At 32.4% G+C, this 72,089-nt stretch overlaps 7 protein-coding genes across 9 annotated transcripts; 6 read left to right on the top strand and 1 right to left on the bottom strand.

Moving 5' to 3' along the window:
• Positions 1-6,147: 6,147 nt before the first annotated feature.
• On the top strand, positions 6,148-9,846 carry LOC101214151 (U-box domain-containing protein 15). Its single transcript, XM_004140011.3, has 4 exons — positions 6,148-6,772; positions 6,882-6,998; positions 7,745-8,170; positions 8,557-9,846. The coding sequence occupies exons 1-4, from the start codon at positions 6,203-6,205 to the stop codon at positions 9,610-9,612; spliced, it is 2,169 nt and encodes a 722-aa protein (XP_004140059.2). The 5' UTR covers positions 6,148-6,202; the 3' UTR covers positions 9,613-9,846.
• Positions 9,847-14,765: 4,919 nt separating this feature from the next.
• LOC101211824 lies at positions 14,766-25,897 on the top strand. 3 transcript variants are annotated; one of them, XM_031887650.1, is made up of 4 exons: positions 14,766-15,026; positions 16,430-17,138; positions 17,234-17,317; positions 17,508-18,639. In XM_031887650.1, the coding sequence occupies exons 2-4, from the start codon at positions 16,430-16,432 to the stop codon at positions 17,726-17,728; spliced, it is 1,014 nt and encodes a 337-aa protein (XP_031743510.1). In that variant the 5' UTR covers positions 14,766-15,026; the 3' UTR covers positions 17,729-18,639. The 3 variants fall into 3 exon arrangements, with proteins under 3 accessions (XP_031743510.1, XP_031743509.1, XP_004139970.1); XM_031887649.1 differs by having other exon boundaries at positions 17,505-18,639; XM_004139922.3 differs by lacking the exon at positions 17,508-18,639 and adding an exon at positions 25,419-25,897 and having other exon boundaries at positions 14,772-15,026.
• On the bottom strand, positions 23,207-25,065 carry LOC105435782. The gene is made up of 2 exons (XM_011658611.2): positions 24,089-25,065; positions 23,207-23,939 (listed from the first exon to the last, which is right to left on the bottom strand). The coding sequence occupies exons 1-2, from the start codon at positions 24,595-24,597 to the stop codon at positions 23,882-23,884; spliced, it is 567 nt and encodes a 188-aa protein (XP_011656913.1). The 5' UTR covers positions 24,598-25,065; the 3' UTR covers positions 23,207-23,881.
• A 3,706-nt stretch (positions 25,898-29,603) lies between the features above and the next one.
• Positions 29,604-30,376, top strand: LOC101214391 (zinc finger protein ZAT3). Its single transcript, XM_004140012.2, has one exon. It carries the CDS (start codon positions 29,767-29,769, stop codon positions 30,259-30,261), a length of 495 nt encoding a protein of 164 aa, XP_004140060.1. The 5' UTR covers positions 29,604-29,766; the 3' UTR covers positions 30,262-30,376.
• Positions 30,377-36,116: 5,740 nt separating this feature from the next.
• On the top strand, positions 36,117-42,200 carry LOC101214632 (pentatricopeptide repeat-containing protein At5g27270). The gene is made up of 8 exons (XM_004140013.3): positions 36,117-36,772; positions 37,136-38,534; positions 38,679-38,987; positions 39,672-39,776; positions 39,868-39,955; positions 40,070-40,191; positions 40,383-40,447; positions 40,900-42,200. Exons 1-8 carry the CDS (start codon positions 36,227-36,229, stop codon positions 41,452-41,454), a joined length of 3,189 nt encoding a protein of 1,062 aa, XP_004140061.1. The 5' UTR covers positions 36,117-36,226; the 3' UTR covers positions 41,455-42,200.
• A 6,655-nt stretch (positions 42,201-48,855) lies between these two features.
• Positions 48,856-50,721, top strand: LOC101212065 (amino acid transporter AVT3B). The gene has a single exon (XM_004139923.3). The coding sequence runs from the start codon at positions 49,118-49,120 to the stop codon at positions 50,399-50,401; it is 1,284 nt and encodes a 427-aa protein (XP_004139971.1). The 5' UTR covers positions 48,856-49,117; the 3' UTR covers positions 50,402-50,721.
• An 8,990-nt stretch (positions 50,722-59,711) lies between these two features.
• On the top strand, positions 59,712-61,380 carry LOC101212308 (protein EXORDIUM-like 5). The gene has a single exon (XM_004139924.3). It carries the CDS (start codon positions 59,946-59,948, stop codon positions 60,996-60,998), a length of 1,053 nt encoding a protein of 350 aa, XP_004139972.1. The 5' UTR covers positions 59,712-59,945; the 3' UTR covers positions 60,999-61,380.
• Positions 61,381-72,089: the final 10,709 nt, after the last annotated feature.

Raw genomic sequence — 72,089 nt, 5'->3', positions numbered from 1 at the left:
CTTAACAAATTCTAGAGTTTTAAGAAATTTTAGGGTTTCACAACTCTTACCCCCTTAAGAAATTTCATCCTTGAAATTTTAAACACCAAGCAACATATACTTTTAAACATATTCTTTTATTTACATAGCATAGAACTTATTACATACTTATAACATAATAATTCTTAACTTCTCATAACATCATTTTGTTTCATATTGTTGGGTCCTTCTCCTCTTGGGATTACCTTTGCTTTGTTTATTGATAAAGAGGCAGTACTTTGATCCCTTGATTGACTTGTATTCATCAAAAGACAATTTTTCACAAAATGTCTTGATTTCTTACATCTAAAGCAAATGTTTCCTCCTTTGACACATTGCCCAAGATGATATCTATTGCAGTCCCCACAAAGAGGTTTACTGTTGCTCCTTGCAACCATCTTCTGGTAACCGCTTCCTGAGTTTTAAGATCGAAACAAGCTTCCTTTTCTAAATTCATTCTTAAAATTATTTCCTTTCGATACTCCTAGACCGAAGCTTTTTTTCTTTTCTTGTTTCCTTTCATCAAAACTCATCTTGGGCTTAGTTTGGTGATCCATACCATCAAACTTTCTTAATAATAAACTTTGTTCCACTCTTAAAACAGTCTCAATCAACTGTGAGAAATCTTTCGACTTTGACGTTGTTGTCATCAGAGTATAAATTTTTTGTCCAAGTCCTTTCTCGAATTGTCGACTCCTATCACCTTCTGATGCCACAATTGGTCCAACATAATGAGAGAGTTTCGTGAATTTTCTCTCTTACTCAGCTACTGTCAATGAATTTTGTTTTAATCTTAGAAATTCATTCCTCTTTGTTTCACAATAGATCTTTGGATAATATTTCTCTTCAAATATCCCTCAAAATACTATCTAACTCATGGTATTTGTATCTCTCCTTCTAACTTTAAGCACACAAGCGTCCATTTGCTGGATGCGTCTATCAAGACCATAAAAATACTTAAATGGTCCACTTGGTGGGTTAATTAATCCACAAATATCACCACGAATTTGTTAAAAAAATGTAGCTAATTTGATTTTCACTTTAGCTGGTGATGGTCTAATTATTCATTTACCTTGAGAGCAAACATCACACGATAATTCACTAAATTGAAGAATCTTCAAGTTCTTCAATGGATCTTCATGTGAATTTTCAATAATTCTTCTCTTCATTATGGATTATGGATGACCCAATCGATTATGCCAAATTGCCAATATGTCTGGATTCATGAACTTCAAGTTCATTGTTGCATATGCTTCAATTACTCTTATATAAGTATAATATAATCCAGAAGATAAAATAGGCAATCTTTCTAATATACGTTTTTCATTTTAGACAATAGATATAATATAAAGATATTCTATTACATTCTTTCTACCAGTCTCAATATGATAATCATTGCAATGTATATCTTTAAAACTAATAGATTTCTCTTTGATTGACTAAAGAACAATGCTTTGTCAATTGTGTGAATTTTGTTCATCTAAGCAAAATAATATTTGTTTTTTCAATCCATTCAATCAGGTTTGCAGAACCTGATATTGTATTGACTTTTGCTTCCAGCATTGGTAGTTTGAAAAATCAATTTTTATTTGTAAGTATTGTATGTGTGGTTGTACTGTCTACTAGACATAGATCTTCTTGGTTCATTTCTGAATCACCCAACGTATGAAAATGATTCATATTTCTTTATTTAAAAGCAAATGATTACAATAATAAGCAAAATATACTTCTATATTAATAAAAACAAAATATGAAGAAAGATAACAAAACAACAATATTATTCTAGATATTTTCAAAGAAATCTGCCACATCCAAATTAGTCATGTTGGATGGATAGAACATATCATTATCTTGATAAACACAATTGACTTCTATTTTTTTCCCTTTTTTCTTCTCTAGGGAAGCTTGATATAGGTCAAACAAGTGTTTTGATGTACGACAAACACATGACCAATGTCCAATCAGTCCACATCAATAGAATATTTATTGATCACTTTTTGATTTTTGTGCAACTTTCCCCTTATAATCATCGTTCCGTGTGGTTCTTTTGAAATTTGGATTATAAGAACGACCACCACATAAATAATAATTATTTCTTCTTTTACGATCTCTTCCTCGACCATGACCATGATCTCGACCTCGTCAACGATTAGAATTTACAATATTCGCTTCAAGGAATGGTGTTGTTCGAGTTGGTCGAGATTTGTGATTTTTCATCAACAACTTGTTATTTTGTTTGGCAACAAGAAGACATGAGATGACCAGTTCAAAATATTTTATAAAATTTTTCTCTCGATATTGCTGCTGTAGGAGCATATTCGAGATATGAAAAGTAAAAAATGTATTTTCCAACATGTCCATATCAGTAATTTTCTCTCCACATAACAACAATTTTGAATAATTCAGAATTGTAATTACTTACCGATTTAAAATCGTGTAGTCTCAAATGTATCCAATCATAACGAGCTTGAGGAAGATGAACTAATTTTAAATGACCATATCTTTCTTTCAATTATTTCATAATGTATGAGGATCTTTCAATATTAAGTATTTTGATTTTAAATCCTCATGAATGTGATGACGAAGGAAAATCATGGCTTTTGCTTTCTCTTGACTGGTCATTGCATTTCCTTCTTTAATTGTATTTATGAGATTCATGATGTGTAGATGCATTTCAGCATCAAGAACCCATGACAAATAATTACTATTCTTATTGTGAAAAGCCGTATATTCTAATTTCGTAAGATTTGTCATGGTTAGACTATTCATAAAATATTATAATATATTAAGAATTTAATATATATTAAATATGCAAAATAATATTTATTATAACAAGTAGGAAAAAACAGACAAACCGTTTGAACCTACATTTGACGAATGAGGCGACCGAAGCATATTGCTGATAACATGTTGTGAAAACGGGCACAACCGAAATACAAAATTCAGAAGAAATATAATATTAAAATATTAAAATAATATAATATATAAAAGAAAGAAAGAAAGAAAGAAGAAATTTAGAAAATAAGAAAATAATTAAGAAATCTCACATTTCTCTACTTACTATTCCACAAAATGCCACTATTTATAGGCAACTTGGCGAGTATGATATAACATTACATGACCACTAAGAGACCATGTTTGCTTGACATATGACATGTGTGTTGGATGTTTAATGAGATGACACATGTTGGACACTATGTGTTTAAAAAATGAAGACACATGGCTTACTTGATAGGTAATGAACATCTATTATATTTTCTTAATATTTATAATACAAACAAGTTTTTAAAGAACTACTTTTAGTTGTCAAAATTTGACTTGATTTTTGAAATATCGGTAGAAAGTAATAATAAAATAGGAAACTTTAAAAAATAGCAATTTTTACAAAATATTTACAATCTATAGCAAATTCTATCACTGATAGTCATTGATATACTATAGTGCTAGAAGACTATCATTGATAGAATCCAAAAAAATTTTATAGCTTGTAAAAATTTAATTTATTTTTCTATTTTTAAAAATAGTAGATTTTATAAAATATTTACAACTGATAGTCATTGATATGCTATAGTGATAGAATTCAAAATTTTGTTATAGTCTGTAAATATTTTAATTTATTTTGCTATTTTCAAAATTGCATTTTAAAAAATGCTCCTAACAAAATAAGAAACTCAAACGTGAAAAAGGTATTATTATTAGGTTTATACAAGATGAAACCTAAAATTTTAAAATATTTCATTTATTATCTCAAAATTTTTATGTATGGGTTAAAAAGTAATTAAAATAGTTTTCGAATTATTATTTTAAATAATAATATGACATTTTAAATTAGAAAAATAAATTTATTTTTACTTGAGAAAGCCTGGTAAAATGACATTTTAACTCTCTATATCTACCGAGTGTCTTTGTTGTGATGATAATATTGATAACACCATATATATAATATGAGTATTGAGAGCAATTGTCTCCCAAGACATAACAAATCACATTTCTTCTAAGAGTAGCACTATGTCTAGAAGATCATTGAACGAAACCTTGTGGAATCTATCAAACGTCAAGATTGTGAATATGGAGAAAAAATCATTTGAAGAAGATTAGGATTATGAAAAAGATGTGTTGATCAACCAAATAGAAAATGACCTTAACTATAGACTTATTCTTGACCATTCAAAAACTCACATCTTTTCCTATAATTTAGTTACTAGTTTTCGTTAAGTGATACATTCATTCATTCATGAAGAAACACAAACAGTAACCATTTATCCCAACAGTTTGTTACAAAAACAAATTGAATGGAAGAAAAAAAAAATTAAAGAATAAAAGAAAAATTGTCATCCATATTCTATTCAAAAGACGATGCAAGTTATTGAATAAAATAGTTAAAAAAAAACAGGCGCTTGCAAAAATAACAAAACAATTTATGATAATATGGCTCATGTCACTATATTTTCTAAATTACAAAAGTAGCAAATTTAAAAGCCGACAATCCTCTAGTAGTCTTCTGATAACCACTTCTGATAACCCTCTGATATCATTAATTACTTCCAATATTTGCCATATTCGCAATATGCAAAAAAAAAAAAAAAGTGTCATTGATTGTTTTTTCCTAAATATTTTTGTCATCCTATGTAATTTCCCATAAAAAAATAGTAATTATAAAAACATACAATTTAATAAAAGTACAAAAACTACCGGAGACACATGAACTTAACTATATTGCACCTCAAACACAAACATGTAAACTCAAACAAAACAACTCTGCATCCCGAACACCAACATAAAAACAGTGGTATTCTATATCAATTCAACGTCCTAAACAATTTCATATGTTTTGTTATCTAGATTTTAGACCTAATTTATAAGTCATATTTTGAAAATTAAAAAAAAAAAGTAGTTCCTAAATAATTCTATTTTATTATTGGCTAAGAATTAAGATGTTTATATAGAATACATGAAAACAATAACTAAATCTTTTTTTTTGTAAAAACAAACACAATTTTGAGAAACTAAAGATAAAATAAAAACAAAATAATAATGATCAAATAGAGATGGTGTTTTGGAAACTTTGTTTTAAAATTTAAAAATGAGCTAAGAATTTAAACGTGTAGGAAATATGAATTAGAAATTGTGAGAAAGAAGCAACAGAAATGTGTAGAAAGAGAAGAAGAAGAAAAAAGATATTAAAGGCCTAAAAGTTTCACTCACTTCAATCCATTCCCCAATGATCCAAATTTAATATAGAGCACAGTTGTATGAAGAGAAATGACATATAATTATGCTCTGCCGACTTGAGCATCTCCTCAAATTTATTTATTTTTTCTTCATTTATACTCAAAATGAATATTCCTTGTAGTGGTTGCATGAGAGATGATCCCTTAAACTGTTCAAAAAGGCACAAATACACCCATGTGCCCATGTGATCTTTTTCTTCAATTTAAAAGCATTTTAAAACAAATACATATACCCATCTTTTTAATCATCTCTCTCAACTACAAAAACACCATTCAAATTTCCCATTCTCCTCTTTTATTATATATATATATATCTCGAAAGGATGGATGGAATAGAGAAATCTGTAGAGCCACAGTGATTGGAAACGACTGTACATTAATATTCAAAACTAATTTTCTCTATACTTCATTCTTACATCCTTTCCATTCTGTTGATGCTTTATAATTTTCTATTCAAATGATTTCTAGTTATGTTTCAACTAAAAATATGATAATAAATAACAATTGTTTTAATGGTTACAAATGTTATAACATTTGTTAGTACTTTTTTTTTCGAGTGGCTTATGGGTGTGATTTTAGCAGATAATTAAGAACTTGTGTGGTTTTTGTTTTTGTAGTTAATCCATAAAGGATGCAAGAAGATGAATGTATGTATATGTATGTATGTATAATAAAAGTAGAATTTGAATTAAGTTATATATGGAAACTGTGTTTTGAAAAGAAGGGAAAAGAGAGGAAGTTATATATCCATAAGAATCTAATACCCATAGTGTAATACGAAGTATGTAGGAAGTGTAGTTGGATAAATTGAAAAAGATAAAATTTAATTTATGGAAAAGAAAATAATATATATAAAAAAGAGAGAAATTCGGAAGAAATGTTATTTTGGGTATGAAGACGCGTGAGATTGAGAGATAGCTTTGGAGGACACCAATTTTTGTTGAAATAATTGGATGTTTTATAGCAAACCACATCAAAACCATAAAACCCGCGAATGCCGCTTTGTCCATTACTATATTACAAATTCAGTTTCTACACCACCGTTGCTTTTTTTCTTCTTCTTCTTTCTCCCAAAATTTGGTGTCTTTAAATCAAATTCCCCACACCCACTTTTAGAATTCCAAACTCCTACAACTGGGTTGGAGGAAAAACAAGAGGAAGAAGTAGTGGTATATTATTTGGTTATGGAGAGACAATATGGATCAAATAGTTTGAGTCCATGTTCCTCCATTTCTAATGGGGTTCTACAAGAAACTGTAGATGTCACCAAATGTTTGACGGAAGCCAATGAATTAATCGAAGCCATAGGGGCTTTTTCTGGGTTTCGAAAGACCCAATCTAAGGAGTGTTTGAATTTGGTTAGGAGGTTGAAGATGCTTGTTCCTTTGTTGGAGGAGATTAGAGACCTTCACGATATGCTTCCTGCTGAGGCTTTGAGTTCCCATATTTCTCTTTTGAAAGAGGCTCTTGTTTTGGCCAAAAGGTTACTGAAGAATTGCCACAATGGGAGTAAGATTTACCTGGTAAATTTAAGTTTCTCTTTCTCTTTTTTTTTTTTTTTTTAGTTTGGTTCTGATCTACTTATATGCTTGCTTATTGTTTGATCGATTTTATGACTGTTTGTTTGGTTAGGCGTTTGAGAATGAGGCTGTGATGGCAAGGTTTCATGTTGTTTATGACAAATTGAAGGAGGCCCTTGATGGGATACCTTATGATGAGCTTGGAGTCTCAGTTGAATTGAAAGAGCAAGTAGATTTCTTCACCTTTTCTCCTTATCGAACTTTTGATTCATTGTTTGTTCATTGATTCTCTATAATCATATCTATTCGCATCTTTAGGTCTCATGATGTGTTTTGTTTTTCCAATTTTACCCAGAACGCCTCTCATAAATCTTACAACATCGGTGTGTAACTTACTTTTTACTATTTTGAAGTCATTCCAAACAAACTCTTAATTCTTTTCTCTCACTCATCTATAAATGTTTAGAATTCTTGATCTTGATGGCCTAAAAATTAGCCCTAATCCAGACTTATGAAGGCGTTATCATAAGTCGTGTCAAGCGTGAGTTATTTTGATGATTAAAATTCAATATACACGAAGTTTCAAAATTAGAGTAAATGACTAAACAAGTTCATGTTTCAGGGAATGACGCCACTATTCTCCAACATTTAGGCTTGTATACACCTTTTTCAACAATTTTTGCACTCGAATTCTTCATACACGTAGCTCACCCAAGAGTGACCATGTCCAGTAGGGAGAAGGTTACTAAGGCTAAATTTAACCATCCAAGATAAATGTTAAGTGCAGATTTTGAAAGTGTATCTTCTACAGAGACAACTATATTGGAGAGTTATTATTTTCTAGAATTTGAAATTTTACTAGGTTACCAATGGGTTGAAAGTTCACTGAGAAAGATGATGCTGGTTGAAGTTAACTAATGTAGCTTCATTTCTTCTTCGCTAAGTACTTATTTATTTATTAACTTGTTCATTCAGGTTGAGCTCATGTCGACACAACTCAAAAGAGCAAAGTGTAGAAAAGATACACAAGACATGGAACTAGCAATGGACATGATGGTTGTTTTTTCAAAAAACGACGAGAGAAATGCTGATCCTGTTATACTTGAAAGATTGGCAAATAAATTAGAACTACGTAAAATTGCTGATTTGGAAGCAGAAACTATAGCTGTACAAAAATTAGTTAGACATAGAGGTGTGCCGAATTCTGAAAGTCTCCAGCAAATTATAGACCTTCTACGCAAGTTTAAACAAATTGCAGGTATGGACAATAATGTTGCTCCTGATGGTCCTGTTGTGTCGAAAAGTCTGCAACGGTGTAAATCTACATTAATCCCTCATGAATTCCTCTGTCCCATTACCTTGGAAATCATGACAGATCCTGTCATTGTGGCTACTGGGCAGGTAACTTGAATAATCCTAAGACATTTACGCAACAAATATTTTGCATTCTTTTCTTGATATTATTATACAAACCATGCTCAAGCAATCTTGATATTCTATGAAATGTTGTAATAGATGGTTTGATTTTGTTGTTGATTTCAAAATTTGCAAGGGTTTGATTGGTTGGATCTCTGAATTTGATGGGAAAATTAGTGTTTTGTTTGCACAAAAATCAGACATTTTGAGTTTGAATTTCAGTAGGAGCTGAAAGTTAATTGTATCTTGAGATCGAAATAAAACCTGCTTGCTTGACATTGAGATTACAATCTTATGTTTTCAGAGTGTTACTACTACAAAACTCTGCCAATAATTTGTAAACTGAGCGGGTTATCCTCGTCTCTTCACAGACTTATGACCGAGAAAGTATACAGAAATGGTTGAATTCTAACCACCGGACCTGCCCGAAAAGCGGACAGACATTAGTGCATTTGTCACTAGCTCCAAATTATGCCCTCAAGAACCTCATTTTGCAGTGGTGTCAAAAGAATAACTACGAATTGCCGAAGAAGGAAGTAGTTGCTGGAATGGGAGACACTCCATCTGATCTCGCTGGAGAAATCTCCTCTTTAGTCCACAATCTATCCTCGAGCCAGTTGGATATCCAGAGAGAGGCTATCATCAAGATCCGTGTCCTTTCCAAGGAGAACCCTGAGAACAGAGTTTGGATCGCAAATAGCGGAGTCATCCCTCCGTTGGTTAAGCTTCTCTCCTACCCAGATCTCAATTTCCAAGAACACACGGTAACCGCTCTATTGAACTTGTCTATTGACGATTCGAATAAAAGACTCATAGCGAGAGAAGGAGCAATTCCTGCTATCATAGAAATCCTGCAGCGTGGAACGGAAGAGGCTAAGGAAAACTCTGCTGCTGCCCTGTTTAGCTTGTCAATGTTAGATGAAAACAAGGTTCTGATTGGTTCTCTGAAGGGAATTCCGCCGTTGGTATTACTTCTTCGAGATGGTACAATCCGAGGGAAGAAGGATGCTGCCACTGCACTGTTTAACCTGTCACTGAATCAAGCAAACAAGTCCCGAGCCATCAAAGCTGGCATCATACAGCCCCTTCTCGCTTTGCTGGAGGATAAGAACTTAGGAATGGTTGATGAAGCTTTATCAATCTTGTTACTCCTTGCATCACATCCCGAGGGACGGTCCGAGATCGGCAATAACTCTTTCATTGAAATTCTAGTGAACATCATAATAGACGGGACTCCGAAGAACAAGGAATGTGCTACATCGTTGCTTCTGGAGCTGGGACGAAACAATTCGCCTTCCATTTTGGTTGCACTGCAATTTGGAGTATATGAACATCTGGTAGAGCTAACAAGATGTGGGACAAGTAGAGCCCAGAGAAAAGCAACCTCACTTTTGCAGTATATGAGCAAGTGTGAACACATTCCCTAACATTTGTGTAAAGATTTGTGATCTTTGTATTTTATTTTAGGAACTGTAAATCAGAATTTGCTTCTTTTATTTTGCCTCTTAATGTTGTTGTTGCTTAATGTGGCTTTCGAAAACTGACATATCAAACCCTAACCACTGTGTGTACATAGCCTTTTAGTTTCGTAATGGTATATAACAAGAGGTGTTTTTAGCTTTTGGTTTTTTATTGGAGGAAAAGATGAATTAACCATTTTATACCCTGCCTTGCCTGCTCTTCACTGTATGTATTCGTTTCCTTTTCAACCTAATCAATTAATTAGCCCATAAATATAACACAACCACTTGGTTTTGTTTCCAATTTAACAATTTGGTTTTGGTTCAAAATATTTAAGTTTGTACACACATTTGGTTGAGCCTATTTGAGTCATAATCGATTGATAAATTGGTTATTATAGGCTTTTTAACTTGCTTATATTTTGTTTTGGAAAACTTGGATAAGATTTCATCAAATCATCAATTGAATATGTCAAAAGTCATATATATACATTAGCGAAATTGCATCATAGACAAAAAAAAAAAAAAAAAAAAAATAGAAAAGAACCGTTCATAACACCTCTTTTTTCATGTCACAAATATGCAAATATGATAAGTAATTAATGATATCATACTGCTATCAAGCGACTATTAGAAGGTTATCAGAGGTTTATCAGGAGGTTATCCGAAGGCTATAAGAGATTACCAGCTTTTAAATTTGCTGCTTTTGTAATTTAAAAAATGTAGTGATATAAGTCTAATATCATTTTTTTATATAGTTTCGCAAACGTTGTCCCTATCTATTATGGGTCAAAAGTCATATATATATATATATATATATTTCATGGGTAAAAATATGTGTATTTTATTAGCTAACAAGATGTGATTCCAATAAAAATATGAGATCATTTTAACAATTCAAACAAGTTAGTAACCCTAGTAATGACTACATTAAATTTGTATAGTTCACAATAACTAATTTAAGTTAATAAAGGTCATAACAATCAATTTAATTATTCAAATATATTAATTAGTCAAGTGACTATTATCAAAATCAATTTTCTAGGTAATTCAAAGAGTTCAACGCATTTGAGGTAGGCCGGAACATACCCAAAATCCTCCACTTTATGGCTCTCTCTAAATGATTACTAACTTGATCATCGGAGTGTTGGTAGTCATACATCACACTTGTGCGAGTTTTTCCTTTATTATGCAGGGTGTTTGTTTGATTTCTCTCAAAATTACGGATTCATCATTGTTATCGAACTTTAGCACATTAACAGTGTTAGTGATCAAGCACCACATTGGTGAAGTTTGTCTTCAATTGTGCATGGTGTTCCTTCGACTCCTTCCAAACTTACAAAATAAATTTTCTTTAAAAAATTTATTTTCTTGAAATTATCAAGCAAAACACATTTTGTTGTTACTATTAAACATAATGTAGTACTCAATGCATGTATTACTATTAAACCTCTATGAGTTGAATTCATATCATATACACCATTAATTATCAAACACAATATATGATTTGCTTGAATTTCTAGAAATACAATCAACTAACCACGTTAAACATGATAAGCAAAGGAGAAAAGAGTCATAAAAATTGCTCTTTTCTACAGCGATTAAAACCCAAAGTGTATAAAGTCAAGATCGAGCTAGGTGGAGGCTCAATCTTACCAATGAAATGTAGAGTTGCTTTAGATTTGGAGGAAAATAAAAGTTTTTACACATTTCTTATACAAGTGTTCAGGAAATTAAGAATAATAAAGATCTATCAATTAAAGTTAATTCAAGGTTCAAATAGAGTAAGAAGCAATAGACCGAGAGTCTACTAGAGTCATAAAGGATGAAGAGGAAGTTGAGAAATACTTTTTGAGATTGCTCAAAGATGTGAAGGTATATGGGGAGGAGCACAACAACAAAAGACATGTTTCTCTCAAAGTCATTATATGCCACACATGGTTGCTTTCAGAGAACCATATAACTAAATATGAATTGACAAGTAATATCTAGAAGGAACTACTTATGAACCATATAGTATTTCATGATTAAGGACGGCTACCTCTTGGTACCCACTGTCCACACTTGTTCTCCTTTCAAGATACAAATGTTGGAAATGATCTTCTGAGGGGAGATGGAAATACTCCTCGCACGCGTTAATTAGATTCTAGCTACTTTTCTTTTTGTGTAGTTTACAACCAATGTTGGCCATGCGATGTAAATAGTTCAACTATCACGATAAGATTTATAAGAAACTCTTCTTGTCAAGAACTTATCATCTACCTAAGCTACAAATAACACGTTGGTTAGTGGAAAGCAAAAGAGTGTTGAATTTAAAAGTTATGTACGTATGAAAAATACAAAGAATGTAGGTCGTAGGCCAATACACAATATATACAATACAAACTACAAAGAATATAAAAATGGAAGACAAGGCAATGAAAATGTGTTACAAGTTAAGGGACAGAAGGAAATAGTTTTATTCTCCACTCCAGCTACAGACTCTCTTTGTGGTCCATTCTGACTTTACGTTGGCCCATATAGGCCCCCTTTGTGGTATATTCAAACATCTTTCTCCGCCTGGGGATGAACTGCTTTTATAGGAAGCTTTTTAACGAGAAACTTCTATTTTTCTAAGATTGTCAGTGCTGACGTCGGCCTTGTGAAGTCACATCACTCCAACTACCACTTTTGTCTTTTAATGGTCATTCCTCGAGTGATGACGTGGTTCCTCACCTAGAGATGTCTAATCGCTTGATGAGTTCCCCTCGCGTGGCTCTTGCGCAAGGTGGAGTGACAAGAAATGTAGAAGCATAATTGTTTACTTGGATGATAATTCTCTACAAAAATTCTTCTCTCAATTTGTTTTTTCAATTCCAATTTTAATTTCCACCAACCAAAATCTCGCTAAGAGAATAGAGAGGTTTTCAAGGGGTAGTGTCTTCAAATTTGGTATTTAGCAAATATAGAATTGTCAAGGTGAGTAAGTGTTCTTTCTCTGTATATTTTGATATATCATGCTTAGTCTATAAATTAGTTTCTTAATTATTTTTGTCAATGCATTTTGTACTTTTAAGATTCAAATTATAGTTTATTGTTCTGATAAAATATTTCGCTGCTAAGGCTTTTATCCTTTCAATAAGATCATTAGGAACATAAATTTTTTGTGTTCGATCCTGAACTTACTAGAAAACCTCTCTTCGCTTACAGTTGGGTGATAGAGAGGAAAACTTGTATTATTACATGCATATCATGAGAAGTTTAGCAACGATTAGATAGGATTTGCTCTTTTTTTTTTTCACATCATCCTAATCTAGTCGCTCAATCAGAGCCTTAACATGATATATCTACGAATGAATGCATATACACATAATGAACCAAGCAAGAAGCACCAAGACATCCATCAAACTTGGAGATGAAAAAGCAGCAACGCATGAAACATCAAACTTGAGGATGACTAGTAGCAACATAACCATTGTCAAACTTGGGGATGGAAGTTGCAGCGCAATCCTTGAACTTGGAGACGAAGAAGAAATAATGCAACCATCAAGCTTGAAAATGACAAAACACAACACCAACATCACGTTTGGAGATTGAGAAGCAACAATATAACCATCAAACGTGGAGATTGAAAAAGCAACAACGATAACTTATGCTTATCTTGCAGTATCTTACTTCTAGTACAACACTTCTTTAATTTGTTGTGTTTCCCCCATATTTGAATCTTCAACTTCAAATGATATTCTTTAACAAGAATGAACACCATTAATTGCTTAGTTTCATGCTTTATGTAGTTATGAAACTACTTTTTTTTTTGTTTGTGTATGACTAAACTTAAAACTTATTTTAGGTTACCTACGTACCGTTATAACGTTCAAGTAATAATGCAATTCGAACTTTAGGTTTTTTTTGTTGTTGGACTTAATTTAAAGTTTTCTTCAAGCTACCTACGTTCCATTAGAAAATGGATCAGGTTATAATATAGTTCAACTGAGTTTTTTTTTTTATTATTATTCACCATTTAAATTCATGTGGGTTAGATGCTTTGCATATTTAGCAACTCATATTTTCATTAAGGATTTGTTCACTTCTTTCATTTGAAGAACTAATGAATATAACAAGTCTTAGCTTCACTGTCAAGAAACTTTTTGTATTTATGTCAACAGACAACTTCCTCTTCCTGATGAAACATGATTGTGAATCTTATCGTTATTGTTTTATTTTTCATGAAATGATTTTGCCTTCAAATTTTTCATTTTTCTTTCATGTCTATCACTTGTCATCTTTAGGGGATCAAAAACAGATGTTGAAGGTTGATCTTTATTTAATGTGGAGATACTTGGCCTTTTGAAAGCTAAAGTTTGAGTGGAATGAGAAGTTAAACATTAGTTTTCTTCTTCTATCATGACCACACTCAATCTTTGGAAAACTAAAGATCGAGTAGTTGATGACTTGATATGATCGAAGACAAAAGTTCTTTGCTTGATTTCTTTTTTAAAATCGGCTTCTTTAGGATATATATAATTGTTGCCTCCTTATACTATGTTGACAACATGACATGAAAATGACTTTGTGAGACCCAAGTTAGGACTAGAAGGGTAGCTGAATAACACACCTAGAGAGAGAAAGATATATGTAGCTAAATAACACATCTAGAGAGAAAGTGAGATTTTATGCAAATCTAGCGAGAGAAACATTGGGGTTTTCATCCGGAGAGTGTAGCCGACGTGGGTTGACTCTAGTTGGAGTGAGTATCGATTAGACAGTATGGGTTGACTCCAATGGTCTTTTTTTCCTGTAGACAGACAGTGTGGGTGTTCCAAATTTGACGTGGGTTTGACTTCAATGAATAAAGTGAAGAAGAAGAGTAACTCCAAAATTTGTACAAATATATTGTGGACTTCAATCAGTTTTTTTTTTTTTTTTCTACTAAGGATCGTCAATAGTGTAATATTGTGTTATATATTTGTAAATTAAGGAAAAAGAAAAGTAAAGAAAATAAAATATATTAATAATAGGAAAGCCCAACCCAATTTCAACCAACCCAATTACAATTCTATGATTAATCAATAATATCGTAAATTGAATTCTCTAACAAAAATTCCTATCGCAATGTAATTCTAAAAATCCTTATTAGTCCCAAACGGTGATTTGTAGTTTTGGTTTGGACCCTTGAGAAACCATAATTGTGATCCATGTGTCTATCTGCAGGGCATTACGCACTCTATCCCTCATCTTCTTAAACATTTTGCGTCCACTTTTTATTCTCCTGAGCAAATTTGAATACATTTTCATGGTAATTTGATGAACGAGCATTGAAGAAATTGTATGACCTTCATAACTGAACGTTTGAATTCCACATGGCTCTCCCTTCTCCATCGTAGCGTTTCCAATGAGCCAAGGTAAGAATGAAGATACGCTTTTGATGCAATTTTCTTTATTCGCTAAGAGGTTTCGGTTTGAGTGTTAATTATCGGAAAAGATGATCAACTCGTCTTTTATCCTAGGAATTCTTGTGAATATGCTTCTGCTTCTATTTGACTTCTATCTAGGTTTTCCCTGAGCTAATTTCATATTTTTCTTCTCTGCCCCATAATTTTCTAAAAGAGAAAGCTCCACATTGGTCCTGATTGTTAATCGCAAGAGAAGTGGGAAGAAACTAGAAACTAATTAGAAGAAAGCAAGATACTTGTAGTTTATGCTCCTCTAGTCTGTATGCTTCCCGTGTAATTTTCAATAGTGGAGTTTAATGCATTGGATTTCGGCCATTATGTTGACTTCACCTTCTCTGGGATTAAGCTTGATTGTATGTAAAGTGGCTTTGATTAGGAATAAGCTTTGTCAATTCACCCGTCAAAGTATATCCTAGGGTTGTAATCAAAGAATTTCCTATCCAAATGCACTCAGATGCTAAAATCTTAATTCTCATTCATAAATATCTAAACCATTCTACTCCAACTGCACACACGAAAGAACGACTTGGATAATAAGTTGTCAATTGTCATCGTCTAGAATCACAAGTAATGCCAAAGGTCAACATTATATCTTATTGAAATTGTTCTTTAAAAGTTGTATGGCAAATAAACGGTATATTCTTGTCGTAATGTTAAAATTGAAGCGGCTGTCATACTTTTGGGGCAATTTTGTGTTATACCGGTTGACGTGTAAAACATATCTTTTTTATCTAAAAATTATCCTACTAGTTTGTTGAAAACCTTAAGCTTAATTGCTATAGGCATCTTCTATAATTCTTAGCATGTTGTCACATCTGTAAATAGTTGAAGTATGTAAAATGGCGAGGGGTTTTGGAATTATGCGAAGTTTTGTCCTTGAGAAAGTATTGTTGAATAAGAAAAAATGGTCCTGAGTGAGATTCTATGGTTGTTGGAGGAACGGGGAAGTCTCACAATTTTGTTTGGTAATAGACTGAATTGATAGCCTTCTTACTTTATTGTATGGTTGAAGTCTGGAATAAATTTTGTCATTAGTTGTAAGAAATGGAAAATAGTTTTTGAAGCTCATTTTTTTGAATGATTTTTAAAAATAATTGTTCTAACAAAAGAGATAGTTTCTCAAATAGAAAGCATTCTCTTTAATTTTCTTTCCTTTTGAAATCTTATATCAAAATGGATTTATATGTCCTGACATTTATTGTTCATATGGTATGCATATCTTTTGATTGCTAATCTCAATAATACTGATAAATGATACTGATTTCTAAAGGGTTATATATCCACGACCTGACATTTTCTGTTCATCTCTGATATATGTATTAAGTATCCCTTTAAAATTTTAAACTTTTCAGATGGTTCAGAAATCCATTGACTCCAAATTCAGTGAATATGGACATGGAAATTTTGGGAAGGACGTGCCTTCTCAGGAAAAGCAACTGCAAATTTCTGCGAAGAAGACAGCATCAAGGGATTTGCAAAATGATAATATGGCCATAGCTTCAAATTGTACTGGAAGTTCTCCTCTTTTGAAGGAAATAGGTACCGGTAGTGACATCATTAAAGTTTCTGGTAACAAGAGAGCCTTACCAGTCTACCCTGCAAGTCCATCTCATCTCCATTCTTCAACTTCTAATTCTGCAAATGGGCATCTTGTTTATGTCCGTAGAAAATCTGATGCGGATATAGGGAAGAATAGTTCTTGTGATAATACAAGCATAAAAGCTAATTATCCAAATCTGAACAAACTTGGTTCACTAGCTGTAACTGTGCATCTCAAATCCCAGGCTAAGGAGCTGCAGAATCATTGCGTGCAAGCATTTGCTCCTTTTCCAATGGTGTCTTCCGTGAATGCACCTAGAAAACCTTCAGTTCCTCATCACATGGGAAAGTGTGGCATCAATTTAGCCGTAGCAGAATCGAACTTCCATTCTGCACCTTCTACTTTCCCTTCAGTAGGCATCCCAGTAGGATGGAAAAATTTGCAGTGGGAAGACAGATATCATCAGTTGCAGTTGTTATTGAATAAATTGGACCAATCAGATCAACGTGATTATCTTCAGGGTATGCTTTGCATTTCAGAAAGTGCTTTATCTTATTCTTGAAATTAGTTTAAATGATCATTATTTCCTCCACAAATAATTCTTCACTTCTATCAGTGCTCGGATCGTTGTCATCGGTTGAACTTAGTAGACATGCAGTTGAATTGGAAAAGAGATCCATTCAGCTCTCGCTTGAGGAAGGTAGTTTGAATTTTGGTTTTTCATAACTTCGCTTTCCTTTTCTATACAGGGAAAACTACTGATTTGCAAAATGGGTTATGACAAATTCATTAGTTGGATTTCATTATTTTTGCTCAATGTCCTTTCCTATACCATATTACTTCTAACTTTCGACTTGCCATGATGATATCTCTTCTTTGGGCTGAAGAAGTCTTGGATTTGGACATATCAAATATTCAGAGGTTGGATAATTTGGTAATCAATAGCTTAAAGATCACTAGGGAGAGGTTCACGTTGGCACCTGAAGTTTCAAACCTTCTACATTCTGGATTGCTGCTAGGACATGTGTCAGAGAAGAGCTCAAACAGGCAAATGCAGAATTGGAGTCAACAACACAGAAACTGGAGAAGGAGAAAATTGAGTTGCAGGTAGGGACAGAGAAGGAAGTAAACAGAAGGTCAAGTGACTGGTCATTCAATTTGAGGAGGAGCGATTAAGAGGGACGAGTTAGAGAGCTACCTGAACAGAATGTCTCACTACAAAGAGAGGTTTAATTTTTAAACAAGATGGAAACAGAGAACAGAACTATAACAACTAATCTCGAGCAAGATATGCAAAATATTGTAGACCTAACAGCTAGAATTGAAGAAAATAAATATTTACAACCAAATCTCTTCTAAATAAGAAGAAGATTACAAGGGGAGCAAATCGAAGGTATGGATTGCATCAGAAAGAATTATGAGGAGAACGAGAAAGAGTGCAAAGAATTAAATAAAACAATTTCAAGGTTGTCAAGGACCTGCAACAAACAAGAGAAGACTATTGATGGTTTGTGGGAAAGATTAAGCGAGCAATTTGATAAGCAATTTGAAAGATTGAAGATGGAAGATGGAACAAATGAGATTAACAAGAATAGAACTGGCTTTGAGGAAGGAGTTAGAATCTTATAGGGTTGAAGTCGACTCTCTTCGCCATGAGAATATAAAAATATTGGCTCACTTGAAAGACAAAGGGAATGAGAGTGGTGCTATAACCGTAAAGTTGGATAATGAAATGTCAACTCATGTTTATCATTCTTCAAAATCAAGGACTGGTATTACTAAATGAGAGTACTCAATTTTGTTCCAAGTTACTTGAGTTCATTTTAGAGATTTGGTTAGCTTCATCCAACTAAGCATAGAATGGAGCATATACAGGATGTTAGAATCTTTAGATGGACAATTCTTTCTCGAGTCTGAAATGAAAATTTGGAGCCTCAAACATGGGATTGAGAGCTTGACAATGAATTAACAGACAATATCTATGTTGTTTCAAGCAAAGTCTAACACCACTTTTCAGTAGCATTGTTGGACTACACATCCAGTAGCCTTGTGTTAACTCTCTATTAAAATCGATAAACCAATGTAATACCGATTTACGTGAAAACCTGAGTATCGTGAGAAAAACCACAATTCTTTTTTCTTATTATTTTCTGATGAGTACAATAGGTACAAGAGGAAATAATAAATAGAATAATACAAAGACAAAAAGGGAAAGATATTTAGGGCAAATCTCCCTATGGGCCAAATCCACTAACTCTAACACTCTCCCTTAAGTTGAGATGTAAATATCAATGAGGCCCAACTTATCTTGTGTCTGTCAAGTGTTCCATCTACCTTGTATTTGGGAGTGAACACCCATTTTCCTCCCAAAGTTTTATGTCCCTTGGGTAGAGCACAAATCTCCCAAGTTTTATTCTTTTCAAGAGCCTTTATCTCTTCCATCACAACATTCTTCCTTTCAGGACACTCTAAAGTAGTGCAGATATTTTTCGATATTTTGGTAGAAACAAAGCTTGGTGTAAAAGCTCTGAACTATGGAGAGAGATATGAAACATAATTGCAAATGAAATATTTTGTTCAAGATTTAGTACATTTTCTTAATGCAATAGGAATGTCTAGAGAGGGATCATACTCATCAAGTTTCCATGTATGACCATGTTTAACTTCATTATTACTAGTTTCTGCTCTAACCTCAGTCTTATCACCAATGTCATTTTCTTTCACATTTTCAAGAACAACAATATCAGACATCTCATTCTCACTCATCTTATTGTCAGCACAAGGTTCAATAATGTTTTTCATACCTTGATCTCGAGGAGGTTCAACTTCTTGGACTAGAGTTGGCTCACTAGTAGGGGACACAATTTCCTTTATGAGATTCCTCCTGTAGTACATTTTTCAGAGAACTTGGTTTGTAGGTAGGACTATGGGATGAGAATCGATGTCAGACGCTATGAGTAGGTTCTATAAACTCTAACGTATATTTAGACTTTTTACTCACACTCTCTCTGAAGATGGCTAATAGGAAAGAAAGGTCAATCCTCATAGAAAGTTACATCCATAGTGATAAAGTATTTCCTAGAAGACAGATGAAAACATTTTTAACCCTGCTAATGAAAGTGATACCCAACAACACACATGCTTGAGCTCTAGAGGTAAATTTGGTCTGATTAGGGTGAAAATTATGGATATATGTAGTGTTGGTGATATATAATTAAATTTTCTTCAACCACTAGCTTAAACTTTTGGATGAATTGGTGGTTTAATATGGTATCAGAGGAGGTGGTCCATGAGGTCCTCTATGTTCAAGTTCCTATATTGTTGCTTGAGATAAATGTGAGAATAGCAAAATTTAGTATAACAAACTTAAAAATAGCAAGTCTAAAAAATATTAAGAATTTTGACAAAACGGGTGGTTACACAATTTTTGGATTTTTTTTACCCGTTTATACCCTTTAAGTAGGATAATACATGTTTTCAAATACAGCGTATTTGTCAAATAACACAATCACAGTGTATTTGCAAACTACAATTAGTTTTGAAAAATATTAACTAATTTGGATTAACAAGATTTTTCCTATATCCCATAAATATAAAATTTTGAACTTTTTAGTATTTAAATCAAATTAATTAACATTTATTTATTTAATTCATGTTTAATAAAGATTTTTCCTATAAAATTGCTAAAAGAATTTCAGCCGTTACTCATCCATTAGATTTCATAATATTTTGAATTCAAATATTATGAAACTAATTCCTAAAACAATGACAATCATTACTTCATTATTTTCATATAAATTTTCATATGATAATACATAGTACCTATGGTTAATAAAAAACTGGTTATGAGAATTTCAACCATTCTCAAATCATTATATTTCATAATATTTTGATTTCAAATATTATATCATATTCTTAATGGTAAACATAAATTAAGCATTTTGTATTATTTATGTTTTAAGTTATTTAAAGAAAATTATCAGATAATACATAGTACGCATAGTTAATAATAATTTAAAAATAAAGTTTTATTATCACTACGTGCTGATTATGATTATACAATTATTTTGATTGATTTTTATTTTAAAAAATAATTTATTGTGCCTTTTGTATCGGATAATTATTTTTTCATGTTGTGTTTTTTAATTTCGTTAAAATTCATATTTATTTTAATTAGACATTTTATTTTGTTTGTGACGTTTTGTTTCCAATCATCATTGTTATGCATGTGTAATCAAGAAGTATAATACGTGTGTTATATCTCTTTATGTAGGATAATACGTGTTTTACTTGTATTTATATGATACAAATAATGAGACCAAATATCATATCATATGGTGTATTTGCAAACTTTTGAAAAATATTAACTAATTTAAGATATTTTCGAGATTGACAAGATTTTCTCAATATCTCCTAAATATATACCTGAATTTTAATTAACATTTATTTATTTAATTTATAAAACTTATGTTTAATAAATTTTTTTTCAAAAAAGTTGTAAATATTTTTTCAAAAAAGTTGTAAAAAGATTTTCAACTGTTTCTCTTTTCTTAGATTTCTATTTTGAATTCAAATATTGTGAAATCTAATCCCTAAAACAATGACAATCAGGATTTATATTTCAAATTATGTTAAAAAAATTTATTAGATTATACATAGTTATTTTAATTTATATTTCAAATTGTATACTTATTTTGATTGATTTTTATTTAAAAAATTAATTTATTGTGTCTCTTTTATTAACGATGTATTTTGCAAACAACATTCAAATTTGGTAAATGTTAACTAAATTTGCTATTTTGTTGCTAGATTTATGCTAATGACTATTTTCAAATTTGTTATATTTTAAACAATTTATTAATTAGCACGTAATATAGCTTTTAATAAAAATTTGAATTTAAATTTTAATATATATTTTTAATATTAATTTGAATTTAAATTTTAGGATTTAATTATGTCACAATGACATTTTTGAAATTAGTTGAATCTTCTTCTTTGAGGTTTTATTAGAGAAAAGAAAATAAAGAGATTGAGAGAGGCAGCCGACAAGAGATAAATACAATGTGAAAGAGATTTTTTTATTGCAAACAAGAAAGAAGAGCTCAAATGAATCTTGAATGTATGAAGAACTCACCGATTTGAGTGGACGAACTCACCGATGTGTATTTTGCATATAAGTTTTCAATTCTATGGTATACATTCATGATTTCATCTTTATTGTAATATCAACAATGCTCCACTTTTCAACTTGAAGCCTTCGACTATTGCTGTTCGACAGGTGTAGAGCTAAACTCTTTGATTGAATATGTCTCAATTTTGCAATTACCCATTTCAAATGAATTGCATCTTTTAGACATTGAAATAGATTTTAAATTTTGTAGACATGAGGTGAAGCTTTCCATTAATGACAAATTTTCTAATCTTTATGTTTTTGTGAGAAATTTTTTATATAGCATGTGTTATTTCAATTACAATATATTTTGGGTTTTGGTAAATAATTGTACTTTTTATATTGGATAGGGGCATTTGAGGGATTGTTTCATTAATTTATTTTTCTAATTTTTATGTTTTGCTATTATAACAATTTAAAATTATTTTTTGCTATTTTCCCAAAGTAAAACTCATAATTTGCTATTCTTCTTGACCGCCCTGGTTGCTTCCTCCCTAATTAAAATTGATTTCCACTTGTTGGGCCTTTCAAATATTTCAAGCCCACAAGTGAGGGGAGTGTTGGTGATATATAATTAAATTTGTCCTCAACCACTAGCTTAAGGTTTTGGATGAATTGGTGGTTCAATATGCAGTACACCCAAACACACGAAGGGGACCTTCAGAAAGTAGACGGGTATAAGGATAAGACTCCTTAAAATCTAAAGGAGTCTAAAGGTGGGGGACACGAGAAGACATTCTATTGATTAAATAAGTTGTTGTAAGAATGACATCTCCCTACAAGTATGGAGGAAGGAAAGTAAATAGCATAAGAGAACGAGCTACTTCTACAAGAAGACGATTTTTGCGCTTGGCCATTCCATTTTGTTGAGGAGTGTAGGCGCACGAGCTTTGGTGAACAATTCCCTTGGAGGCTAGGAACTCACTAAGATTATGGTTTTAGAATTCCTAAAGAATTGCAATTTTTGTATGGAATTGCGTTTCAATGGCTTGATAGAAGTTTTGGAAAACAGAGGAGACCTCAGATTTATTCTGTGATAAGGAAGACCCAGGTAAGGCAGGTATGATCATCAATTGAGGTTATAAACCATCGTTTTTCAAAGGAGGTAGTGACTTTGGATGGACCCCAAAGTCACTATGGATAAGGGTGAATGGTTGTGTTAGTTTATATGGTTATAAGGTAAATAAAACTTGACGTTGTTTTACCCAAATTCACATATCACAAGATAGAGATGAGACATCAATTTTAGAAAATAAAGGTGAAACAAATATTTCATATAATTAAAGTTTGGGTGACCCAACCAAAGATGCCACAACATACAATCATGTTCAGAAGTGCTAAAATAGGAAGACAATAAACTATTCCTAGAGATACTACTATCAGAGGTATCATCATCAAGGATATAGAGTCTCGTGCTATGCCAAGTAGTGCCAATCATTTTCCCCAAGTTTATGTCTTGAAAACAAACAAATTCAAGTAAGAAAGTGACTTTATAATACAGATCACGAGTGATCTTGTTGATAAAGTTGTAAGAAAGCTTATGCACATGCAAAACATTTTGGAGAGAGTCCGGCAAAGGAAACTATTTGTTCTTTGCCAACAATCAGGGTGAACGAGCCATAGACTATATGGAGTCTTCCCATCTACATTAACAAGGCCAAGGGATTGAGGCATACTTGACTTAGCAATGACACCTAGAGTAGAAGGGTTGGTCTGGCTTACAGTAGGGCCAATTGACTAAGATGTGCTGGCAGTGGCATCTCACTAACGTAGGCACACCTAGAATTCTTTTTCTCATTGGCTGATCGTTTCTTACCGTCTGGGAGATGATTGTTTCTTACCTTCAAGACGGACTTCAGAACACACTCCCATTAAGGAGGGAAGTGGCTTTCATCTGAGTATACGACCACAAACAGTATCAAATTTGAGATTAAATCCTACAAAAAAATTATAAATATGGTTAGCTTCCTCAAGTTTAGCATATTTTATATCATTATTTTGCGTGTCCCAAACTGGAGAAAAGTGTCTGAGTTGTATCCCACAAAGTGATTGCATACAGTAGAGGCTTGTAAATTTGTGGTTTCATGCTATTAATCAGCATAGATCGAATGAGTGAGTCTTCCCCGTTCTAAAAGAGGACGGATAGTTTCTCCTGTAAAAAACCCGAATGAGGAACATCTTAATCAATTGAGACCACGAAAAATAATTTTGGCCACTTGATTTCTCCCTTAGAAAGTTCTTTGTAGATGATACTAGAGAGTCAGTTATATAATTCGAAGGCAAATTAGGGAGCGAAGTTACCAGGTTCTTTGAATACATCGGTAGTTCAGTCGATTTAGACTATGCCAAGGATTCACTAACTTCAAAACCGAACTGAGTATACCTTCGATCATTTCTAAACCATGGATATGTTGCTGCTGTAAGACATGAAAAGGCAATGACTCGTGAATCAAAGGTCGTTTGTAAACCGAGGGCAATGGCGGTGCGTGGAGGTGTGGATTGTCGGAAGGGTATGGCGGCTGGATTTGGGATGAAGGAGGGAAGAAGATCGGTTGGTTCATGAAGGTATCGACGGTGGTGTGTGGGGTAAGACTTGTGGCATGTGAGCTTTGTACCTGGTGTTGGGCTATGTGGCTTGCTCCGATGGTGGCCCCAAACTGATTGCCAACATCTTCTGAATCGGATGGAGGAGTTTTTCCATGGTGGCGGCGATGACGGTGTCCACAGCAGTGATAAAGGGGTTTTGTTTCTATTTGGGCTTCACCTAAGCTAGTGTCTAGGGTTTTGTTGTTACCTTTCTCTGATACCATATTGAAAGCGATAAACAAACGAAACACCGACTTAATCTCCCATAATCTCCTTATGGGCCACTTACTAACGCTGTCCAATAGAAACTTCTCACATTAGTGAAAGGCCGATTGAGAAATTGAAGAGAAGAGGATGATGCTTCCGCATCTAAATAAGGGGTTGGGTTTCTTGGAGGTGTTCTTGGTCACCATCAAGCCCTTTCTCAAAGGTGCTCGGTTACCAATTGATGCAAGACTAAGATGCTTGGAGGAGTCTTACTGAAAATTGAATGATTAATAAAAAAAGATGTCATGGTTCCCTTTAAATAGACCCAAAGAGAGTGCGGTTTCTCATCTAACTATCTAACTAAATGTAACCTCCTCTAAATCGACCCAAAGGAGAATGATGGTTTCACAACTAAACTAATAATAATAAAAGTGAAAGATGATTAAAATGAATGATAAAACACAACAATCTTAACCATTCGAATATTTCCAAAATTTCCCTACGTCGCTTGAACTAAGCTTCCTTTATGTTGGATTTTGACTTTAAAAACAGGGAAAGAATCATCATGAAAGTCAAGATAGTTACCTTCCTAAGGAAGTTTATAACTAGTCTTTTGTTTGAACTTTTTACTTCCGAACTATTAATGCATATATTCCTTGCAAAACTTCGAAGTAAGTTTGATGCTATTTTTTATTTCAGCCTAATGGTAATAGTTATGAATCTGTTTTTTAGTTTCTAGTTAGACATTAAGATATCACCAGCAATGAAATATCAGAAAGTTTCCTTTTGCTTTGGAACATGATCGAATTAACTTTTATTCCTCTCTCCATCATCACAGCAAAAGAGCTGCAGCGAGTTGGGGTTTTGAATGTGCTGGGAAATCCTGTAAAGAATATCAAAGTATCGTTAACCCATCAAGACAGTTCAGAGACATAAGAGATAAGAGTATATGAATATCATTTTTATACATAACCCTGTTCTTATTCACGTCGGTTGGACGAAGTTGTCGCTGGACTGTGGTTGCATCGAATTGTTCTAAACTAGGAATTCCCGGCTCTCGCCAACTGGATGGTTGTTAGTTCTTTTAATATTCTGCCTACTATTTGTCCAAAGATATGTCTCATTTGTTTCAAAGATTGTAAGAAAAGAAGAACCGTTTCATCTTCCTAAACTTCCTTTTTCTTTGTTTCCTCCCTAGACCCACTTCTTTATATGTTTTTCTTTAATGGTCTATTTGAGTTTATATTGGTTTGACAATTGAAAGGATGAGTGAAGTTAAAATTTAGATATATTCATAATCTCTTAAACTTTTCTCAATTTGGTCTTTAGTATTGTATTATACCTTAAATAATCAGTTAAGTCCTTGTAAAAATTTGTTATAGTTACTGATGTTCTTAATTCTTGCTTTGTTTACAATTTAAACACATGAACAACTTGATTTTGAGAGAATAAAAATATTCAATATGTGCAACATAGGTATTCTTATATATGAGAAAGACCTATTACACTTGGTAAATAATAAAGACTAGAGGAAATAATTTAAGAAATTAATATTTATACATATATTGAAATTTCAACACTTCCCCCCAAGCTCTAGTTTGAAGATATTTTTCACAGCCAGTTTGCTGACTTATTTGTCAAACTGGTTCTTCAAAAGACCTTTAGTTAGCATATCAACAAGTTAAACTAAGAATACATGATAAAAAAAATGTAAAACAAAACTATGAGCAATAGAGTCACTGTTTTATTGTTACAATAAACCCTCTTCAATTCTTCAAGGATTCTTTTGATCTATATACCTGGCCTCCTCACAAATCCCATGAGCTAAAGTTCTAAATTCTACTTCAAAACCACTCCTACCACCACATTCTATTTTTTTACTTTTCTAATTAACAACCAACAAAGGAACAACAATAACTAGAGGTTGATCTTGTATTTAAAGAACTTGTCCAACCTACATTAGTATCAACTTCTATTCAGAAATGATAAAATGTCTTGTCCAGATGACTTTTTCAAATACGTTAAAAATTTGTAGGCAACTTCAAATGAGTTTGTCTCGAAGAATGCACAAAATTGATTAACCAAGCTCTAGACATGTGCTATATCAGGCCGTGTATGTGATAGATAAATCAATCTTCCAACATATCATTAGTAGCACTCCTTGTCCTTTATTTCTTCAGCTTTGTTACTTTCAACTTTAGATGGTTCAACAGGGTTTCTGCAATTCTGCAACCAGTCTGGTTCTTTAAGTCAGTCAAGAACATACTTCCTTTGATTAACAAATTAAAGATATCCTTCCTCAATCTTGCAAATTTCATTCCTAGGAAATATTTCAATGTTCCTAAATCCTTCATTTGAAATGTACAAGCATATATTTTAATTTTCTTAAGATCTGTCAAACTTGTTTCATCATCGTGTATGAGAATAATACCATCTACATAGATAACTAAATTTGAGATTTTATTACTCCGAATGTTTATAAAATATAGTATGATCTGCTTGTGATTTTGAAATCTATAGTTGAATACAATTTTTTCAAAATGTTCAAACCAAGCTGTTGGGAGACTATTTAAGGCCATAAAGACATTTCTTTTAATTTGCAAATTTTACTGCACACCCAAGTTCATCTTCGAAACCTGGTGGTAAACTTATAGATGCCTCTTCCTTGAGATCACCACTCAGAAAAGTATTCTGAACGATAGAAGTAAGAATGAGAGAAGAAGAAGAATTACCAGTTTCATTTATCAAAGTCTCAGATTGGTTTCCTGAAGGATCAACTATCTGGTAAGGTGTATTGATAGTTGACAATGAAAAAGTTTCAAGAAACACAATTTTTCTTGTGGTGACAGTACAACAGGTCAGTCATTATTGAAGACAAAAACAAGGTCAATATCGTATATTTGATGCTTTACCATTTGAAGAAAAAATTAGGAACATGTAAGGATATTTCAAATTATTTAATAGGCAAAATATTAAACGTAGAAAAGAAATAAGGGTTTTTGAAAAAAAAAACAAAAAAAATTATGATAATAGAGTCCATGTCACAACGTTGCAATTTTAAAAGTGATGACCATTTGATAGTTCTATGATTACCGTTTGATATCACTAATTTTGTCATATTCGCACTATGCAAAAAGTTGGTGTAATGAACTATTTTTCTCTAAATATTTTCGTCAATTGATACACTTTCTAAAAAAAAAAATATGCTTGAGACCATTTATCACCTCATCTTGTTAACCTAAACTTCTTTTTAGGAGTGTCAATCTAAACTTTTGAAGACATACCTAAACAAAACTTTGTTAGGTATAAGTAGATTTAACTTTTATTTTGTGTTTGTGTTCATTTAATTTATATCTTGAGATATCTGATGTGTAAGCGCGATAGATAATATAAAAAATTCAAATTTTGGTAGGTAACAGTGGACCAAAGACAAAATTATATTAAATGAAAAATAAACGAGACCTTTGCAAAAATATCAAAAAAAAATATTATGATAATTAGAATCATGTTACTACATTTTTTAAATTACAAAAATAGCAAGTTTAAAAGTCGATAATTCTAAGATTACTATCTAATATCACTAGTTTTTTTATATTCTCATTATGCAAAAATGAGGTGTCATGAGCTGTTTTTTCTAAATATTTTTGTTATTTAATGTAATTTTTCTACAAATAAATATGTGAAATATTCCATTTTCATCTCGCCTTCTTCTTTTTCACCTAATTTAGGAAACCATAACAAAAACAAAAGTTGAGAAGAAAAAAAAAGGAAGGTGACTGTTGGAGGGAAGAATAATGAATATGAATGCACTCCTCAATTTGAATCAAATGAACGAAACAACGAAAGAAAAGAAGGTTGTCGTTGTGTAAGAAAAGAAGGTTGTCGTTGTGTGAGAGTGTGAAAAAAGGAAAAAGGGGAAAATCATTAAACAAAAAAACATTTTTAAAAATAGCAAAATAAATTAAAATATTGATAATCTATAGCAAAAATTTGGATTCTATCACTATAACATATCAATGACTATCAGAGATAAAATTTGCTATTGTTGGTAAATATTTTGTAAAATCTACTATTTTTAAAAATTTCCAAAAAAAAAATGTAACCAAATAACGTATTAATAGGTAAATTTTAATGCTAGATGAGAACTTATTTACGAATAACAAAGACTTCATTAATAGTGGATCAAAAGTACATCACACATGAGTACAAGTCTCCTTAGCTTCAAAAATACAACATTCTAAGATAATAGTTTGACTCTTCTCACCTAGCTCTACATGTTATGCAAGTTGACAGTGGTCGTTACCAAGTGATGTGTTCGCAAAGGGCACGACAGACAATCAAGGCTGCAAGTTTAACACGGAATGTCATTTGCTACTTGGGGAGAAATACAACAAAACATTTGAAAGGTTAGCTAGATGAAAAACATGTCTAAAGAGTGGGGGTTTTTATTCATAATTTTATAAATTATATTTTGTCTACCCGTTATAACCAATTTTGTGAAATCACGCTATATAAAGATTTCACATTTCAGTATTAGATTTCTGAGTTCAAAGCAAGTCCTTTGAATGTGTATAGGCAAATAATGTAATAATTTAAATCTCATTATCAGCATTTACAAATCGCAAGGAAGATCATTTTCTGTTTAAATACAGTTTAAAGCTCACTTCGTGTGGAAACACATTCATTCTTATAATCTCATCATCATATTGCAAAATCATTTTGTATATTAATTATATCTTTGTACCATTTCCTCAACTCAAACATTTACCATATGGGTGGTTTCCAAAAATTTTAGCTTTTTAAAAAATAATTTATTCTCTAAATTAAACACTTAAAAATGTAATCCAAACATGCCATTATTCTAAAACAATTATTTTTTGAATACATAGATGAACAATCCATTCTTAGTATTATTCGAACCACAATATATTTGAACAAAGATGGGGCCGGCAATGAAAATAAAAATAGTATATGCATGCCTTACTATTGTGAAAGGTAACCATAACATAACATATAGGGTTTAGGGTATAATTGAATATTATTCAAGAGGAAAGGATAAAACTTAGGAGTTGGAAACATACAACTGCCCCTTTCCATAAACCTAAAATAAAACCGCTTAAATTCAAACCTCTTCCTTCTTCCAACTCTTTTACTAATTCTTTCAACAAATCCAAATAATAATAATAATGGATCTTCCTCTCTTTTCTTTCAATGCCCAACGGAGTTCTACTACTACTAATTCCCGTCGGAAGCCTACTAAATTCATCAAAACAACCACCCTCAATAATGCTTCCGCCACACCCCACAACATCACTCCCCCGTGTTCCGAATGCGGCAAGAAATTCTGTTCATGGAAGGCTCTTTTCGGCCACATGCGCTGCCATCCCGAGCGTCAATGGCGAGGAATCAACCCACCCCCTATTTTCCTCCATCCTCCCTCCGCCGCTCAACTAGATCATGAAATCGCTACCTCTTTGATCATGCTCTCAAATGCCCCACCGGACCCCGGACGTGGAACTTCAGAGGGCAGAGAAGCAGTGGTAGTTTGTGAGCACAAACCAAGGGCACATTCTGGATTATTGGACTTGAATTTGCCTCCTCCAATGGAGGAGATTGAACAGGAATCTTCATCTCCCTATTCATCAGGGATTGTTTTGGATCTCAGATTGGGGCTTAATTAATTCAACCATTTTTACATTTCTTTTCTTCTTATTTCCTCCAAATAGGGAAAAACAAGAGTTTGTGGTAAGTATTACACTAATTAATTAACTAGGAAGGACAAACGTGTGAAGTCAATTCAGCAATCTATAACTCAAACAATTATTATACATTCTGATTCTTTTCAATAAATTTTATGTATACTAATATCATTTCCATTCCTTATATAACTGGGGTTGGACACTAACATATATAATATAACATAAAGTGTATAGATTTTCTGTGGTTTATGTTTTCAGTTTTGTTTTTGTTTGTGGATTTCATAACAACGTAACCTCCTTTTGCCTACTATTTAGAAACTGTACGACCATGGGGCTAGGAATTTTTGGATACACAACACAGGTCCTCTAGGATGTTTGGCTCAGAATGTTGTTAAATTTGGACCTGACCCATCAAAGCTTGATGAGTTTGGATTCGTCAGTTCACACAACCAAGCAGCCAAGCTCTTCAATCTACAACTCCGTTGCTCATTGTTAAAATGTGATGGCAACGTACGTCACATACATTGATATGATCTACTCGATCAAATCAAATCTTATTGCCAATCATTCACGATTGGATCGACGCTAATCTTCTGTATAGATTTTGTCTCATTTTCTATTAATCTTGTCTAATCTGATGACTTGTTACATTTTGTGTGTATATATGGCAGGGTTTAAACAACCTATATCATGGCTTGCTGTGTCTATGGATGGAGGTCCACCTCTTAATTACTACAGTGGAATCATATGTGGAGAAACAAATACCTTGGACGGGACGTTTACACTAAAGGTACGCAAAATAAGTATATGTGTTATCACAGATACCTACCGGGAAGTATTCGACCCACCATTCTCACACAAAATACCTTTCTTGTCAAGCTCAAGTTCTAATTCCCTTATATTCATTACGCAACTGATAAACTGATTTATCTGTCTAACTGTTAGCATTCATTTGGGATTTCAAAGTAAGATCTGACCATGGGTTGTTTATGTGAATGTGAGGTGGCCATAAAGGGTGGATCTATGTTTAGACGTGAAATCAAATAATTCATATCTCAATTCATTTAATATAAAACGAGAAGCAAATTGAATACTAACCCATGAATAAGCCGTACTTCTTATCAATAACTTATCATCTACCTAAGCTACGAATAACACATTGACTGGTAGAAAGTAAAGAAATTTTGGATTGAACAGGCATAAACATGTAATATATACAAAGAATGTAGGTCATAGGCCAACATACAATATGCATAGTAGACATTACAAAGAATACAAAAATGAAAGGTAGAACAATAAAATAGTATTACAAGTTAGGGGATGGAAGAGAATGACACTACAAGAAATAGGGTCTTCCACAACACAGCCACACGCTTTGATAATCTTCTTATGTGCTTTGACTTCTTTATTCTAATAAAAGAGGTTATAATAACGGGTATTTATACACATTATCACACCTCCAAATTTAGAGTAATGTTTATACTCAAGCATCACTATGTATCATGCTTGTCCCCAAACCATTCCTCTTCAAAGACTCACCTTCCCCTTTGCATTTCTACACATTTCAAAACGCGAGCAAGTTTTATCTGTTATTTATAAATTACTCTCATTGTGTATTTCTTGCTATGGAAGTATTTTTAAGTTCAAAATTCGGCAAGATTAATACTCAAAATATCCTTGTTCATTTTTTTGCAGTAAATTTTATTTTTATCTTCAGAAGTGGCCAAAATTTTCAAAAAAAAAAATAATCCTTTTATTTGGCCAAAGAATGCTTTTACTATATTTACATTGGGTTTGGCATTGAGTACAAAGTCATACGTACTCTATGAGTCTATTTCTGTCCTCAATAATTTGGATTTTTGGTGGAATATGATATTAATAATTTGGTTTTGTATAAATAATTAATATGGTAAAGTAAAGTTAATTATACGACGGAATATAATTATAATTGTTTGGAAAATAAGATAATCCATGAAGAGAGATGATTGATTTGGTCGAACGGAAAAGATGATATATTTAATTAGAGGGGAGAATAATGGTTTAAATAAATATATATGTTTATTATATATTTTGGTGAGAGAATAATATTAAATAATAAAAATATTATTAATGATGAATTTTTCCGATCAAGATTGAATTGGTTTCAACCTCAATTTTCAGATCGAATTAGTTGGAGAATTTTTATTGTCAGCGAGGGATTGTTTTGTTTGGATAATTTCTTATATAAGAAATTCTATTACTGAACCTTCAAACATAAAATGAAGAGCTTGCATGTATTTTTCCTTATGCATTGATGTAGCTAAGATGCATAATGTGTTGACATTGATGACTGATGTTGATGACTCATATGATATGGCGCATGATATATTAATCACATGATAAGGACGGGTGTGATTGATATAGATTCCATGTTATGATATTTATGATATGTTGTATGCTTTGGACTATGGTGTGTCTGTTAACTTTGCTTGTTGAGCTTTTACTCCACCTTTATTGAGATCCTATTTATGGGGTCACTCGTATGACTAGGGGTGTTTCGACTGGACCATTCACACGATTAAGGGTGTATCTATGTATTACAAACATATTTATGGGGTCTGTACCTGCGATCAGACCATTTGCACGATTAAGGGTGTATCTACGTATTACAAACATGTTTATGGGGTGTGTACCTGCGACCACTCGCACAACTAGAGGTGTTCCTTCGAGATCGCTCGCACGATTAGGGGTGTTCATATGGTCTCACTCAGTGTGTATCTACGATCACTCACACGACTAGGGGTGTTCCTATGAAATTGCTCGCATGATTAGGGGTGTTTGTATGATCTCACTCGCTCAAGAATGCTCCATTATATTGGACACACAACATTATTATTATGTTTTTAACAAAAAAAAGTTAACAGATCATCTAGCGGGACCAATGGTGGACCTCTTATTGGATATATTTATATATTCACTCTTTTCTATGTTTAATATTTCAGACAAAGTTAGAGGATTTTGAAAGCTAGCGAGCGACAAGAAGGGTGTGACATACCATATGGGGACTCAGTTTTACTTCTGCGTCTATGTCTCAATTTTTTCAGTATTTTGGTTTTAGAAACCTTATTTAAAGTTTTGTCTCATTTGTTTATCTTTATTTTTTTAAAAAAAAAATTGTTTGCACCCGCGTGTCACGTTTTAAAATTATTTTTATTGGTTTGGTCGATTTTATACCTTTCGAACATTAATTTAGTTTTTATTTTATAAATATTTTTAGTTTTTATTTTTAAAAAAAAGTGTATTTTGTTATTGGTCTTTTAAGTAATGACATCAACTTAGTTTAAAAGTTTGGGTCGTTGCACCACATTCACTGATGATGGCCACCACCCACATGTCTCCATCGCCTCAATCCGTTGGATCTGTTCACCATCGCCATTATCCCGTTGTTTTTAGGTGAGTTATGGGTGGTTTTGTGTTTTGGTTATGGGTTTTAATACACATTAAAGATTGGTTTTATTGAAGTTATTATGGAGTTAACATGAAGCATTTTTGGTATGGTTGATAAGTCAATTAAGTATGTTAAATTGGAGAATTAAAATTGATTTGCTAAAATTATTAATTTAAATTGTATTAGGTTGAGAATTTAATTGCATCAGAAGGAATTAGGGTTCAAGGGGTTTACTATCCAACCTTCCACACAAGTAAGAATATTAAGTGGACAAGGATATGTATCAAGTTTGGATTGAATTGAGTTAAATTGCGTTGCCAAACATGATTAATTTGGTAAAGTCATGAATGGCAACATGATTAATTTGGTAAAGTCATGAATCATGATGATTATATAAATTGAACGAGGTTATTGAATAAATGTTCCAAGAAAGGTTTATGATTGGACTGAACTGAGTTGATTAAATTAGAATGTTTCTAGATTGATAGACAACTGTTAACTTTTGGCTATTACACTAGTACGTATGAAAATTGTATGTGTGCTCATGTGAGATCACTAAATGACTGATGTGTGCTTCTATGAGATCACTAGATTGTTATCACACCCAACTACGGAATCAGTAGACTGTTATGACACAATATTTTGTTGTCCCTTTCGGAGTATTTTATAACAAAGGTAAAGGCAAGAGGAAGACCTCGTGTCTGTGTCATTGAGACTAGATATGACCAATGCTTTTGCTATTTATTTTTATTTCAATGATTTTTGAATGCTATGAACCTTTGGATTAGATGCTAATTGGATTATTTAAACGTTTGTTCTCTTTAATGATTTTATTAGGAGACCCCGACTAAATTGTTTTAAAATTTTTAATTTAATTATTTTAACACTTGCTTTTCACATGACCTTTTCTTCATTTTTATTTACTTTTTAATAAAATGATATAGACTTTGGATGGTTTTGGTTTTAAAAACACTATTTTTATTTAAGTAATGACCTCCACTTAACTCCAAAGGTGAGTCGTTTCATCAAGAACCTTAAACACAAACTTTCTAATTCTTATCTAAATTAATCTCTTCTAAAAAGAAAATTCAATTTCATATTTATTTTTTAGTCTGAAGAGCTATTTGGGTGAGGATGTGAGTTTACAATTTGGGTGTTTGAGTTACAACTTTGTATGTCACTGATATTTTATACCAATTTCCATCAGTTTAGTAGCAGTGCATGCACTCAACCCTCATCCCCACCGATGTCCCCAAGGCCTTTCCAGCCACCACCTCCGATCACATTCGGCGGCGACCATCTCCACATGCTTTTGGTGTCCACTCTCACAAACTCCAACAACCATTATTTCAAATATTAATACATAGTACTTGGAATCACCTTTATACTTTAGTGTAATTTGAGATAAATAAAAACACTTCCATCATATAACAAATAAAATAAGCATGTATATAAACACTTTTCAAGAAAAACTATCAAACACATGATTGTTTTTATTTTAAAAATGACTTTTAGAAAAAAAATCCAAATTATTCAAAAAAAATTGGAAAAAAAAAATATAACCGACAGTTTGAGAGGTTGAAGGAAGTTGTCGAACATATCTATATAGACATTTATGTGAGTTTTCTTTTTTTTTTTAATAAGTGAACTTGACCATTTCTTTGCCCATATGCTTGTCTTTTTATGTTTTTTTTTTAATGAAACCATTTCTTACATACTTCTTTTACAACCGTGTAACATGACCGTTAATAAGATCATTATAGCGTACAATTGCATTTTGAGATACTTCACTTACAATATAACTCCAAATTTGTTTTTTTCTTTTTTTATCTTAATGAATCCAATATAATTTTGTCCAACTCAACTAGAAATATCACATGTACAAATTTAAATTGCATTGATATATCACAAGTGAACTCAAGTAGGCACTTTAAACAAAGACATAAATTCATACAAAAACAATTTTACATCCCAACTAAACAGAACATATATGATTTTACACATCATATGCCAATTCAATAGTACCAACAACTCATAAGGGACTCATTAGGACAAACACTATACAAAACTATAATATTCTCCCCGTGATACAATAAATACAATATTATTTTGTACTTTTCTATTAACTAGGATCGATACTATTTCAAAACTTTAATTTGTTACTATTTGTTACCGTTTTTATTATTTTATGTTGGTTATCTATTATTATTTGTTATAATATTTAGTATTTAATTTTAAAATTAAAGTATTTATACCACAAATACATCCTACTCCTGTTATAATCAAAGGTAGAAATTCAAACTATTAAAATCACTCATAATATAATAACCAAGTAGTAGAATAAAAAATTCATTATCTAAATATGTAAGCAAAGATGGGCTGAGGAAATAGAGAATTTAAAACTAATTCTTTCATACTTCATAGTATAGATTCGTACTGTCCTCTCGCTTATCCGCTAAGCTCTACACATTACTCGTAACGAGCAACAAATTTCGCGGTAAGTTTCTCAGAAATCTTCATATGGAGTCTCTCAAGACTTCATTCCTCAGTCCAATCCTCCTCCCTCCCCCTTTCATTCGTACCACTCGCTCGCCGTTAAAGTCCAGAAATGCCCAAATTTTCATCATTCGGTTATCGGTAACACCCGATCCTTGGTCTCTCAGTGATGGCAATCCCGCAAGACCAAAACCCAGGTCCAAAAACGCCAAGAAGCCGCTCTCCGACGACAACGCCCGCCGAATCATCAAGGCTAAGGCTCAGTATCTTAGTGTACTGCGTCGAAATCAGGGCCCAAGAGCTCAAACCCCCAAATGGATCAAGAGAACTCCGGAGCAGATGGTGCAGTACCTTGAGGACGATAGAAATGGCCACCTCTATGGAAAGCATGTGGTAGCGGCGATTAGGCACGTGCGGAGTTTGTCTCAGAAAACAGAGGGAGAGTACAATATGAGGATGGAAATGGCTTCTTTTGTTGAAAAATTGACCTTTAGGGAGATGTGTATTGTGCTAAAGGAGCAGAAGGGGTGGAGGCAGGTCAGAGATGTGTTTGATTGGATGAAATTGCAGGTGGGTGTTATGGAATTATATCTTTTTAATTGAGTTTCATTTGGAATATTGTTGTTTTCATGGAATTTCCGGATATTGTTGGTGGGATTTTGTTTTTCCTTATCATTAAACATCTGAATTTTTCAAAGATTTAGCTTGCCTAAGAGTAATTAAACTGGGTTATACTTTTACTTGTACAATGCTTCATACATTATGATCGACAAATTGATCTTTAGGAAATTGAACTTTTTGTAGTATATTTAATTAAAATCGAATCCTATCGAGTCCCTTTTAGTTTCCTTTTGGAATGTTGATTGTACATGATAGTTTTGATATAAAGCACTCAATTGACTATGTTGTAATAGTAGGCTTCTGTTTGGACAGTTGAGTTATCGCCCAAGTGTCATTGTCTACACAATTGTTTTGCGCGCATATGGGCAAGTTGGAAAAATAAAGCTGGCTGAAGAAACTTTCTTGGAGATGCTTGAAGTTGGATTAGAACCAGATGAAGTTGCCTGTGGAACGATGTTATGTACATATGCCAGATGGGGACATCATAAGACTATGCTGTCTTTCTATTCTGCTGTAAAGGATAGGGGAATTGTACCTCCTATTGCCGTTTTCAATTTTATGCTGTCCTCTTTGCAGAAGAAGGGGCTCCATGCTAAGGTCAAAGAATTATGGATGCAGATGGTAGAGATAGGAGTGACATTTAGTGATTTTACCTATACAGTAGTTATCAACTCACTTGTTAAGGAAGGCCATAGTGAGGAGGCTTTCAAAGTTTTCAATGAGATGAAGAACTGTGGGTTTATTCCTGAAGAGGTGACTTATAACCTACTTATTAGTTTAAGCATAAAAAGAGAGAACTCAGATGAAGTTTTGAGACTTTACAAGGACATGAGAGATAAGGATATTGTTCCAAGTAACTATACTTGTTCTTCACTTCTGACATTGTTTTACAAGAATGGAGATTATTCTAAAGCACTCTCTCTGTTTTCAGAGATGGAAAGCAAAAAAGTTGTGGTTGATGAGGTTATATATGGTTTACTTATTAGAATATATGGAAAATTGGGTCTATATGAGGATGCCCATAAAACATTTGAAGAGATGGAGCAGCTAGGTTTACTTACAGATGAGAAAAGTTATTTAGCAATGGCTCAAGTCCATCTGAATTCAAGGAACTTTGAGAAAGCTTTAGACATAATTGAGTTGATGAAATCTAGAAACATTTGGTTGTCAAGATTTGCTTATATAGTATCATTGCAATGTTATGTAATGAAAGAAGATATAAGGTCTGCAGAATCCACATTTCAAGCTTTATCAAAAACTGGACTTCCTGATGCTCGTTCTTGTATTTATATTCTGAATTTGTATTTAAAATTAGATTTGGTGAACAAGGCTAAAGATTTTATAGCCCATATAAGAAAGGATGGAGTGGTTTTTGATGAGGAACTTTATAAATTGGTTTTGAGAGTTTATTGCAAGGAGGGTTTGTCAGAGGATGCTGAGATTTTAATTGAACTTATGAAGAAAGATGAATTATTTGTTGATAATAAATTTATGGAGACATTTTCATTTATGTTTAAACTTGATGGAGGTGAGAAAAATGAAAGCACAATTGTCGGCTATGACCAACCTGATCACATAGCTCTTGATATGATACTTCGGCTGTATTTGGCAAATGGTGATGTTAGTAAAAGGAATAAGATACTGAAATTTATAATTGGGAAAGGTGGTGTGACCGTTGTGAGTCAACTTGTAGCTAATTTGATTAGAGAAGGCAAGAAAATAACTCATTTCTTTTGTACATTGGCGCGCACACCCACACACACAAATATTTTGAAGTATGATAATATCTTTTTATGGATTTATATATGTATTCTTTCAGTTTAAGGCAAGCTCAATTAATTTCTTTACTCTACAGGTGATTCATTAAAAGCAGGAACTCTTACAAAAGAATTACTCAAGCTTGACTGCCGACTAGATGATGCTATTATAGCTTCCTTAATTAGTTTGTATGGGAAAGAGAGAAAAATAAATCAAGCAGCAGAAGTTTTGGCAGCAGTTGCAAATTCTTGCACATCAACATTGATTTTTGGTTCCATGATTGATGCCTATATCAAATGTGATAAAGCTGAAGAAGCATCCACACTATACAAAGAACTAATTGAAAAAGGATATGATCTTGGTGCTGTTGCTGTCAGCAGAATAGTGAATACTTTGACTGTTGGTGGTATGTTGTGGAGTCATATAAGTGACCAGCATACTAGTTTTCTGCTTTTCTTTACTCTTGTTTGATTAATCTTCTTTTGCTGTTGCAGCTCAAACTGTTTTCATAAATAATTCAAAAGCTAAAAAGGAAAGAAGAAAAAATTGGTTGTGGAAACATCCGAGACATTAATCTGTACTAGTTTTAGGCATTGCCTTTAAATGTTTCCACAGAAAGTTATAGTCTTTTAGACACCTTTTTCTTTCTCCACTCAGACAGAAGCTCTTAATTTGAGAACAAAGTTTCAGTAGAGCACACTTTCTGCTGACTTGGTATCAGTATATCTATAGAGTTCTTATTTATTTATTTATAATTATATTTTAACAAAGCCTTTCATCGATGGAATGAAAAAAATTACATTAGCCAATATGAGCAGGTAGAAGTTCTAGAAATCTTAGAAATTTTTGTAGCTTATGACTATCAGAATGAGAGGCTAGAGCTGAGTGCCTGCTTAATTCTGATTGGCTTGGTGGAATAGATTCCTCAAGCCAACCCATCCCTTCAACTGGTCATTAAATTTAAATTTAGTGAGAGTTATAACATAATCTAACCAATTAATGGTCTATCTGTGGTAGCATTTTTTACTTTCTTTTGCATTTGCATCTGCTTCTACTATTGAGGTAGTATTATATATTGGGTTATATCCAGGAAAACATCGAGTGGCAGAGAATGTGGTACGTGCTAGTCTCAATTGTGGCTTGGAGCTTGATACGGTGGCATTCAATACATTTATCAAGGCAATGCTGGAGGGAGGTTGGTTCTGTTCAAACATATTAATAAATTACGGGTGATTAATACTTTTTGAAAAACATGCACTATGATTATAACATGTTCTAATTTGCAGGGAAGCTGCATTTTGCATCCAGAATATATGAGCATATGATTGCCCTTGGCATTGTACCATCAATTCAGACATATAACACCATGATTAGGTCTGAGTTGAAATGACTCCAGATTCATTGAAACTGATTGCTAAACAGCTATTGAGGCTGCCAGACCTGTTAGAAAAAGATATTGATGTTGATATTGGCTTTCTGTGGATTCAGTGTCTATGGACGAGGTCGGAAGCTCGATAAGGCTGTGGAAATGTTTAATGCTGCTCGCAGCTCAGGCCTCTCTCCCGATGAAAAGGCATATACAAACTTGATTAGCTGCTATGGGAAGGCTGGTATTATTCTTCTCCAGATTTAATCAAATAACCCTGTAAATAATTTACATAGCATTGGACTCAATTGTACTATAGCTCACGATCCTTTTGGTGTACCTTTGTATACGTCTAAGCAGTCTGTTAATAATGTAAAATATTTTCACATGCAATGAGATTCTTACAAACTAATAATTAACTGTTGTAATTTATAGGTAAGACGCATGAAGCAAGCTTGCTGTTCAAAGAAATGCTGGAAGAAGGGGTTAAACCTGGGATGGTACTTTCATAAGTCATAATTTCCCATGGATTTGTATGGTGTTGAGCATGTGTTAATGATTAAATATACTATCGCCTATCTATTTGAACTTTTTGGGTCTAGTAGCGACTTAAAAGATAATAGAAAATTTTGCTACGTCAGTGGAACTAGAAAAGGGTGTACACGGGTAGGGTCGGGTTAGGTGTTAGAATTGATCCACTGCAACTTAGAATTGAACTTGGTTATTTATTTGTGTTACTTTCTACTTGAGGAATCGTGATAATAAAATGATTTTTGATATCTTTGAACTTCTAACAATGTTCTAGTAGACTTTTCTTTGACATCATTTTATTAAGTTAATGGATATAACATGTGTGTGTGAGAGAGAGAGACAAATCTTTGCTTAGTTATCTTAAAATGTTCCGCGAATTGGTCTGCAAATCTGGTGCTGACTTTATACTAAAAAAATGCAGGTCAGCTACAATATTATGGTCAATGTATATGCTAATGCTGGACTTCATGAAGAAACAGAGAATCTTTTGAAAGCAATGGAGCAAGATGCTATCGTACCCGATTCTTTCACCTACTTCTCGCTCATTCGAGCTTACACACAGAGTTGCAAATATTCAGAAGCAGAGAAAATCATCAACTCTATGCAGGAAAAAGGCATCCCCACGACTTGTGCACATTACGACCTGTTGCTCTCTGCTTTGGCAAAGGCAGGGATGATAAGGAAAGCAGAAAGAGTCTATGATGAACTTCAAACAGCTGGTCTAAGTCCCGATGTTACGTGCAATCGGACCTTGATGAGAGGTTATTTGGACTATGGATATGTCAGAGAAGGCATCAAGTTCTTTGAATCTACATGCAAATATGCAGGGGACAGGTTTATAATGAGTGCTGCTGTGCATTTTTACAAGGCTGAAGGCAAGGAGGATGAAGCATTGAATATTTTGGATTCCATGAAAACTTTGGGTCTTTCATTCTTGAAAGACCTTCAAATCGGATTGAAGCTAGAGTCTGCTTGAGCCTCAGCATATCAAATGATTCGATTTGCAGTCACGTTATCTGCATTTGACTGAGAAGGTAAGGGAGTTGAGAAGATGCCTATATAGGAGGTTGTACTGGATATATGAATGTTAAACACGGAGCTCTAATATATGGCTCTTGGACCAATCTGTTCATCGAACTCCTTGGAACAATAGCAGAAACATCCCGGGTTACTTTAAGGAAACCGAGGACTTGAAACTCAAGGACGATAAATGGGATCGAAAGATCTTATCAACTGATCTGGCTGCTGTTCTGGTCTCTCTCTTGGAGCTTGCTGAGATGACAGACTCGAGGAGTTTTATTGTTCTGGATTGCTAAATGTTGTTATTTACGCCATCACTGAAAATCAAAGTTGATTTGATGAAGATGACATCTTACCGATCTAGAAACTGCTTTGTGGAAGTTGGATGAGCTTGTGAACAAAAAATTTATTTTGCTAGAAGTTAAGGGGAAATGGGGATTTTTTTCTTTTTTTTTTCTTTTGCAATTTAGAATGTAATCACATTGTTGCTTGTTGATCTAGTTTGTATCATCTTTTCATATATCTTTTAAGTTTGTTTCTGCACTAAAGTTACTCAATTTTGAAAAGCTTTACAAAAACTATGTTTGTGGCCCTTCATTTTCAGTGGAAGTTGCCAAAATTAAGTTGGTACAGTCAAGCTACAAACGTACAAGCCATGAACAAACTTCCAACCATCAAATAAAATTGGCGGTTATTTGATTATCATTCATTTCATTTGTTTGGTTTCATTGTATTAAGTTTTCATAAATAGTGAATAATTTTTAAAATTAAACCACGATTAATTTTTGTGAAAAAACAATGATATAATAATTATTTATTTTGCAATTAATAATGCATAAAATTATATAAATAAAATCTCATATAAAGTTTCTAAATATATTTGAATAAAAAATCATAATCACGTTTTGTTAATTATATCCCTAACAAATGCAACCACTAGAGGAAAAAAAAACATTTACAAAATTAAAATCAATAAATGTTAAAAGAAATTAAAGAAATTGAGACGCCATGAATGATTACTTTCGTGCAAAGGATAAATAAATATTTTCTTACTTTCCAACTGCTACAAAAATGCATGACATGATTGTTTTCATGAATAATGTCTCGGTGTTCATAGAATATTTGAAAAACTGTATACGGTTCAATTCGGTTTAATATTTTAAATCAATTCTAAAATTGAATCGAAACTGTTTCATTTTTAAAAAATTAATAAATTAAATAATTTAAAGAAATGTTGATAAAAGTTTTATTTTTAAAACTCGGTTAAATATGTTGACCCGATCTAAAATAGAAATGGAAATTTTATAGAAATAGGTGCTTTGGTCGCTCGAGATTGTTCGAAATTTAAAACAAAAAAACAAATTTTATCGAACTTGATGCTTTGGTGGCCTGAGATTCTTTAGGATTTAAACTGAATCGAAATCGAACTGCAAATGTAATTCAGTTTTGATTCGATTTAACACAAACGTGCGTTTGATTTCGTTTGAGATTTTTTTTCTTTTTTTTTCTTTTTTTGCATTTTGCGGTTCGGTGCAGTTTTAGTTTGAAATGAACTGAACGGTAAACACCCTACCACTTACCAAAACAAAGCGTCGTAAGATCTAGAGACCTTTCATGTATTTGAAAACAATTATAATTATTGCACAAAGTTAACTTTTTGGTACAATACAAAGCTTTGCATCTTTTTCTATTTTAGTTTCTGATCTTTTGAAAGAGTTTGTTTTGGTCTTAGAACTTTTGAAAAAAAAACTTACTTTGGTCACTGTCGTTAGAATTCTATTACCTTTTTAACGTACTAGAGATGCGACTTTCTATATTTGAATGATTAAGCTCTTATGATATATCATATTGATTAAACTAATAAATAACCAAGAATTTTGCTGATTTATTCTATAAATCTTTGATGTCAACGTAGAAATATAATTAACACACTTGAACTAAATAACCCAAATTAAAGCTAATTTTGTTTTTTCTCAAAAACTTAAATTTCTCACATCCGTACTCTTTATTTATTTATTTTTCAAATTGAAATAATCTTGAGGCAAATCTGAGAGATACTAGTATTTAAAATAGACCTGACGTATTGGTGTTTAACATATTAATAGCATATTGAAATTGAATATATAAAAAATAAAATGGAATTGACAGATTGATGTTTAATGCGATTTACTCTTGTTGTAGAAGATCGCTTGGTCCACTCCTCACATAACTCGTGATCACCAGGTGCCTCACTGAGTTTAGTGCATAGACCTTGTTCATGACACCTTAATGTACATCCTCCATATACGAGGATGCGAAATTCTTTGCTCTAGGCGCTGAAGAACCTTTTACATGTTGTCTTATGTGCATGCATTAGGGTTCATCATGTTTTTCGTCGAAAGATGCACTCAATTTCTGAGTCAAGCCTACACTCGTGATGTCTCTATTTTGCATAAATTCGTACTTGTGTTGTTCAAGTAAACAACAATTCAACGCAAATTGAGTGTTTGCCTGGAACCAAAGTAAAACATCATACCTAATTAAAAAGATTTTCATGTTGGACATTGTCTAGATGTGATGCACATTGAAAACAATATTTGCATGAATATATTGGATATGCTTTTTGATATTCCAAAAAAAAAAAAAAAAAAAACTGTTTGAATGTTAGATGTGATTTAGTCCAATTGAAAATTCAACTAGAGCTCGCACCTATTGGCGATAATTTTTTTTTTCATTCATCCTGCTTGTTTGAAAAAAGAAAATAAAAAAATAAGAAAATTATTAATCATAAGAAATAAAATAAATAATTATGTATGCTTAATGAAAAGTTAAGCATAAAATGAAAATAGGAAAAGAAGAAGAAAAAAATTGAGTGCTATCTAATGTTTGAAAAAAATTTACAACTAATAATATTTAGTCGGCCTTATTTTTGAAATATTTGTAAGGCATGCAAGGAGGGACATTTCTGGAAAGTAGAACGGTGTCGTTTCAATCAGTTGCCGGTGCCGTCTGTCAAATTACCAAAACCACGTCAGCTAAAATTTCAAATAATTGGTAACGAAAAACAAATAAATAAAAGTTTGCTTCTGATACGGCGTCGTGTCCTCCCCTACCCCATCCAACGACCTTTCTCGATTTTTAACAATCCGACGGGAAGGAACAAATCTCAGCCCACTTTCTTTGAACAAATGACCAAATTTAAAGTAGCACACCCCACCATAAAACGACACCTGTCCTTTTCCAATTTTAAGAATCTGCGGTGGATATGTTTCCACGTAAAAGGGATTTGGGTTAAGGATATGCATTTCAAATTTTCAAGTTTAGCCAAATAACATTTCAAACTCATTTATCATTTTATTTATATTACATTTTTTGTGCTAACTTCATAAGTACTTACTCATGTTATTTAAATTGCATTTCGTTGGAAAAATAAATGTTGATAATTATTGTGTTGTGTCAAACCACTGCTTTGAAAGTAAAGTTTGAAGTGACTTCAGTGCTAAATCGTATATGCCGATTATTGCTTCTCAAGATTAACACAATTTTCTCATGTGATTATAATTTTTAGTGATTTTAGTAAAATTTGTTGTTTGATAACGTAAGATGGTGTTTTGGAATTGTTGTTTCTTCTTTATAAATGGGTTAGTTGTTAATTAGACCTGATTTAGTTGTGCTTTTAATATACCATCTTTAAAGAGAAAGGAAAGACAATGAAGTAGTAATAGTTGGTGTTTTGATTATGGTAATTTTTTCTTGAAAAATAGTCTTCAAAATGAATCACGTCCATTGAAATTAAAATGTCTTCACACTAAAAATAAGATTGCGTGGATGATTCAAAATGTGCATCTATTTATAGCCACCAATAACAATTATGCCTCTTTCATTTATCTTAACACACGCGTCAACTTACTTTCTTCGTCACTTAGCTTTGCTCCGTAGTTTATTGGCATTTTAGTTTTTTCAGCTTTTTCTCCTTTTCATTCATCCTTATTCTTTTCATAAACCACCTTCTCATTATTATTAGATTTTTTTTAATTGAATTTAAAAAAAATGTTTTTCAATAATATATTTTCTTTTAAACATTCCTTTGAAAATGAGTTTAAAATTTAAACACTTAATATTTTGTTAGACTTTTTTATAAGTGTTTATATGTAAATTTAGTTTTTAAAGATTTCTCCGTAATAGATTATTATATAAATGAATTTTTAAAAAATGGTGAAAAGTGCAAATAATTGAATTTGGAACTAATTAAAAAATTGATATGTACCCCAAATTCAAATTGAAAACATAAATTGGTCAATTCTGATGATGCCACATGTTTTCATCATAGCCGCTGGATCAAATTAATTACTTTGGTTCAATTGAGCCAAAAAAATAAACTTAATTGAGCCCAAATGGTAAATATGACCCAAATCCATGTGGTTGAACTCATGGGTCTGGTCCATGGACCAACCAAGTTCAAGCCCATAAAGCGCACCAGAGAACTCTATAAATAGAGGAGGAATTTTTACTCCAGAAGCTCTAAAGAGAATTCTCCTCAGAGCTAGAAGACTCTCTAACTTCTGAAGTCGACCAATCTCGAAGATTGAAGTTACTTTGAAGATACTTCCAAGACTCCAACTTTCTTGAAAGATTGAAGCTCATTTAAATGTATAAACTTTCTTCCAAGACTCCAACTTCAAGAACATCACAGAACATCACGTGCTCCGCTTCCTCAAATCAAGCAATCAAGCATAGGGCATTCAACCAACTTGAAGAACATCACGTGCTCTGCTTCATCTAAATCAAGCGTAAACATCCAATCGAGAGAGAATCAGAGGATCAAATTCTAGAAATCGAACCACATTGCATCAAATCAAGAAAATACAACATCAACTCACGTTCAACTCCACGAATCAAATTTCTCCTGAAATATCGTGCGAACAGAGATAAATTAAACCTCAAACTTCTTCCTCATTCTATAATTCTCTTATTGATTTAGGTACTAGAGCTTTTTTTCTTTGTTTTGCATAATCTATCTTCTCTTAATTACAAACTCAACTATTGTCGTCACGTGAGGGTCATATGCATTTTCTCTTGGTCAAAATTTGACCTCAACAATTTTTTTTTTTCTAAAAATCTATGTTTTGGAATAGAATTTCTATTGGAATTTGGAGAAAAAACCGTACTTTAAATGATGTAGTAGTGATCAAAACTAATATAAAAAAGATAGAAACAAGAAAGATATTTTGTACGAAGGATCGATAGTTCAATTGAGTTTGGTATGCATTTTGAAGCGAAAACATTTATAAATATTTATAAGAAAAATAAGAAATTAACTTCTAATACTCTAATCTTAAAATTCTACCACAAACCTTGAAGTTCTCCTTCATTAGTTCCACCAAGTCATTAGAACACTACTCTCCTAATAACAAGGCACTACTCTAAATTAACCAACTAATATAACTTAAAAATCATAAAACTCATTTGATTACTTGCAAACCAAGTTTACACTTATTTATATCTCAATTTTTGTTCAAAATTTTAAATAATTTATACTCCAAAGTATATAGATAATATTTATATATTTATTTTAAGATAAATGAACCACAAACTAATAGAAATAACCAATTTTGATATTTATTTTTAGTACATGCATTAAAATGGAACGGAAACTAAAATACAAAATAAAAATGATAATTCAACCTTTTTATTAGCATTTGAAGAAATACAAGCATATACTATTTTTCATGATGACTTCACATTGACGATAATACATTTTGTTGCCATAAGAGTAGGAAAAATAAAAAATAAAAATGCTTTCCAATGTGTTTAAATGAATTTATGCTATAATTCTAAACATTTTGGATTTTAATATGGTAAATTTTTATAAATATAATAAAACATCCAAATATTTAACGTCCATGTAATAAAATAAAAAAGGTCATGAGCCTCGAATTTTTTTTGTAAATTACAGATTTGCCATTGATATTATGGATGATTTATCACTTCTTTTTCTACTTTTTTTTATTTATTCCTTTTCTCTTCCAAAGTTTTTCGGCTCTGGTTTCAGATTTTATTTCTTCTATTCTTATTCATTTCTTTCTTTCTCCATCCTCTCTTTCTTTCTTATAGCTCATCTTCCAGAATATCAAGATCATTTAAATTCATTTTGATACGATCTAAATGATTGCTTACTTAGTCAATACGATTATTTAAATTTGAAGCATTTTTTTTTCATTATTAAAAAGAACTACAAAATCAATTAGTAAAAAGAAGATCCACAAGTTGTTATCCAATGCAACTATATAAGATCAAACTCCAAGATAATAGCTCCATCCATCCTAAAATAAAATCAATCATAAATATTTAAAATTTAGAGATGAATTGAATGAGAAGCAAATTTAAGAATTTGAAACTAAAACAGTTAATCATCTAAACGTTGAGCAAGAAAAAAAAACGTCAATTCTTCCTCCAAAATTAGTCTTAAAGGTACTAATGTTTTTTATTAAAAAAAAATCTATTTAGAATACATCAATCATGCACCATCATTTATAGTTTAATTGGTCAAATATAATTAACAAAACATAAACGTGAGTCACGAGAGTTCAACATTTATGTAGCCAACTTGCACATAATCATTCCATTTAAATCAACATGCATCATATAATATAAAATTCCCAAAAATGCACTATATATATACACACTTCTGAGATTTGAATACAATTGGTGTTTTGTTGGATTAAAAACGAAACAAGCATCTCACCTATTCCCTTTTACTGTTAAACTTCACTCTGTTCATATACAAGCTTTATTCCTTTTGGTTGAGTTACTTTTAATAAATCATAGAATCGGCCTTGACAAGTAGTTTATAGATGTAATTTCTACTAGTGTTCTATTTTATAGATTGTAAAATTATATATAGTTTGATACTTTCTTTTATGACATAAAAATTATTGTAATTATCTAAGCAATTTATATAAAAAGTGAGTCTGAAAAACAAAATTTAAGATTAATTGAAGAGGTAAGTTTAAGATTTATGGGGAGGGAAGAGATTGAAATGAAATAAACATTCCCAAATTTCCAAGTCTACCATTTTATTATTTTAGGTTATTAATTCATAAAGAATTGAAGTGATCATTTATAGAATTTTGCCATTATTAGAACACCTTTGCTATATAAACAATATCTACCAAGCGCTTTCTCAACAACACACAAACTCTTTTTCTTATTTTAAACCATTTTTTTATCTACTAATATAATTGAAAAGCAACTTTGTTTTTTTTTTCTTTCAAACAATTGTGGACAATGTTTTACTCTATAATAATAATAATACACAAAAGAAATTGTTTAATATTCATTTCTAAAAGAGAGTAGCAAAAAATTGAGGATACGATGGCATTGAAATATCTTAGAAAATCCCAATTTTGTGTATAAAGTTTCTTGGAGCTTTCCGTTCCCCAAATTGCCCATTCATTTTCTTCCCATCGTTCTTCATCATCTTCTTCCTAATTTTCATCGCACTGCATAACATTGACAGCACCAAATCCCTCTCCTTCTTAATCTACCTTCAACCCCCATTCCAATTTCCCTTTCAATCCCTCTTCAATTGCTTCTCATTCTCCCCATTGAACGGATCATTCTCCTCGACGCCCTTCTAAATGGGGTTCGATCGAGAAGCCAGTTCTTCATCCAATCGCCTTCGATCTTCGGTGGCCAGAGAAGACACGCCCCTTCTCGGCACTCCCATCCCTCTTTCCTCTCAACCCAAGACCTTTGCCAATGTTTTCATTGCCATTGTTGGGGCTGGCGTTCTTGGCCTTCCTTACGCTTTCAAGCGCACTGGCTGGGTTATGAGCCTTCTCATGCTCTTCTCTGTTTCCTTCTTGACCTATTACTGTATGATGCTCCTTGTCTACACTCGTCGCAAGATTGAATCGTTAATCGGATTCTCTAAGATCAATTCTTTTGGGGATTTGGGTTATACTATTTGCGGTTCCCCTGGGAGACTTATTGTGGATTTTCTTATTATTTTGTCTCAAACTGGGTTTTGTGTTGGCTATTTGATTTTCATTGGTAATACTATGGCTGATGTTTTTAATTCTCCCACTGTTATGGATTTGAATCCTAAGATTTTGGGATTGGTTCCTAAGGTTGTGTATGTTTGGGGTTGTTTCCCTTTCCAATTGGGTTTGAACTCCATTCAGACTCTCACCCATTTAGCTCCTTTGAGCATTTTTGCTGATATTGTTGACCTTGGAGCTATGGTGGTGGTGATGGTTAAAGATGTTTTGATTATCTTCAAGCAGAGCCCATCTGTGGAGGCTTTTGGGGGATTTTCTGTGTTCTTTTATGGAATGGGCGTGGCTGTCTACGCCTTTGAAGGTATTGGGATGGTGTTGCCTCTAGAATCTGAGACAAAGGACAAAGAGAAATTTGGGAGAGTCTTGGGTTTGTCCATGGCTTTCATTACTGTTTTATATGGAGCATTTGGAACTCTTGGCTATTTTGCTTTTGGCAAAGATACTAAAGACATGATCACTGGTAACTTGGGCTCTGGATTTATTAGCACCGTTGTTAAACTGGGTCTCTGTATAAACTTGTTCTTCACCCTTCCATTGATGATGAATCCAGTTTATGAAATTGTTGAGAGACGGTTCTGGGGAGGAAGATACTGCCTCTGGCTGAGATGGCTACTGGTTTTCTTGGTCAGTTTGGTGGCACTGTTGGTCCCAAATTTTGCTGACTTCTTGTCTTTGGTTGGAAGCGCTGTGTGCTGTGCATTGGCATTTGTCTTGCCTGCTCTCTTCCATTTCTTGGTTTTCAAGCAGGAATTGGATATCAAAGGATGGTGTTTGGACATTGGCATTCTGGTGTTGGGGCTTGTTCTTGGAGTTTCTGGAACCTGGTCGGCTTTGGTGGAAATTTTCTCTGTTAAGGTATGAATCATCAACCATTATTAACATCAGGTTTCTTTGTGAAAATGTGAATCTCCAATGTGCATATTTTCTGAAGTGTTAAGAAAATTAGAAGGGTATTCTCCTGATGGTGTGGCATTGAATAGAATTATAGCTATAGATGTTAATAAAGTGTTGAGCTGTGTACTGTCTTTTGTCTGGACTCTTATTTTATTTGTGAAGTTAAGAATGGAATTCAAAAGATCATTTGGTATCTTTGAAGGATATTCATATTCCATATTCCAAAATCCATAATCCATATTCAATTCTTTCTTTATGAAGAATAATTGCATATCTTTTGTGGTGGATAAGATCAAGTTATTTGAAGTTGATAATGAATAACAAATCCTGAAAGCTGGAATGGTTCGAATTTCTGTAGAATTACTGCAAAGTTTAATGCTCTCCTTTCTAATTTCTATTATTAGAGCAGTTCAACTCAAGTTTGGAAGCTCTTGTGAAATGCAAACCAAATAGAATGTGTAGTGATTCTATAACTGTTTCTGTCATATGTATTTGAGTAGTTTAATGGTTTTGTTCGATACAATATGGAAATGTAACAAGGATCAAACCAAATCAAGTGTTAAAGAAAGATTCGAAGACCAAAACAAAGCACCAACTGAAGGAAAATTGTTCTTTTGATTTGTTCCTTGAATCAGCTGGAAAGTGAAGAGAAAAAAAGGGCTATAACCATTAAAGAACACTCTACTTTAGTATTTAAAAAGAAAGGATTTAGCTTTTGTACTTTAAATTAAAGTACTTTAGTCGAAACTAAGGTTCTTTCTTAGTAAATCGTTTTGGGATTCAGTTTTATATTCTTAAAATTGCTTTTTATTCTTTTCGATCAAGCAATCCACCAAAAGTATCATGTTTATCTTTATCCACAACAACCCAAAATCTTTTTATGTTGTTATGAAATATTTTATTAACAATTTTTCCGCAACACATCTTAGAAAATTCTAGATCTTAAAGGGATATGATTGAAGGTGTTTACTTGGTTGTTATAGTTAATAATTATAATAGTGTCTGAGTTATAACTATCTTTGTTTGGGTTTGGGTGGAGACTATTAGTTGTAAACATATTGATCAAAAGAACAAGAGCTGATAGAGTAGAAAAAATTGAACACAAATACACAAGAGATAGTAGAAAAAGATTTGAGATATTATACACAAAATAGTATACAAGGTAGCAAAAAGTGGTTTCAATTAGTAATACTATAATTAATTATAGATTATAACAATTATAGGTTATAATAGTTAGAAACGTGAACTAACCCACCTACCTTAGTATTTGGAATTGAAAGTAGAGTTGAGTATGACTAGAATGCATATAAAATAATTTTAAGTGTTTTTAAAAAATTTAAAATAAACCTTTGATTATCTAAACAAACTTTGTTTGAACATAAACTTTCAATGGTCTCGATATTAAGAGGTTGGAAGTTTGTATCTCCACCCTCAGCTTGTATAGATGGCGTCTAGTTAATTTAATAAGCAATTTGAGAGATCCATGATAAGTTCAACAAAAGAAATAGGAAGAGACCTGGGTGAAGCAAACTCTAGTACAGTGTATTGTTATAACCCCATGAGAGATAACTGAACTTGACCACCTTTTCAACCTCATATTTTATGCACTTTTTTTTGCTTACGCATCAAATTATACGTAGTGTTCAAATTCTACTTGTTTTGCAAGTCACATTCTTCATCTTCTCCATACAAATGTATTGTTGTCACATGGGTGTTAAGGGTGTCATGCTCAGTAACCCATTAAAATTTCATCCATTTTGAGATGAAATCTAGTGTCTGATTATATATATGTGAATAGATATCAAATTAAAGCAGCTCACGTCTAGGTTACGTCTAGGTTGATATTGAGTATGTATTATGCATATCATTTAATTGGAAATTTAGTGATAGACAATATCTATCATTTTTGTTCCAATATTTAGAATTAAAAAATTGATTTCACGGATAGTTAACCAACAATATTCCTGAATTAGATAAGTATTTTGGGACTAATTCTTTCTCAATCACTCAACAAAAATCACTTTCACCTAATTCCTCCAAAATTATATTTAAATGATTTTATACTTGTCTACAGTTAATTTCTAAAAAAATGATTGTAATTAACAAAATGGATGAAAATTTTAAGGAACATAAAAAAAATTGATATTTTATTAATAATAGACATTGACAAACACAAAGAATTTAAATAAGACTGAACCATAAAATAAACACTTTTACATTATAACATCATTCACAATATAAAATTAAATATTTCAATTATTAATGACTTTAGTAACTTAATCTTAATCTTGAGTTAACTATGAACTCTTATTCACATGTGATTATCATTAGACTACATATATTATAGGTTAGAGCAACTCATCAGCGCTGGCTCAATTAGCCTTTCATTTAAGAGGTTGAGATCGAGTGGATAGCTAGGGACATATTGTACAAGATGGAATTCACTTCTGTCCATTAGAAGTATAATAGATAGATTGTTCCCGTAAGGACTGGATTTAGGTTTTGAACAAGGGGCTCCACCCTCTCATTAGCTTGAAAGGGATTCAGTTTATAGATTGGACCTTAAACCAATTATTCAATAATGAATGAGTGAGACTAAAAGAATAAGATGTAATCTTGGAGATAAAACGATATTTTGACCCTGCCAAGATTACGACAACTTGTGAAGAATTAACTTGCTAATCATTGTTATATCAGATGGACACAAATCTATCTATAGTGAGGGAAGTGCAACTTACAAAACTTTAGTGGAATGACCAATTAGTTAACAAATATTGATTAGCTTAGTCTAAGAGAGTTTAGCCAGTTAATCTCGGATCATTAGAGCCCATGATCTATTGGTCTATTAGGTTTCTCTACTAGCTCATATGGAATAAACTTGGAGGAGTATGTTGGATTAGTTCAAATAGTTCAAAGTAGTAAAGGAGAGAAAATTTAACAAGTATATTTGATATAGCTATCAGTTATCATAGAGTTTTTATGTTTAAACGTGACTTAAATATGAATTCATATTCGAAAGCTCAGAATTGATAGAAATGATCAAAGTTGAAAAAAGTCAAAGAGTAGATTTTTTACTTTGAAAATGAAACTTTGATCGGCAATAAACATAAAAGTGGTTTGTAAATGTAGATTCATGCTCGGAAGGTCGAAATTAGTACAAGAAAAAATAATAAAAAGTCAAAATGTTGACTTTTGGTTTGAAAAGTCAAAGTTTGACGTTGACTTGAATGGTGAAATGACTATTTTACCATTTAATAGAAAAATCCAACATTTTGGTGAATAATCCCACTAACTCTTAGTGGACTATGTGGAGGCTCATAGTGATGACAACAAATCTACCAAGAGATTATGCATTGTTGCATAAATTCTATTGATTCATTAGTGTAATGTGAGGTGTTGATTTTTGGTGAAAAACATACCATAGTTGCATGCAATGTCTCTACTTAAAGACTATTTTTTTCAAATGCAAAAGTCGATTTTTTTCACTTAAAAAATACTTCACAGAATAACACATCTCTCTCAATAATTGGTTATTCTTTCTCCCAAATTTTTATCTCTCCCTCTCTCGTTCCCACAACCCTATTCTAAGCTCGAAAAATAGCGGGTCAATACATAGTGATGATCCAATTCGAGTTCGGAAGAAGATTATGTGCAAACGGAAGTTACGAAGGTATGGTTTCTTAAAACCTTAATTTAATTTATAAATTACGATTATACATGTTAGTTTTTAATAAGATTAGACGCAATTAAAGTAATTTTGAGTTGAATTTCAGTGTATATGTCTACCATTTTCCATCACCTCTAACTTTATATCAAAACTCCTTAATCCAAATACAAACTTCCTAGCTTCACAAACATATTAACCCTACATTTCAAAACTCAATTACCACTCGGAACAACCTCTAAAGTTTTGAGGCTTCATTGTTGATGAAGTAATTGGTCAAGTTAAAGTGAAAGTGAATGTAATGTTATAATAAATTTGATGGAGTGGTTTATGCACCAGTTGTCATTAAACTATTATTCATAAATACGTAGAATCCATTTAATAGTAATAATAATTTGCAGCCTTTAAATAGATATGTGTATATATATATATATTCTACCAAACCCCACAAGCTTTCAATTTTATTAAATTTCACGCGTGAAGATTATGATACTAAAGCCAAACCCAGACCTATGAAATTTAAATATCTCTATACATTATTATTTGTATTTTCTATTTTAACTTTAAATTATACACTGCCTTTTCAGATATTTTTTTATTTTCCTGCAAATTAAATGCTGCGGTCCTTTTAAAACTTTATTTCTACTCTTATTTTAGCACCTCAGTTGTATCATTAAACTGACTTGTGTTCAGTTTTTTAGATTTAATTCCTAAAGGAAACTTGTATTTACATCATATGTAAACTCATCTTTATCTATACCAAATTTCAAATACATGTTTGATTGTTTAGGAAGAAATTTAGAAGTAAAATGAGTGTATTAAATTTAATTTAAAATTAAAGAAAACAAAATAGAAGACGAAGCGATTATTAAACGAGATAAAGTGAGAGTAGATAAAGAGAAACAAATTGACATTTAATTAATAGTATTGAAATCCAAGTTTGAGTTAACGGTGGATGTGCCAACCATTACTACTTCAAAGGTTAATTGCTTGATCATTATTTCGTAATTGTTAAACTCAAAAACTAAATATGTTAACTAGTATATATACATATATTGATTGTCACTGCAAATGTTAAAAAATCAAATTTAGTTCTTGAATTTTTCTCTTCATTTTATAATTTGCAACAAACTATGTTTACTTTTGATTTAATGAAATTTCTTACACATGTAGGTACTTTAAACTGATAAAAAATATTATATAAACAGTAAAGATGCAATGCAGTTTAATCCCCATAGTGTGCGTGAGGGCATGATGCTCTCGTTCCTTCTGCTTTTTCTTCATTTTTCAAATTCTCTCACTGCTTCTTTCTCTCCTGTATTCCTTCTTCCTCTCACTTCCTAGTTTCACTCTCTAGGAAGTGAGAGGAAGAAGAAGACAGGAGATGAAAGGCAGAAGAAGAATGATGCAGAAAAATGAAAAAAATGGAACGAAGAAGGGAGAAGAAGAAGAAGAAAAGGAAAAGAGAAAGAAATAGACAAAAGAAAATGGAGAGTGCTTAAAAAAACTGTGCTATTTTTCAGTTGGGCCTAAAAGGATACAATATTTTCCCAATTTATGTGACCTACTTTGGAAGTGTTGGCAACTACTTTTTTAAGATACCATATGTTTTAGCCCAATAAAAGAAAATTATAATGCTTCTCTAATTTTATGAATTTTAGTAAATATTCTTTACTAGTTAAAACCTTGTGAGTTAAGAATGTGTTTGGATTCTATTTTGAAATGACCCATATAAATAGTAATTAATCTATTTAGTCTATGTATATCGTATTTTATTATAGATAGATGATGATATTTTTCTATATTTGTGGTTATTTTCATATATTTTGTCATTTAAAATTAGTATTTAATCAAATTTTTATTTACTAATTAATAAAATATAGAAAATTTGTCAAAAGTTAATAGAAAAAATATTTACAAAGGAAAAGTTGTATTGCAAGAAAACCACACACAACAATTCATATTCATCACCTCCATGTCAGTCCAACAAGTACAGGATATGACCACAAGCTCCATAAGAGCTCAGTATGGAGGATTGCCACAAACTTCTTTTATGTACTCCAAGTCATATAGCAAAGATAATTAATGACCTACAAATGTTTGTTGGACACCAACCTCCAAAGTTCCAACCGTTTGACGAAAAGAGAAATCCAAAGCAACGCATTGCTCACTTTGTTAAAACATGTGAGAATGTAGGATCAAGAGGAGACCAACTAGTTAAGTAGTTTGTTTGAAGCTTGAAAGGAAATGTTTTTCAAGTGGTATATCGATCTGTAGCCAGAATCATTGACAGATTGGAACACCTGAAAAAGAAGTTCCTTAACCGCTTCTATAGCACTAGGCGAGTCATCGACATGATAGAGTTGAAAAACGCCAAATAGTGGAAAGGAGAGCCAATTGACTACATAAATTGATGAAAAACTCTAAGCCTGGATTACAAAGACAAACTCACAGAACCATCTGCACTGGAGATATACACCTAAGGCATGTACTGGAATCTTCTCTATATTCTACTGGGAATAAAACCCCGTACGTTTGAAGAATTAGCAACTCGCGCCTATGACATGGAGTTAAGCATCGCTAATAAAGGAACTAAAGATTTTCAAATCTCTGAAGTAAAAAAGTGGAAGAAAGAAATCAAAGGCACTGAAGAAATTAAAGATAGTGTTATCAAACAATCTATAGTCATTCATACGACCCCATTGAAATTTTCTTCTAAAGAAAATGTGATCAAAGCTGAGAAGAGAGATGACATAGAGATGTGTATTTCTAAATATTTATGTATTTACAACGTAAGTCACACGCTTTGATCATCTTCTTTTGCGTTTTGACCTCATTAATCTAATAAAAGAGGTTATAATAACTGATATTTATACACATTATTAGCTAGCTCAAGATTCATTCTACAAGCTTGCCCTAGCTCAAAATGAGCTCCTATACAGATTCATAGTTCAACTCAACATTCAAATTTAGCAAACTCGCTCTAATGCTTCTTAAACAAATAAAATGAGACTTTACTTACTTAGATTTAAACCTCAAGCTCTTACTTTTCTTCTTCAACTTAAACTCACCTAACTCTTGATTTTCGATAAACTTCTTGATAGGAAACCCTACGTCTGAGCTTGTTTGAACAACCTACTTGCCTTGGCTCCAACTCTCCTAAGAGTTGAACTTCTCTCAAACTCTTTTCTCTACTTTGCTCTTGAAGTGGAATGGTGTAAAATGAGAGAAATAGAGGTTTGTGGGTCTTATAATGAACTTTGTGTCCAAACAACTCTAACCCTCACTAGGTAGAAATTTTCAGAAAATTTGTTTGTCACACGTTCTTTAAGTAATCTCAGGTGAGATCGACCCGAGATCAACTGAGAACCCTAATATTCCTTTTTCTTGCTTCTAGTCTTGGCTGAGCATAGCCCCATAATAGACCAAGAGTTTTAAAAATTTTCTTCTATGATTTCAATCTTGGTTGAACTCGAGTCCAAGATGGCCTAAGATTTTACTTTCTACCTTTTTTGTCTTTCAATCTCGGTTTGCCACAGCCCCGAGACGTATCGAGATCAGCTTTTTTCCTTTTCTGTAATTTTTGTCAGCTAAACAAGGCTCGATATTTACACTTCTGCCTCGAGACTTCTTTACTTTTAGTCTGAGACTCTTGGCAAACTCTTATCTTATCTTCTCAACTTTTTAGCAAGCAAAATGGAATGAGGGATACATGTATTACAACAAGTATCATTGGGTCATTAGTAACTCTATTGGAAAGTGTTTATGTTGAAGGAGTTGATTCTAAAGTTGACTCGTGAAAAAATCAAGGTGGATATTGATGAAATAGCTTAGATGAATCATGTTGTAGTTAAGATGACTTCAAGTGTTTCACCATCCACATATGTTTATGATCAAAGAAAAATCTTGATTCAATTTGGGACTTTTGAACCTATAGTTGTTCGATTCTAACAAAAGATCGTGACGATAAACTTTCAATACAAAGAAGAGGTTGTTGAGCATGATGGTAAAGGATGGATAGTTGTGACTTATCAAAAACAAAGACAATCAAATTTCATTCAAAAGGAGCCATACTTCCATCAAAAGCATGTAAAAGGAAAAATAAAAACCCTATAAAAAGAAGGGGAAAAAAAGCAAGAAGATGTGGAAGCCTAAGTCTGTGTAGGTGGAAGACGACGATCTCCTCTGACCTCAACGATAAGTAACTTTGTTAGAGTTCCTCCCAAAAAGATTCCTTGATGATCATCCAAAAGAAGTATTAAAAGTCATTACATATCATGTTGTCAGCGTAGCATAAGTCGACAACAATCATTCATCTTCTGAAGAAATCTACAATCAAATGAAATCAAACAAATGACTTATGTCCTTGATTGTATCAAACCTTCAACTACTCAATCTTTAGTCTTTTAAAGGTTGAGTATGAACATGGAATAAGAAGAAAATTGATGTCCAAAGTCTACTTTCACTCAAATTTCATTTTTCAAAAGGCTAAGTATTTCTATATTGAAGAAAGATTTTTCAAGATTCATCTGGATACATGCATAAATCTCGAAAATGGACATTTATTGAATAAGAAATTTTGGACCAATCGCATGTCATGTCATTTTACCAAATTAACGATGAAAAAATAAAATAGTTGAATTTGAGACTAATTAAAAATTGACATGTGTCTCAAATTGAAATTGAAGACATAAATTGCCCGTTATGATGACCTCACATGCTTTCATTTTGATCGTTGGATCAAGTTAATTATTTTGGTCCAAATAAATATTATTTATTTGTGCTAAAGTCCAATTAAATAAAAAAATGCTTAATTTTGTCCAAATGTCATAATATGACCCAAATCCATGTGGTTGAGCTAGGTTTGATCCATGGACCAACTAGGTTTAAACTCATAAATAGAGGAGTTCTTTTCATTTGTGGGAAGGAATTTTTTACTTCAAAAGGTCTCGAGAGAATTTTTCCAAGAACTAGAATACTCCTAACTCTTGAAGCTGGTTACCCAAACTCTGTAAATTCTAAGAACGACCACCCTTGAAGATTGAATTTCTAACCCTGAAGATTGAATTTATTTTGAAGATACAAACTTTCAAGACTTCAACTTCAAAGACATCACGTGTTCCGTTTTCTCAAATCAAATATACACATTCAACCGAGATAGAATAAGAGGATCAAATATTAAAAATCGAACCACATCACATTATAATCAAGATCAACACAAGTTCAACTTCACGAATTAAATTTATCTGAAAATCTCACATGAACAACTTCTAAAAAATATCCATTTAAAATGACATATATATATATATATATATATATATATATATATATATATATTTGTGAGTTTTTATAATGGAATGATTTTAAATATACCAAAACTATTTAAATTATTAACAATTAAAATTGTGTTTGATTTAATTAGCATTTAGAGTTGAGAGAATGAAGTATGTTCATAAGAGCTGATCAATCATAATTTAAGTTGATGAAAATGTTTGAATGATTTGAAATGAGAAAGATTATAATATAATTAAGATGAAATGAGAGAAGTTGAAAGAAAAAGTGAGAAGGGGTGTAACAATTGAAAAGATGAGTTAAAATGAGGAAAAGGTCCACACAACGACATTACGCACACCTATTCAGAATCATCAAAACCAAGTGAGAGAGAAGTAAATAAAAAGAGAAAAACACAAAAGCATTCTCATTGCTAGCTGTCACCAGCCCATTTCCCTCCCCATTCATTCTATTCATCCCATTCATCCTATGCTCATTTCTCACTCCCTCACTTACTTTTATAAAACCTTTCCTCTTTCTCTTCTTCTTCTTCATTCCTTCACCAAACCCTAACAAATGGCGTTTCTCTTCCTCCTCCTCCTCCTCCTCTCCATCTCTGCATCTTCTCTTTCCTCATTACTCGCTGCCTCTCCTTCCTTCCAAACCCTCCAAACCAACACCCATTTCTTCAACCCCAAACTTCCCCCAAATTCCCTCTCCTCCTCCAAGAAATTTGAGGGCTCCTCAGATTTCGTCAACCTCCGCTACCACATGGGCCCTGTTCTTTCCTCTTCCCCCATCAACATTTACTTAATCTGGTACGGCAAATGGTCCGTCTCCCAGAAATTGCTAATTAAGGATTTTCTCCTCTCAATTTCACCCTCCCATCCCCGCCGCGCCCCTCCTTCCCCTTCCGTCTCTCAGTGGTGGCAGACTGTATCCCTTTACACTGATCAAACCGGTGCTAATGTCTCCCGCAACGTCGTCATCGCCGGCGAACACTCCGACATCCACCACTCCCACGGAACCGATCTCACTCGCCTCTCCATTCAGAACGTTATCGCCACCGCCGTCCGATCCGCGCCGTTCCCGGTCGACCACCGGAACGGGATGTTTCTGGTGCTTACTTCTCAGGATGTTACCATGCAGGACTTCTGTCGAGCAGTTTGTGGGTTTCATTACTTCACCTTCCCTTCCATGGTCGGTTACACACTTCCCTACGCTTGGGTTGGCCATTCCGGGAAGCAATGCCCGGAGCAATGCGCCTATCCCTTCGCCGTGCCGGCGTATATGGCCGGAGGTGGCCCCAGCGCTCTCTCGCCGCCGAATAAAGACGTGGCGTTGGATGGAATGATCAGCGTAATCGGTCATGAGTTAGCTGAAGTGGCTTCAAATCCATTGGTGAATGCTTGGTACGCGGGCGAGGATCCGACGGCGCCTACGGAGATCGGTGACCTCTGTGAGGGGCTGTATGGGACCGGCGGTGGTGGTGGGTATATAGGGCAGGTAATGAGGGATGGAGAAGGAAGGACGTTTAATGTAAATGGGAGAAATAGAAGGAAGTTCTTGTTGCAGTGGCTGTGGAGTCCGGTCCTGAAGGCCTGTGCGGGTCCCAATGCTCTGGATTGAATGGTGAAAGTTTAAAATTGGGATAAACTTGGTGGTTATTGCAATGTAATTTGAAGAAGAAGGGTGGTGGCGTCGATGAGGTCAGATCGAGAAACAGCCGTGGAAAATGGTGGCTCCGGCGTGCCACGAAGGAGGGATAGGCAGGGACCAGGAGGAGGTTGGGGGTGCCTTTCTAATTCTATGGTATATATAATATTATATCTAAATTTTGAAATTTTGAACTTTTCATAAATTTGTTCAATTTTATATTAGAAATAGGATTTTTTTTTTCTTATATTTTTTTAATTTCTGTTGGTGTCCAACCTCAACATCTTTATTTTGAATTTGAAAGAATATATATATACATATTCTTTTTTTTTTAAAGTAAAATCAAGTTGTAGTCTATTGTCGTTTCTGCTTTAAATGTATTTTGTTGCATTTTTAAATTAAAATCGCTTTAAATTTTATCTATAATTGGAGTACTACTTTTTTTTTTTCAAAATATAACATTTTTTTAAATATAGAAAATCAATCTAAAATATAATAAAACTTTATGTTTTATCACCAAAGAAAATACCAAAAATGCAAATGCACTCTAATTAATTGACATTAAGGGTCTAGTATATTTGAAAAATAAAAGTTTTGATTTGAGATTTGGTTATATGATTGTATTTGTATTCACCGTATGATCGTTTAGATTTAATTGAATTTTTTGAGAAGAAAGAAATAAAAGATTTAACAATTAAATGTTAATTGAATTTTTTGAGAAGAAAGAAATAAAAGATTTAACAATTAAATGTTTAGAAAATGTCCCTATCAATAGTAACAAAAATAAATAAATAAAAATAAAAAGGAAAAACCTAATAAATAGAATAATTTGTGGTTTTTTTCCTAAAAGAAGAAACATAAACATTATTAGCGTTTGCCTTTGCTTTTAACTTTTTCAACAAGTCATACAAATAACCAAACACACATCATTTGTTTACTACACATTAAATAATGGTGTAGACTTTTCAAAACCTATCAATATGATAATCAAACATGTAACCTATCAATATCTAATGGAAAAATAAGTGATCAAACAATCAATTTCTAACTTATAACTTTCTTTTTTGATCCTACTCAATCCTTTCTTGAAACTCGTTTTAAATTACAAGTGTACAATAAATATTATTTTATTCAAACATTTCTTATGATGACCTAATAGATATTAAATTATATATATATATAACTTTGTAATTTGACACAAAAAGTGTCTTTACATTTTCAAATATTGTAATTGTACCGATCACCTTTCATTAACATTTTAAATATATTTTTGGATTTGGTACACGATCTTGAACCAAGATCGTTTATGAAAGATGACAAAGAAGAAAGAAATTAGGTTGGAGGAAATGAAGAAATCACGAACAAGAGTAAGTGGTAATATGAAAAAATTAATAATACGAAGAGAAGATGTATAGATTGCAAAAAAGAAAAAGAAAAAGAAATGAAAAATCATTCATAATATCAAACACAAATACGAAATTTATGAAAATATGTTTACTGAGTTTTTTAATTTTGTTACAAGCATAATAAAAATTTGGACGTTTTCTTATATTTATAAAAATTAACTTTTCTTTTACCATATTTTCAGTTTTAGAATTGTTGTTAGTTTATAAATATCTTTTTTTCTAAGGGATTGTGACAATTTACCATATTTGAAAAAGTTTAGAGTAGTTATGCCATTTAAAATAATTGTCATATATCTTTAAAATTTAGATTTTATTAACGATGGTGTCTATCACGAATATGTCTATTATTTATACTAATGTCATATTTATATTTATTTTAGGATATAATGAAAATATAAATTCACTCCATCAATTAATATGAAATGTATGGAAATGAGAAAAATTTAAAAGGATATTGGTATTTTGTTTTGGGTGCGAAAAAAAAGACCAAAATTAGATTGTGGGAAGGGTAAGAAAGAAAGTAAATGATGGGTAAAGGAATAATAGAGAGGTTTAGGGTTAGGTGGGTAGGGACATTGTGGGGGATGGCATATGGCAATGGGAATGGCAATTGGAGGAGGGAATTGGAGGCAATTGGAGGAGGCAATTGGAGGCAATTGTAGCAATTGTAGTTGAAAGCAAAACAAAAACAACAAGTCCCAAAGATGTGGGACCCACATAATTTGTGTTCAACAGCTCATGATGGGACCCACTTTGATACCCTTTTTCTTTTTCTTTTATATTCCTCTTTTGTTTCATTATATCATTATTTTATTCACACTCTCCACATTTTCATTTTCCCCTTTTTGCTTCCATTGTACTACACACCTCCCCTCACTTCCTTTCCTTTCCTTTCCTTTCCTTATAATTATACTAAATATCTTTTGCCACTTCACCTTTTTTTTTAAAAAAAAATATCCATTGCCTAATATCTTAAAAAGTCCAACTATATTTTATTTCTCATATTTTTCTTTTACTTTTTAACCTTATCTATGGTAAAAGAAAAAACCAAGGACTTAAAGATACACAATTAAATAGCTTTAGAAAAATGGGTCTATATTAGATTCAATGATCAAGAAACAAAAATCAACAATTGAATCCAATTTGTACCCTTTCAACTTATTTGTGTCAGGTTTACTCAAATAAATGATATTTGTAAACATCCAATTTATTAATAGGTTCATTCAAAATAATTCAACCTATTCCAAACCAATCCAAACTTATTATTAATTTTAAATAGTATGTTTTTTTCTTTATTAATAATACAATTGTATATGTATGCATATATGTGATCTCTGGCCAAACTTTAGACAAAAGGTTAATCTCAAGCTAAGGCACAAACATCTCGTTGCTTGTTGGACTAGATAAAGGGTAGAAAGGTTGGAATATGGATTTTCGGACCGTTTCAAGAATATTTTCAACCGAGACTGGAATCAAAGAAGGAAATTTAAGGGTTTTACAACAAATTCGAGCCTATCTGGCAGAGAAGTGTACAGATCTTGAAGGATCCTAGGTTGATCCTCGTCGAGATTATTAAAAGATGCATGTCAGACGAAGTTTTTCAAAAATTTTCCGTATGATGGTTTTAACGTTGGTCTGATGCAAAGTGTTATAAGCTTATTTACAACTCATTTATCTCATTTTGCATCATTTTACTTCAAGAGAAAATTAGAGAAGAGTTTGAGAGAAGTTGAAATTTCTTGAGAGTTTTGAAGTCAAAGCAAGAATGTGTTTCCGATCAAGCTTCAGTTTGGGGGGTTTTTTGTCAAGAGGCATCCAGAAGAGTAGAGGATTTAACAAGCTAAGTTTGAGGTAAAGAAGAAGAGTTAAAGCTTGAGATTTGGATCCAAATAAGTGCAAGTTTTTCCTTCCTTGTTTAAGAAGATTCAAAGCAAGTTGCTAGATGTGGTTGATTAGACTCTAAATTTGGACAGAAGCTCGTTTGAGCTAGGCAAACTTTGTAGAAGTGGTTTTGAGCAAGCTAAGGCTATCAAGACTCTAAAGAGAACAATGTTAGCTAAAAATAGGTTTTCCTTAAGTAGAAAGAGGAAAAGAGAAGAAGTTGAGGAAGTTCGTTTAGTTTTGAACCCAAAGTATTTTACTCGAGTTTTTTATTTTTCAAATCAAGAAGAAACAACGAAAATCTATAGACCAAGGAACTAGCTGAAAGTTGTGAGTGACAAAATAAATTTGAAATGGATTTCTAAGTTTGATTCACAAAATTGTATTTAAAGCATGCTTTGAGTTAAAGTATTCAAATATACTAGATTTATGATTTATTTGCCAAGCATGCGTTTCAAGTTTGAGTTATGGATAAGCATGTTTGAGTAGAACTTCTAAAGCATTTAATTTAAGAAATATTTCTATACACACGAGATTTATGAATATGTATTTGAATACTTAAATCCTGAAAGTATTTGAGCAAAGAAATTAATTAAGCAAAGCTAGATTTGTGACTTGCTTAACACAAGAGATTTACATGAGTATGCTACTTTAGTTAAGTTAAAGCTTTAACATGAAATTGTCGAATATGTTTTAGTCTACACCTGAGATGCCTTGAGTTGATAGCAAACCTACGAGGGAGATTGTCTTGTGCACAAAGGTCATGTGATTAGGATATCTAGTAGATACCTGGAGTTTCCATCACAGAGACTAGATAGAGATGAGGGTCTCTACAAACGCCTAGATTTTTTCACCTCATAATAGCTATAACGAGATAGGGTGCTATTGCCTCCTAGAGTTTCGTCTTGTAAATGCATGAAAGTCAAGGTATAACAAGAAATAAAAGAGCAAGGTTTGAAAGTTAAGCTTGAGAAATATAATTGTTTTGCTAAGTTTACTTAATGCTCATGGTTTTCAATAAGTATTTTTTGTGTTAAAAGTTGTCACTCACGAGGCTTTATAGCTCACCCTTCAATGATTTATTTTCCTTACAGGTAGAGATCGTAGTTTCGATGTCTGACAGAAATCCGCCTACTCTGCTAGAAGTTGTATTTAAGATTTTTTAATTTTTAGTATGAATCATTCCATTTCGTGCATGATGGTCTATAATTAAGACTACTATTGAGATTAGTTGTTGCGGTTGTAGTAGACTAGTAAAAACTACTTGAGTGATGTTGTAAAGCTATAGTTTTATGTTGTTGGGACTTCAATTTCATTTATGTCTACATAAGACTTGATTAAATAGGTCGTTCATTAGTTGGATGTTGTGAAGCTACTATGGATATTATAGTTTTCAAATTTTAGATGTTTTTCGTAGTGTGTATGTTTACAAAGAGATAGTTTAAGTTTAGGTTAAGCAGGGTCTACAAGTATCGTTAGAAGGAGAACGACGTTGGTCGGCTTCACACCATCGTCTCGAACCTAGTGAGAAGGGGCTCCACGATAGTGTGTGACATGGTAAGCCTCTAGGATCAAATTTGGATCTGTTAACTGTGAATTTAGGGGCAATAACATAGGCAACAAAAGATTTTAAAGGTGTAAAATCAACTTCAATATTGTGAAAGAGAAAGTATGGAGATTAATGATTTAGTAATTTCATAGGGATATTGTTGACGATATAACAGCAAGAACACCATCACCCTAAAATCTTTAAGGAATTTGAGATTGAAAATATAAGGCTAGCAATAATAAGGAGATATTGGTGTTTTCTTTCTACTACAGAATTTTGTTGGGGTTTATCAATGCAAAAAACTGATGGAGGGTTCCTTTTGAGGCAAAGAAATCAGTAAAATGTAGCTCAGATGCATTGTCAGATCAAAAACACTTTATGGTTTTAGAGAATTATATTTCAGCCATTTTGTAAAAGTGCATCAGAATTATGCCCAAGTAAAACGAGAACAATCATCAACTAAAATCAAGAAATATTTGTAACATCATAGGTAGAAATTTTAAATGGTATGACAACGAACAAGATAAAAAGAATGAAAAGATAAGTATTATTGTTTGGGAAGAGGAAAAACATCATAAGAGGAATGAGAGAATAAAAAAAGTACAAGGTATCTTTTAACATGAACAAGGTTTTTTGGAAGAAAGGTGGCCTAGACGATACTGCCAAGTTTGGGAAGACACGTTAATATGAAAGACAATAGCTGAAGGAAGTGATTTGCCACTTAAATTCAACAGATATATGGTTCATTGCATAATCTAGCCTTGCCAATAGTTCTCGAACTTGAACGGTTCTGTATAATACAATATGTAATAGAGAATTGAGTAGAGAACAAGAACTATTTTATAGGAAACTGATTGATATTAGGTTATATTGGAATTGTGGTATGAAGAGCACATAATGTGGCATCAAGAGTTCTGTACACTGAATATCTCCAACAAAATTTACAAGGCCAACACTATTATTTGGAAGAATCGAAGTAATGTTAGGCACATATCACTAATTATGTATTAAGACTTGAGAAAAGCAAATATCCAAACACTTTCATTCAAGTTAGATGAGGTAGAGGGAAAAGAACATATACTTATGGTGTGAGCAACAATGAGAGCAGTCACATTTTTTGTCTTGGTGACATTGTGATAACTAGATAACATCTCCATTTTCTTTCTTATCTCCATTGTTAGGAGCAGTCACATGCAGTCACCTTGTTTATAGAAGCAACAGAAGGTGTAGGGTGTGTTCTAGATGCTTCAACATTTGTAGAAAAATTAGACGACTCAGTTATATAGCTCGGGGGAAACCATGTTTCTTGTAGCATTTATCAGCAATATGACCCTATTATACATTATTTTCTTTGATGGATTAGATTATCTAAAAGAAAGTATGAAGCCCTTTTAGGGTTGCCAATTTTGTTTTTTTAAAGAAGCCAAAATTGTTTATTGTGCAAGAAAAGAAGTGTTTTTCATGCAAGTCGCAACTGTTCTTTCAGCAGAAGTTTTTCTTTATATGACCATTGTGTTTTTCATTATATTTGTTCGTTGCTCACTGTGTTCCACTGTAAGCTCTCCAATCGTTATCCACAACATACTGAAAATTATTCCAGTAAAGGGGGTGCCTAAGCCTTTGCCATAAAAAAAAAAAAAAGAATTCTCAGTCTTATAGGAAGCCTAAAGAATTCGACATGAGAAGAAATTCTTTATCTAAGGAGAGCTTAAGGTCAATGAGTGAAGAAAGTTTGTTGATTGGAAGGAAAAGTCTCACAATGAGGTGGAGTCTCACGTTCACTATCGAAAGCTGAAGTAAAGACACTAATATTGGTCTCAAAATTTCTTAATCAACAAATGCCTTATTTTCAAGATTTTTGCATGTATATGGGTGAATGAATCTTTTCTTTTCTTTATTACTAGAAGAAGAAATTAAATATGATTTCTACATGTTTCATTTCTAACCGGTAGTCAGCTTTGACTGGTTCTGTTTATCAACGAAATAGTGAGTTACAACATCAACAAAAGATTATAAACCATACTTTGGTTGCGGGTACAAACAGAGAGTAAAAGGCTTATCAATTTGTTAAGAGTATATGTTGTTTGAAGGAATGGGTGGGTTCAGTTTGTTAGGCGAGCTCGAGAGAAGGACATAAATTTTTGTAGGGGTTAAGGGAATACATAGTATCTTGAATGAGTAAACCAAATGAAAAGAAAAGAATGGAGAAATTAAATGAAGGAAAGTATTAAAAGAAATGATATGGGATAGAGCAGGCAACGGCGGCCCAATGACAAAAAAGGGTGTCTCAATCTCTGAGTTGGAACTTGGAAGCACACATAATTCCCTCCCCCACATGCAAATCCCATCATAAAGCTCTTCCTTCTTCTTCAATCCACAAACACACAAAACTTCCACTCATATAACTTCATACCTAAATTTCAATATTTTTTATGTTTTAATTCATTTTCATCTCAACCTCAATTTTGTTCATACACATATAATGTTGGTCACTCTTATAATATACCTTTTCACTCATATCCAACAAGGTAGTATTAAAATCAAAGTTTACTTGCTCAATAGCTTCCAAATTTAAATATAACCAACCTAACATCATAACTATTTTTCCATTTATTGCCCTTTGAATGGCAATTAATTCAAGTCATATATTGGTGACACTATAGAAAGTCAAACAAATCTAAAAATTAAAAATTTTCAAAATTTTCGAGTTAAAACAACTTTTATTTTTGAGGTTTTGTTTTAAAAATAGAATAAAGCACGAAAATATTTACAATGAATAGAACAATTTAAAAAAAAGGAAAAAACGTACAAGCCCACAACGTGAAATAACAAAAATACACATGCAATTAATTGGCCACACACACGTGAAAAAATGATTTGTATCCAGTCTAAATGATTTTTAGCAAGTCTAAACGATATCGTTCGAAGTCTAAACTATCTCATAGCAAGTCTAAACAATCTTGTACCCTTGTACCTAGTCTAAACGATATTGTACTCAATTTAAACAATTTCGTAGCAAGTCCAAATGATCTCGTAGCAAGTCCAATATCTTGTACCAAATCTAAACAATTTTGTACCCTTGTACCTGTTGGGGGTTAATCCGCTAAATCTTGTGGTTTTGTGGTTTGTAATTGTATTATACAATCATTTTATTTATCTAATAAAATAAAGTGTTTTATTTTATTTGGCATTTAGTTGCATTAACCCATAAAATGAATAAACTAACATCCAAAGTTATCTTTTATAACCGAAACATGTATGTGGAGACATACAAATAGATCATGTTTAAGTGAAAACCTAAATGGTACGTAGTAAATTGATAAGGTTGGATACCTTATCCTAGTTCTACGAATATGATCTGCTTTGTAGTTGCTACAATTGCTCTAAAGTGCTACAAATGATTTGATCCTAATCATTCATGTTGAGACATTAGAGCAGGGATATTCTATAGAAAGAGTTTGTATAAGACCGAACCATGAAATGAATAGTCTCTCTTATTAACAATAATTACTAGTTGAGACCACACATTTCACTAGGATGACCATAGGTGACTTGACCTAAATCCTGAGCGAGTTGTGAACTCTTAACTATGAAGGCGGTCATTTGATTTTCATGGATAAAAGTGACCTATGTCGCCACTCAATATGCCTACCATTTTAGGGATTCATCTGATTGGGGAGTGGGAAGCACAACTACACAAGAATGAACGCATTCCTTCTTTATAGATAGAGTAAGTAAAAAAATTGTTTTCTTAAAGGTTGATTTCAAGGCTTGAACAATGTGACACCACACATTCTCTTTGCTCGATATGAGTTTAGTTATAGTGGGACTATGACTTATTGTTCAATAGAAAAATCAATGGTACTTAAGGAGTTAGATGTAACTACAAGGACAAAATGGTAGTTTTTGCCCTAGTTGTACTTACGAGCAATTTGTGAAGGGTCATTGCACTATTGATTTGTTATATCTAATGAACACAAAAATATATATACAGTAAAAAGAGTGCAACTGTTAGTCTTTAGTGGAATAACTGACAGTTAATGAATGAAGATAAATTTAATTAATTAATCTCATATTCTTGGAGCTTTAATCTGTAGGTTCATTAGGTTTCCTTGTTAGCTCGATAAGGATAAATGAAAATCAAATTTATTTTGATTTAGTTTAAATTGTTCAAATTAATTAAAGGGAATAAATTGTATATGATACAATTAAAATTAATATAATGATACATTATAATATAAAGTTATTAGGGGAGAAATTAGTATTTGAATATGATTCAAATAATAATATGAATAAGATTCATAAATATATTATAGGTTAAAAAATTCATATAGATTTGACTCATGTGTTAAAACTATAAGTCATATGAGAAATCTAAACCATTGGCGTTATATTATATATAATATAATATAAAAGTTACATTATATGAGATATAATTTGGCTCAAATTTATATTAAATTTATTTTATTTTAATTAATAGAATAATTCCCAAAGCGCCAAGAGAGAAATAAATTACCTCTCCATCTCTCTTTAAATAAATGATTAAGATACAATCTTCTTACCTATATATTATCACGATCTCTCTAGTTCTTCTACAAAATCTCTTAGAGAAAAACTTTTTCCTTCACCAAATGATCAATATCATAGTAGTTCACAACTCTATGTTGATTTTCACCTTAAGAATAATAAAAGAGACTTTGTGGTGTTCTTGGGAGATATTCTAATTAGAGGTGTTCTTGAGATTCTACATAGGTTAAAAAAAAATTTCCCTTCCCTTCTTAGAAGCATGTTTTGTTTTTACCTTTGTTTGTTTTTCTTTCAATTTTTTTGGTTTTTCAAATAGAATTCCATTTGCACAACGTTCACACGCTTCCGCTATGAGAATTTCATTTCTTCAGTCATACCAAGTCTAAACGATCGTGTACTCTTGTACTAAGCCTAAACGATCTTGTTGAAGGGATGAGAGCTCTATACAGCAAAATAATTAACAAGACCTTAACTCAAAGTAATTGGAAACTTAAAAAATATCATATACATTGGAAAAAATAATTACAGAAACAAAAATTTTATAAGGCTAAACATGTTTTATAAAAACAAAAGAAATACAGAGAAGAAGAACTTACGTTGGTTGACGACCATGTATCTACAAATATCCACATTGGGGCACTACTACCAGTTGAAAACCTTTCTATACTCTGAGCTAGAAATTGGTTCGTAGGAACCAAAAAACTTGAAGGAAATATTTTTTTTAGAGAGAATTTTTTTATCCGAGAGAATTGTAGTACACAAAGGTTTTTAGAAGACTTATGTAACCCTTATCTTACCTTCCTCTTCCTTAGAGATTCTGGAATACCTCGGAAAACCACCCTCATTCCTTACATAACTTGTTTATAACTTGTTTACTCAAGGGAGTTATTAATTTAATTTAATTTTATAAATTGAAATAATTAACTAATTGATTAAATTAAATTAATAAGTGTAGATAAAATTAATTAAAAATTTAATTTAATAAGTGTACACTCAACTAAATACTAAATACTCATTGCTGCACTCTTCTAACAGTAGATATATTTCTGTTCCGTAAGTTGGTCTAGTCCTTAAATACTGCTTCAATTCTCTAATGTACACACCGAACCCCACGGGCTGCGCAGGACTCTGGTCGTTTGCCTCTATTGTCATCGCTGTTGTCTGCTAGATTTGAGAAGGAACCTGTTTCACAAGTCCCATTGAGTTTCATATTTATTCTTAACTCTTTGTGCTTCCGCCTTCTCATTCTCCTTCACTTACCCATTATTGATAGAGGATATAAGTTCAGCGCGAAATGTAGCATATCTTGCCTTTTCATAGTTAGAATCCAAATTTTCTTGTCAATCTCAGTTACTTAATTGATTTCTTATATTAATGAAACTTCTACTTCTTGTCGTTTACTATAATCAAGTGTCGTATAAGCGTATTATCCTCGGTTCTCGCCTACCAAAATGTTGCACAATAGTTTTAGTTTGGATAATAACTTCGAGTGCTTGTTTGTGTTCCAATATTTCTAGGCTGTTTCTATATGTCCATTAAAGTATTGTTTAAAAGTTGTTTTCAATGGAGAATGTCACCAACGGGAATCTGATTGCTTCAAATTGCTTAATTTTTCTTGCTGGATCATATTTCATGAAACTCATCTAACCAATTTAAATAGATAATCCCTTTTAAGCTTTGAGAACTTCTACATGTTGTCAA

The sequence above is a fragment of the Cucumis sativus genome, chromosome 6 (genome assembly GCF_000004075.3).
Source record: "Cucumis sativus cultivar 9930 chromosome 6, Cucumber_9930_V3, whole genome shotgun sequence".
Lineage (NCBI taxonomy): Eukaryota > Viridiplantae > Streptophyta > Magnoliopsida > Cucurbitales > Cucurbitaceae > Cucumis > Cucumis sativus.
The sequence above is the reverse complement of the archived record's forward strand: the minus strand, read 5'-3'. Positions and strand labels throughout refer to the sequence as shown.

Bases quoted from the DNA above. Each gene is read 5' to 3' on its own strand.
- LOC101212308 (XM_004139924.3), top strand. From the start codon at position 59,946: ATGGCGTTTCTCTTCCTCCTCCTCCTCCTCCTCTCCATCTCTGCATCT.
- LOC101214632 (XM_004140013.3), top strand. From the start codon at position 36,227: ATGGAGTCTCTCAAGACTTCATTCCTCAGTCCAATCCTCCTCCCTCCC. The intron at 36,773-37,135 runs GTGGGTGTTATG...CTGTTTGGACAG, and splicing joins TTGATTGGATGAAATTGCAG to TTGAGTTATCGCCCAAGTGT. The intron at 40,448-40,899 runs GTACTTTCATAA...AAAAAAATGCAG, and splicing joins AAGGGGTTAAACCTGGGATG to GTCAGCTACAATATTATGGT.
- LOC101211824 (XM_031887649.1), top strand. From the start codon at position 16,430: ATGGTTCAGAAATCCATTGACTCCAAATTCAGTGAATATGGACATGGA. The intron at 17,139-17,233 runs GTATGCTTTGCA...CACTTCTATCAG, and splicing joins TCAACGTGATTATCTTCAGG to TGCTCGGATCGTTGTCATCG. The intron at 17,318-17,504 runs GTAGTTTGAATT...TTTGGGCTGAAG, and splicing joins TCAGCTCTCGCTTGAGGAAG to AAGTCTTGGATTTGGACATA.
- LOC105435782 (XM_011658611.2), bottom strand. From the start codon at position 24,597: ATGGTATCAGAGAAAGGTAACAACAAAACCCTAGACACTAGCTTAGGT. The intron at 23,940-24,088 runs GTAACTTCGCTC...GGTTTTTTACAG, and splicing joins CGATGTATTCAAAGAACCTG to GAGAAACTATCCGTCCTCTT.
- LOC101212065 (XM_004139923.3), top strand. From the start codon at position 49,118: ATGGGGTTCGATCGAGAAGCCAGTTCTTCATCCAATCGCCTTCGATCT.
- LOC101214151 (XM_004140011.3), top strand. From the start codon at position 6,203: ATGTTTTATAGCAAACCACATCAAAACCATAAAACCCGCGAATGCCGC. The intron at 6,773-6,881 runs GTAAATTTAAGT...TTGTTTGGTTAG, and splicing joins ATGGGAGTAAGATTTACCTG to GCGTTTGAGAATGAGGCTGT. The intron at 8,171-8,556 runs GTAACTTGAATA...GTCTCTTCACAG, and splicing joins TCATTGTGGCTACTGGGCAG to ACTTATGACCGAGAAAGTAT.
- LOC101214391 (XM_004140012.2), top strand. From the start codon at position 29,767: ATGGATCTTCCTCTCTTTTCTTTCAATGCCCAACGGAGTTCTACTACT.